The sequence below is a fragment of the Carassius gibelio genome, chromosome B3 (assembly GCF_023724105.1).
Source record: "Carassius gibelio isolate Cgi1373 ecotype wild population from Czech Republic chromosome B3, carGib1.2-hapl.c, whole genome shotgun sequence".
NCBI classification, from domain to species: domain Eukaryota; kingdom Metazoa; phylum Chordata; class Actinopteri; order Cypriniformes; family Cyprinidae; genus Carassius; species Carassius gibelio.
Genome location: NC_068398.1, coordinates 8,577,946 through 8,650,034, shown reverse-complemented (window position 1 = coordinate 8,650,034; position 72,089 = coordinate 8,577,946). Strand labels below are relative to the sequence as shown.

General features: G+C 36.4%; 3 protein-coding genes and 1 pseudogene across 6 annotated transcripts in view; 3 read left to right on the top strand and 1 right to left on the bottom strand.

Moving 5' to 3' along the window:
• The window catches only part of LOC127952830 (N-acetylglucosamine-6-phosphate deacetylase), a 154,202-nt gene extending 136,990 nt beyond the window's left edge, over positions 1-17,212 (bottom strand). The window contains exon 1 of the mRNA XM_052551667.1: positions 17,208-17,212. The gene's annotated coding sequence lies outside the window, so the exon portion shown is untranslated. The remainder of the gene's footprint in view (positions 1-17,207) is intronic.
• Positions 17,213-25,722: 8,510 nt separating this feature from the next.
• LOC127952833 (prostaglandin E2 receptor EP1 subtype) lies at positions 25,723-30,367 on the top strand. The gene is made up of 3 exons (XM_052551674.1): positions 25,723-26,027; positions 26,861-27,738; positions 28,826-30,367. Exons 2-3 carry the CDS (start codon positions 26,863-26,865, stop codon positions 29,096-29,098), a joined length of 1,149 nt encoding a protein of 382 aa, XP_052407634.1. The 5' UTR covers positions 25,723-26,027; positions 26,861-26,862; the 3' UTR covers positions 29,099-30,367.
• A 6,053-nt stretch (positions 30,368-36,420) lies between these two features.
• LOC127952813 (interleukin enhancer-binding factor 3 homolog) lies at positions 36,421-52,095 on the top strand. 4 transcript variants are annotated; one of them, XM_052551635.1, is made up of 19 exons: positions 36,421-36,492; positions 38,235-38,312; positions 38,918-39,150; positions 39,265-39,445; positions 39,519-39,666; positions 42,116-42,207; positions 44,202-44,297; positions 44,975-45,086; positions 45,292-45,389; positions 45,477-45,588; positions 45,700-45,813; positions 45,894-46,099; positions 46,189-46,341; positions 46,573-46,710; positions 46,848-46,991; positions 47,077-47,203; positions 47,613-47,657; positions 49,804-50,178; positions 51,338-52,095. In XM_052551635.1, exons 2-19 carry the CDS (start codon positions 38,310-38,312, stop codon positions 51,469-51,471), a joined length of 2,511 nt encoding a protein of 836 aa, XP_052407595.1. In that variant the 5' UTR covers positions 36,421-36,492; positions 38,235-38,309; the 3' UTR covers positions 51,472-52,095. The 4 variants fall into 4 exon arrangements, with proteins under 4 accessions (XP_052407595.1, XP_052407597.1, XP_052407594.1 ...); XM_052551634.1 differs by having other exon boundaries at positions 36,423-36,492; positions 45,477-45,594; XM_052551637.1 differs by lacking the exons at positions 49,804-50,178; positions 51,338-52,095 and adding an exon at positions 48,216-49,312.
• A 673-nt stretch (positions 52,096-52,768) lies between these two features.
• LOC127952127 (phenylalanine--tRNA ligase alpha subunit-like) lies at positions 52,769-58,804 on the top strand (annotated as a pseudogene).
• The last annotated feature ends 13,285 nt before the right edge of the window (positions 58,805-72,089 follow it).

The window sequence follows — 72,089 nt, the reverse complement described above, 5'->3', positions numbered from 1 at the left end:
TTTTGGATACTGTAAACCATGCAGTGTTTTTTGAGCCTATAGGTCAATCTGTGACATTTAGATCCTCTGTGGAGCTTTAAAGCCTTGAGGGTAATTTGCAAAATCAGACTGGGATCCCTAGGGAATTTCCTTTGGGTTTTTGTAATGACTTTTTCAATTAATGACTAAAATAAGGTCTAGTAGACATTACCTGCAGATTTATGAATGTTTTGTTCTACAACATAAATTCTACAACATTTAGCAAATTTTAATGGATGAACGATGCTGATGTAACAAAACAAAAAAAAGTTGCTAAAACAAACTCTTCAAAACTCATGATTTAGATATGAGGTATGTGTAATTTATGTTTAGAACAAAGTGTCCATGATTATAATCTTAACTCATAAATTGAACATCCCCATTTTAAAAAAAACAAAACATCCAGGAATTTCCAGAGGGCTCATGGCTTGAAAATGCTAGTTGTCTTCCAGTTTTTTGCACAACAAACCTCAACAGCTCCATCTTTTTTTTTTTTTTTTTGATATGCAGATTCACAGGTCAAAGTTCACCAAGCTTTAGTATGCAGTGCTTTACGCGCTAGACTAATCAGAACACCTTTACAACCCAGTAACATCTGATAACCAACCAGGCATCACAGTACTGATCTTTTCTCTAGAAAATATAAAATATAACAAATAAATAAAAAGAAACAAGAAACACCAAGCAAGGAACTAGTCTGACTTTGTTTCTGCACATTACTATATCAACCTGTCATCTATCAAATTACAACCAAATAATAACAGTGATAATGCACTTTCTCTTCTGAACCTCTCAATTAGTTTCCTCCGGACAGACTGGAGTGACGCATCTTCATCCCGGAGCCTAAGCAGAAGATCAAAGACATCAATTCTCCAATGTTACTGAAAAACCGTGTCTCCCTCTAAATCTATGGTTTTTGGGAGACAGGTTAAATTTAAGGACAGTCTCTTGGCTCAATTCATTACACGGGAGCACAGTTCAAACTAGCTTATCAAAGAGAGTCATGCTGGTGTTTCCTCTCAAGGATCTCGAGGATCTACAAACCAAACTGGGAACCACTATATTAGGCTTTACAGGAAGTGTTTGGCAGCTCTTGAAATGAGTGGATATGAGGATATTTGTGTGTGCGTTGGTATGTGTGAATCTTAATTTCTTATGAACCAGGCCTTTTTTCTCGCTTCTGGTAAAACACGATGCAAACTGTTGGGTTGATATGTAGCCAGCTGTGTGTGTGTGTGTGTGTGTGTGTGTGTTATAAGGCTGATTGCAATGACTTGGCAAAAATAGGAAACAAAATGGTCTTTAAATTAATCAAATCTATCTACTTATCTCTGCGCTGGAAACAGATATCAGTTCAGTTCTTTTGATCAAAAGTTTTTGGGTTTTTTAAGGTAATTAAATTTTTTATAAAAGTTCTTAGGCTTTTGTCTCTGTTTTCAGTTAGATATATTTAGAAAGTGCAGTGATTTTTTTTAGGAAAAGAGGGGGGAATGGGGAGTCGTGCGTGCCTCACCTACTGTACATAAATGTGACTAGATCATGTACACAGACTGTAAATATAGTAATATAAAAGTGATCACCTTATATCCTGTGATGTAAAACAAATCGTATTGCTATGGCAGATTTTTCTTTTTTCAAATGCAACAAGTCACCTGATGCAATGCATTCCATTGATTTTCTGGTTAACAGGGGTTTTAGCGACTCTCTGATGCTTTATTTCGATTAGGCCATCAAAAATTGAACTGAACAGTCAAACATGTGAGGAAGAACCAGGATACAATAGCAGGCGTCACAATAAGCTCAGGATGTTGGCTGGCTTCTTGTGTTGCCAGGTTTGTGTTGGCAGACGCTTTGGGAAAAAGGGATTTTGTAGGAACTAAGATGGTTGTAAATGAAAGGTTGTAGCTAAAATTATTTGTTTAGAAGAGAAAATAGAGATGATAGCTTTCGAGATAAGGTTGACAGTCCCACTGTGTTTGTTTAGGAAGATGTCCAGTCCTGGTATGCAGGCACCAAAGACTGAATTTAGCAGGGTGGGTGATAATTCCACAGTATAATAACAAGCGCTCATTTCTGTACAGCTTAACATTGAGCGCATTTGTTGTGTTTGGCAGACCAGCAGACGGGAGGATCAGCTGTACTCGACCCGAAACAGACCGGACAGCGGGGATGCTTTTGAACTGGAGTGCTGCGTATTCAGGATAAGCACTAATGTGAGGGGTGCTCAAAAAAGCACGTTCCCTAGATAAGGACAAAAATAGAAGATGCAACAGCAACTAAAAAAAATCTTTCCCCAGCGGCTCGGTGTTTAGGTGGATCATGTAATGTCTCCATGCTTTGAAAACGTTTGTTTATCTTGAAATTGATGGTTAACAGTTTAACCTGATTCACTCAAGATATATTATAACCAATGTTACAAAATACAGTTTTTGCTGTTTAATAGTGTTATACTATATATTATACTATATTAACATTCAACATTTGTGGTAAATAATCAGTATATAGATCAATTTTAATAGTCCTGAATGCATATTTATCTATTTAGGACATTAACTTGATCAAAAGACAAAAACATTAATGTTACAAAAAATGGCTATTTTCAATAAATGCTGCTCACTGAACAATCCTAAAAAAAAGCATGTTTCTTTTTTTTCTTTTTTTTTTTCTTTTTTGATAATAATAAGAACCATTATTAACATTTTTAGCTCCAATAATAATTGCAGCAAATCAGCATATTAAAATAATTTCTGAAGGATAATGTGACACTGAAGACTGGAGTTATGATGCTGAAAATTTAGCTTTGATCACAGGAATAAATTACATTTTCAAATATATTAAATTAGAAAACAGTTATTTTAAACTGTAATAATATTTCTCAATTTTTACTGTTTTTACTATATTTTTAATATAAAAATATTTTTAGTATCATAAATCCTTTATACAGCCTTGGTGAAAACATTAAAAACGTAAATAAAAAAAACACATCTGCATCTCTGTGCTGCTTTCAAATTTGTTTTTAAAGCTTAACCAATCATGTGAGTTTGAGGGCAGGACTATCTGATTGCAGATAGTCCTAGCAGATGGGGAAGTACTTGGAAAACCTGTTTGAAAACCAGCCATTTTTGGTTGACATAAGAGGCAAAAAGTTGCAAAATGAAGGAATTCAGATCATTACATCTTTCCCAAAGCTCTACTTCATTGTTTTCATGCTTTCAACATCTGTCATCTCAATCACAGCTGAATAGTCACAGTCTTGATGTTGGTTTCCAGGGAGTAGAGAAATTAAAGTGTTGAGTGAGTAATAAGAGATCTGCTGTCTCTCTCTAGAGCTATGTTTAAGAGAAACCCCAGTCTGTCTACTCCTCCACACACCTCCAGCTGAACATCACAGGAAATACTTCTGTGTTCTAGACGTATGCTAAATAAAGCCTTATGAGTTTTTTTGGAAATGAAGTTCAAAAGTTGATCCAAATATTGCCTTGTCCTTCCAAGTTTCCAGCTGTTGCGTAATAGAATTGAGTGGAGATTATTGTTATGATACAGCCTGATTAAAGCATTTATTGGGAAGAAAGTATATTTTATAGTGTTACTTCACTTGTAAATCACAATCATATGGCACTCATATTTTTTTTATGAAAACATGTGCATTGCAGTTGCACATTAAACATGGTTTTGCATGGGCCAGATGACTGCAGGTGTTTTTCAGGAACTGTCAAACACACACTGTGTTGTTTCACCTGTTCTCTGTTCAGCAGGCCTACAAAAAGAGCTGCCAAGAAACACCAGTGTTACCATCCAAATCTGACTTGTAAAGTGTTGAGGATGGTGTTGAAAATTTCACGGTCACTGTGTGCATCAGTGAATGGAGATGTGAATGGGCTGAAGCTGTGAAGGTACATCATCAGCCACTGGTCATCAGCTGCAGCAGTACACAGACTTACACATGCAATGTGTTTCAGGGATTGCCTCTAAAGTTTGGGCAACTAAATATTTAGTTGAGGGACCATCATTTTTGTCCAAGCCAGTTTCATTAGTTTTTGTAATTTTTTCTGTTGGACCACAATTCAAAAGCAAATGTCTCATTTTCACTTTTTAATGTTCAGTAATTTTATATTTATTATTACTTTTGTCCGTTTTAAGTTATTTCAGCGACCATTGTGGCTTTTTCTTTCTTTTATGGAGGGATGCCAACAATTTTGTCCTTCTAACTTTTGTGTAGTTAGAATTCATTCCTCTTAATTTACAGGGGAAACCACATAAGTTCCCGCATTACTCCTCACACTTTTATTGTTTTGGCACATACTTTCATCAAAAATGATTTACAATGCATTCAGGGTATTTCTGTTCTTTGGAGAATGAATCCTTGACCTTGGTTTTGCCAACACAATGCTTTGCATTTTAATTTATTTTTATGACTTCCAGCAACCACAGCAATTATTGTTTATAAAGTCTTTAGCACAGAGGATATCTTTTTTTGGGGAGGCTAAATCTTAAAATAGAGACATAGAGAGATATTATAATTTCTGTTAGTATTGCTCTCTGATCATATGTTTGTTTTAGTTATTTTATTTCCCGGTTTTGTTATCGCAAATCATTAGAATAGCATAAACAACTCACTGGACATCATCCCTTGATACTCCCATGATACATGATGATATCCAGGAAGCCCTGTATTTACTTGGCAAGATAGGAAGGATGGCTCTGCTCAACCTACGTATGAAAATACTAGGGCTGTGTATTATCAGAAAGGTCATGACACTGAGCCTTTGCTATATTGTCAGAGCAGGCAGTTGACCTCTGCATTATTCAGGGCCTGCATAACTGTACCACAGTACAATGTTGGTAATGGAATATGTTGCATGTTTACATTGTGCATGTGTTTATCCACAGTGGAGAGAGAGCGCGTGCACATGGCTGCAAGCACTGTTGTCAACTCTGGTGAGACAAATAAGCAAGCGCAGCTACAAAAATAAGCCCAATATTATTTATTATCAATTATTTATTTCCAATAGATGAGCCTGCAACATATTAAACTGAAACCAATCTTTTATCTGTAATGCAAAAACAGAAGCTATTTTACAAAAATCAGCAAACTGCAACAAAGTGTCATGGTCAGGATAATGATAATGCATAAGCCAGTGTGTTATTAAGGGAAATAAATATAAACATTTGCTAATTTAGTTGTTATAGCACAAAAGGTAAAAATATTCAAAGAAGATATCTTATACTTTTTGTATTAAATTACTTTTGATATATATATATATATATATATATATATATATATATATATATATATATATGACTTATATAGCCCATTTATATGCATATTTGAAGATATGTAATATCAGCAGCACTATAAATGCTAATTTAATTATTTCAGTCAATTAGGTTTTAATGAAAAGTGAAGTCCAAGATTTAACTCAAGAAACCACTGAATAATAACCCCACTAGTTACAAAAAGTTATAAATTAAATTAAAAAAAAAATAATAATAACACTAGTAACAATCTTACCCTATATCATCTTGATCAGTATCACTTTTCATGCACATCTCATTTGCCTCATGCGTAATTGCTTGATTAATGGAAATGAGCAGTAAGTGCTGGAGGCAGTAGCTGTATGTGATGCAGGGTCATAATGAAGATGGACAGTCTTCTCTATATTGTACTCGTGAGATGTGTTTAATAGATGTGGAACTGGGGTAAAGCCATCTGGTTTGAGACTTGGACTTCCTCAGTGGAAATAAACCTGCCATTCAGTGAATTCAACAATTATTAAAGAGCTGGACAGTGTTGGGCATACACACATGCACACACATTAAGATATATGTGGTTTTATCATGCAAAGGATTTATGTTAAACAGATATAGTTCCTTACTCCCGCTCATGTTAGTCCAATCTCATTTGATTTTCTTTCTTTATCAGAACACAGACAGGGAAATTCTCAGTAATTGTCCCATAACTCAGATTCTTCTCTCACTTTTTTTAATCTGAATGATTATATCGGATGGAAAGAGTAACTGTGAATAATGAGTAAAGTCTAATGAGTTAGTTTTATTTGACTATGGCCGTACTGAAAACAGAGTTATAAGAAGATGCTTCAAAAAGTCTTCATTTGCGGTGCACAGAACAGTACTAGCAATATACAAGGTGAGGGTGAGTAAATGATGCCAAAATGTTTTTTTTTTTTTTTTTATGCTTTTTTGGTCTTTATTTATTTTGCTTTTGTCATTTTCTTTCATGTCTTTTTTTTATTTCCTTTTGAAGACCTACCACAGCTTCACTGAAGATACGATCTGATATTCTGAAGCATTGCCGGGGAATACATTTGAACTTTGAACACCATTTTCTGCTGAACTAAATGGCCTAGATTGCCAGAATTAGACGGCCTACATTTAAGATCGAAACAATTTGATCATCAGTCCATGTTTTTTTTTTTTTGTTTTTTTTTTACAGTAATGTTCCTTGTCATCTGTTTAGCCTCTAAACCTGAACTCCTTTCTGTTTCTTCTTCGAACTGTTAGTGCCAAATATGGCGATACAGTCACATTCTGCAGAATTCTGAACTTCCGAGTTCCCAAACTGCTGCAAACCTAAAATGCCATTGAATGTTATAATGTTAATATGGAATAACCAAAGTTAACTGATATCAAGAAAGTAAATAGTTTTTATAAAAATATGTGTTTTATCATTTGTATTATTTCAGATGAATGGCTCACATCAGAAAGGAAATGCAGTCTGAAGAATTCAGAATTTCAGGGTCACTGGTCTTTTGCTTTTGGCCTTGTTCCTTCCCCCTACAGGGCCGTAAAAGACATGAAGGATGACGAGGGTCAGTGCATTTAAAAAACAGCTGCTGATTCTACGAAATGATAAAATTAATGTAAAATGATTTGACTTTCAATTTTGGCCAATAACCAAGTTAAACTTTGGATAATTTAAGAACCCAATTCTCATGCTTGGATTAAAGTACGTAGGACCAGGTCTTTGAAGTTTGTTGGCTAAAAATGGCTGGTCTGAAGATCTGCGCAGTATTTTATTGCCATGCATTTCATGTTGAGTTGTTTTTATTCCCTTTTTTCTGCAGCATAACTGGAATTTTGTATATCGATATCAATGTTTTCCTACGCTACGGTGAAGCCGCAGTTGTGTTTTTAATGCCCTGGTGCCACACCAGCATATGAAGAAAGCTTAAAAAGCTTTAAAAAGTTAAATGATATTTCAATATAGAAAACATAAATCATAAATATTGCCATATACTTGTCATATGCCATTCAAAATGAGAAATTTATAAGCATAATGCGTTCCAGGAAGTCCACACAGTGACTGGAACAACTCCTTAATTATGATTAACATGAAATAAGATATGGTTTAAAGGGATAATTCACCCAAAAATTCTACACATTTCCTCACCCTCAATTTCTTTTGTTGAATACAAAAGAGGATATTTTGAAGAATGTTGGGAACCCAGTAGTTGCTGTATGGTACCCATTGACTTCTGGAGTATTTATTTTCTTCCCCATTATGGAAATCACTGGCTACCATCAACTGTTTGGTTACCAACATTCTTTAAAAAAAAAAAAAAATGTTCTGTTCGACGGAAGAAAGAAACCCATGCTGGTTTGGAACAACATGAGAGTGAATATACTGTATAATGACACATTTTTGTGTAAACTGTCCCTTTAATATTTGCCTAATGAAAAGGCAAAGGCAGTTTTTAGTGACTTTGGATATTATTTATCTAATTTGAAATTTGTACAAATAGCATATCACTTTTATTTACACTGTGTGAAAATCCTCAATCACTTTGAACTTTGCTATTTGCTTTCTACTGTGTCTCCCACAGTATGTACCTAGTGATAACATCCTATATAGCCTATATATATATTTATGAAAAATACCATATCTTTAAATTTTTCACTGCAAATTTAAATGATGTTAAGGTGTAAAAAAGCTGGTACAAAAAGGTAAAAAGCAGTCATTGGTGTATGGCACAAATTCTAAGAGGTACACCTTATTTATCCCTATTAGTACCTTAAATGTATTAGTATCTACAGTCTGCTCAACATTTACAACTCCCTTGCTCAAATGTTTCAGTATCAGTAGCCTTCCCTTTAACACTGCTGTCTTGTTCTCCCTTCAACCTTGATAAGAAATGTGTGTGTGTGTGTGTGTGTGTGTGTGTGTGTGCGTGCGCGTGCGTGTGTGTGTGTGTGTGTGTGTGTGTGTGTGTGTGTGTGTGTGTGTGTGTGTGTGTGTGTGTGTGTGTGTGTGTGTGTGTGTGATCTCAGGGAAGGCTGGGAGAGGCAGTGTATATGTTGGACGTGATCCAAAGCACACATGTTAGCAGTCAGGGGCATCTGTTACCACCTCAATCTCCGGTGACCTTTTACATAAGAGCACAGCCTTCAGTGGGCCAGAGAGCTTTGAACAATATTGATCTTAGTTTAAATTAAAGCAAATCGACTGAATGGAAAAGCTGCTACTAAACTAATTAGATTTTTCATAAATGCATACAAAATTTGGATTTGTTTAGGGTTATTCTGAACAACTAACATTTGGGGAAATTAATATTATAAAAATCCTTTGGAAGTTACACAAATGAACATTAAACACACATTGCACGTCTCTTAGATCAGTGATTAATAAAGGTGAAGCATTGTTTCTTTGACGTAATTTAAAGTGAGTTGAGTCTTGGATGTCGTAATACAGTCCTAAGCTATTATAAATATTCAAATTGTCATTTAAAAACATATGTAATGTAAAATTTTGTGTGATTGTACTATGAGCTGCACCATACAAATAGTGTCTGTATTTAAATAAGTCTTCTTTAATATACAAACCTTCATGAAAATAATAATTTCAAAGAATAATGCTAGTGGAAAGCTTAGGTGCTTATAATTCTGAGTTTGTAATTTTAGCACAGTGGTGTCTTACACAGGTGTATATTTGCAGTGGTTTATATTTGTGATCCAAACAAGGAAAGTCAGACAACACAGTTGCGAATAAAGGGCGGAATGTGTTCTGGAATTCTAATCCAGTAATTGTTTTTTATAAGCCCCAGGATAAACAGCTTTTTTTACAGATAAAATGTTGTTTTGTTCAGGGCCCGTCCTGCACCTGCAGTCCATTTAACATTCCTGACTCTGTACTTCCATGCAGTGCCATAGGAATGGTTTGTGGCTTAAAGTTAAAGTTTACCTTAAAAAATAATTTCTGTCAATTTTCTCACCCTAAGACTATCCAATGCCTAAATTCCCAAAAATTATTGTATTTTTTTTAACCGTTTGTTTTTAGTGATTTGTAAAACCATTTCACTGTAAGAGGCTGAACCATCTGCAACAGTTGGCAGCTTGAGCAAACAGTCTAAATCCCAAATCACTGCACTGGAATGAATGTTAGAATACAGATTTTTTTACGTATAACCACAAGACTTCAAATTGTTTACTAACTTAGTTTGTGTGGAATTGCATGCATTTTCCAGTTCCTGTAAAGCCAGTAAACTGAACATGATCTGCTCAACAATAACAAAAGAGACTGATTACTTACCGTAAAGGAAAATCAAATTGTTGCAAAGGCAATGTTCTTCAGTTTTGTTAAAAAAAAATTTTTTATTTAACATAATATAATATTGTATTTTATTTTCATTTTCAAATAATTTAAAGGCAGGAACTTTTTTTTTCTCCATTTGTAACTTAGAGAAAATACATTTTGTCATACCCTAAGTCCAATAATTCAGTGGATAATGAAAAGGAGTGTTGTTTCTTTGACGTAATTTAATGTCTTGAATGTCGCGCAATACAGTCATAAGCAATTATGAATATTAAACCATCTAAAAAACTGATGTTTTACTGTAATATATATATATATATATATTCTTTGACATTATATATATATATATATATATATGTATATATATATATATATATATATATATATATATATATATATAATGTCAAAGAATAAACTGATAGCTGCTATTATAAAGCTTGAGTTGGTAATCTGGACACAGTGGTTTTATTTGACTATGAGAACAGAACAGTAGTATCAATATACAAGGTGAGGGTGAGTAAACAATGCAAAAAGGTTTTTTTTGTTGTTGTTGTTTGTTTGGTTTTTTTATGCTTTTTTGGTCTTTATTTATTTTGTGTTTGTCATTTTCTTTCATGTCTTTTTTTTTTATTTCCTTTTGAAGACCTACCACAGCTTCACTGAAGATACGATCTGATATTCTGAAGCATTGCCGGAGAATACATTTGAACTTTGAACACCATTTTCTGCTGAGCTCGTTGTGAAAATATATAAACATTGCCAAAATTAGAAGGCCTACAATTAAGATTGAAACAATTTGATCATCAGTCCATGAGTTTTTTTTTTTTTTTACAGTTATAATCCTTTTCATCTGTTAAAGCTGCAGTAGGGAACTTTTGACGCTCTAGCGGTTAATAAACTGAACTGCTTGCGTCTTGCGGAAGAACATTGTAGCCGGAGCTACTTCTCTCTGTTTATGTCTATGAAGAATCACAAAGGTACTGGGTTACTCCGCCGCGGTACTCCCGAAGCAATCTAAAATAGTCCGAATATAAACAATTATTATAGGTGCACCCTAGTGATTCAGGACAGGCTAAAAACACGGTTTGGAAAATGGATTCATGGTGTACTCGCTTATTATATACATTTTTCTACATTTTGAACACAAACAAAGTTACGGACCGGAGCGACGGAGTTTCTGCAAATGGCAATAGGACCACTGGGAGGAGCCAGAACAGCTTGATTTTTTTCACAGATTATCTGTCTCATATTCTACTGTCAGGACATAATGACAGGTTTAACAAATATGTAAAAAATATATTTTTACAAAAGTTACCTACTGCAGCTTTAAGCCTCTAAACCTGAACTCCTTTCTGTTTCTTCTTCGAACTGTTTTCCTTAGTGCCAAATATGCCGATACTACGGTGCCCGTAAAGTGACTTGTTCGGGTTACTTAGTTTTGTCGTGGCCACGAGATATTAATTTGTTGGAACATCATATTAACCCGTGGGAACGTCATATCATGTCGTGGCCTCGAGATGCTATGTTGAGGGAACGACATGTTTTTCTCGTGGCCACAACAAACCTGCGTGACCAGCAACCCGGGATTATCAGAGATGGATTCATTCATATTTTATCTTGAATTAAGAAATTATTATATTATTTATACATATAAAATGTATGCATTTACATTTAATGCATTTATGACATTTTATGTTAATGTCGAGCATTTACAGTACGCTAATATTTACAAAAGTATTCAGAATGTTAAGAGATCGAAATTGAAGCAAAAAAAAAAAAGAATACAAACAAAATAAATAAATATAACCAATAATAATAGGCTAATAATAATAATAGTGTACACATATTACTGGGGAAAGACTGACATTTAATGTACTTACAAGACTGTAGGATGGATAAAAAACGTTTTATATTTTATTATGCACTTTATGTAATATTTATTTATGATAAGCTTAATTTGAATGCTGACAATCGCATGTAATACAGCCTGGTAGCCAAAGCATATGGTTAATATAATAATTACTTAATTCAAGATAAAATATGAATTAATCCATCTCTGATAATCCCCAGCTGCTGGTCACGCAGGTTTGTTTACGCATTAAACTCGTGGCCACGAGAAAAACATGTCATTCCCTCAACATAAGAAGTTGTGGCCACGAGAAATGGATGTTGTTCCCTCAACATAGCATCTCGAGGCCACGACATGAGGATGTCATTACCTCGACAAAATGATCTCGTGGCCACAACATATTATCAAGTTCCCACGAGTTATTATTTCGTGGCCACAACAAAACTAAGTAAACCGAACAAGTCACTTTACAGGAACCGTACGATACAGTCACATTCTACAGAATTCTGAACTTCCGAGTTCCCAAACTGCTGCAAATGTAAAATGCCATTGTATGTTGTAACGTTAATATGGAATAACCAAAATTAACTGATGTCAATAAATAAATAATTCTTATAAAAAAAAATATGTGTCTTTCACAGGTGTATATTCTTGATCCAGACCAGGAAAGAGATCACAGTTGTGAATAAAGTGCGGAATGTGTTCTGGAATCCTGCAATTGTTTTTAATAAGTTCCAGGAAAAAAGAGCATTCACTGCTTTACAGATAAAATGTTGTTTTGGTTCTGCCATGCAGTTTGTACTATGTTTGGGTGCCAATATCACCAAGTTTGTTGGCTTAAAGCAAAGGTTTACCAAAAAATTTAAATTACTGTTAATTTACTCAGCACCAGGCAATCAAATATGTACAATAGCTGACTTCAGTAGAACAGTAAAGAAGATTTTTAGCTGAAAACGTCGTCCTTGGTTGCATAAAATGCAATTCAGCTGCTAGACTTTTTTTTTTTTTTTTTTATAAAAGAAGCATCACAAAATAAATACCTGTGACAATATATTGAGGTCTTATGAAGTGAAATGATTGGTCTGTGCAAGAAACTAAACATCATTCACAACATTATTACCTGTAATCCAGAACCTCAGAAAAACCCATATTTCCTTTCCTTGCTGTTTAATGTTTGACTCTCTTTTGCAGGCCTAACATTTGTATTGCCTTCTGAGGACAAAATATTCAAACACTTTAAGTGTGTTGCAATCCCGGACAAGATAAGACAGCTGGACATCTCTCTGAAAATAATACAAACCTTAAGCACTCATGATGACATGGGTAACATGCTGAGGTAATCAAAAACCAAATTAGCCTTGAATTAACAGAGGATGGTTTCGAAGATTTGCCACATAAATTAACCAATCATATTACAAAATATTTATGAAATATGACATGATATTACCTATTAGCTTTCCAATTTGGCCTAAGCTATTGTATCTTTTTTGCTGTAGGGATTCTCTATGATTGAAACAGTTTGTCACTTTTTAACTGTTGCCAGATATACACTTACATTTATTTAATGCTGAGTACACTACAAATGCATTTATATATTTATGCACTTAATACAAATTCCCTAAAACTGTACTTTTGTCATACAAATCTGGTATACTTAAAGGCTGCTAGATTATAACAACTTATTCTGTATTTAATGCACTATAATTGTGCGGAAGCACTGCTGAAGTCCAGCCAAAGATATACTGAAGTATATGTGATGATTGTGCTAAAGTGTGAACCATTGCAAGTGTGCAGGTACACTTTAAATATCTTGCATTTAAAGACAGATATTATTCAAAGGTCATACAGTCCTCATCAATCGTGACATTAACACATTTTAGTCTTAGGATTATATATGCTTTGTGCACAAGATACAAATACAAATAAAGTTTAATTATAATTTTCATATGAGTAAGCCTTGAGCGATATGTCATGTTATAAATTTGAACTATACTTTTAAATACATGTATTTTAAATATATTACTCTTATCTTAAGTCAGGTGCATGGGGGAATTCTTCCACAGTACTCTGATAAATTTGCATTAAATTTTGTCATGTATGCACAACATAGTTTGCATTTCCATTCCGTAATTCTATTGTATTGATCCACACTTCAACTGTTACTCGTGTCTCCATGTCCCAGAAGGGTTTTGGGGCAGACAGACTTGAGTCACAGAGAATGAAAAGCAGCTGCCAGTACTTTTCCATGGAAATTTGCTGTTTTTTCTTTTCTTGAGTGAAAGATTTGTTTATTAATTATGTATCAGCAGGTCACAGTGATGCCAAATCATCAGTGTAATTAGTGATATAAGTTACAGTATTCTGACTTTGATAGATAGTTCATCATTTGAGAAAGATTTCAGAAATCAAGGAAGAGTGCACTGTGCCAGAAATAAAGTCAGAAAGAGTCAATTGTGTAAGTCTCGCATTGGGAGGTTATTATGAGTAAGAATAGAGGATTTTTTGTGTCTTGATTAAGAGACTCCATCGAGACTGCGGATGAGGTTTATTAGCTGAAATTGAAGTATCATCTGTCAACCGCAATATGAGACTGTTTATTAATCTGTCAGTCTGAGAAAGGTTTTTCTGTATGAGAAGCGACCTGTTTGAATGTGTGCGAGTGAATCAGCATGTGTGTAAGGGAAACTAGAAACAATTCATTTACTTCTTCACGCTTTAATTATTACACACTCAAACATTTCATTAAGGCCTAAGGGTCTGGATGCCTTTTTGGGAAGCTGATTTCTCACTAAATGCCGTCGTGTTTTTCCAACTGATCCTGGACTGTGGATTTTGGAGTCAGAGGCATAGGCATTTTCTTGCTTCTTTATATGTTTTATGTGGTATGGCTTGTGGGATTACTACTAATACTAAATATTTGTCCTCACCAATATGACCTATAAAAAACATTCAGGTTCAGTGCAAGTTAAGCATGGCATGCTGTTGATTACAAAAGAAAATAAAGCAGTAGGCCCAAAGAGGCCATGGTTTACAGAAAATTTAAAACAGCTAAGGGGCGTTGATAGGCACGATGTGAAATGAACATGCGGACATGCTGACTCACTCGCACACATTCAAACAGGTCTCTTCTCATACAGAAAAAAACTCATATTGCGGTTGACACATGATACCTCAGTTTACAAAACGGTTATTCCATGTACGTAGTAAGGTTTCACACAATAAAACGGAGCAAATAAAGTGTAATGATATCAATAAAAACAGTATTCTTCCACCAAACAATGTAGTTCCTCAGAAACAGTTGTGGTTTCAATGAAGGGGTTGCCAAGCAACACACAGACGTAAACAAAGGTGTATGTTTGTAGTGTACTTGACAACAGCTTCGAACGCAGCTCAACCAATCAGAATCAAGAATAATAATCATATGATTGTAATATTTTTTTAAATAATAACAGAACAAAACAAGTTATTTTAGCAGTGTTTATATGATATTATATTATTTATTCATATTTTGAATTAGCCCTTATTTTAATATTTTCATTTTAATTGTAATTTAAGTTTTAGTAATGTTGCAATTTTTTGTTAGTTTTAGTAATTTAATCATTTTTTATATTTTTTATATATATATTTATGTATTTATTATGTTTTCCTATTTTTTGTGCATTTTATTTATTATGAGAGATACAAAAAAGTGTATTTAAAGAAAATATTTTCAATTCAATGTCAATCAGTTTCTCATTTATCTATCCCTGTCTAAATGTTTTGACAGCATCATTTATCACCCATATGTTAATGACTGATTTAACTTTACTTTTAAAAAATTGTTTCATTTTTTTTATTTCACAATTTTATTTGATTTCATTTATTCGTCTTTATTTCAGCATTATTTCCATTAAAACCTACATGGTTTAGTTAACAATAACACATGAGTCTAAGAGGCAAACCACTGCACTGGAATTCATGTTAGAATACAGATTTTGTAAGTAAAAGCACAAAACTTCAAACTGTTTACTAACTTAGTTTGCGCAGAATTACATGCAATTTTCAACTCTTGTAAAGGCAGTAAACTTCACATGATCTGCTCAACAATAACAAAAGAGACTGATTATTTACTGTAAAGGACAATCCAGCCACAAAATTACTGCTAACTCAGAAGCGGAAGATCTAAAACAGTTGTCCCAAAAGAATGATTTAGACTTGCACACTCATATATAAAAAATAAAAAACACTTTCCATGCAATGTTGCTTCAAAGCACATACTATTGCCCCACAGACTTCCATTTTAAATGCAATTGGTTTTTATAGCAGAGACATTCCTTCAAGATTGATACCACACTCAAATCCCCACATTAACAATTCAGCCGGCCTGTGACTGATCTAAGAGGCCAGTGAAACATTTAACAGGACATTAGAGTGAGAGTTATAGTGTCTAAACCACAGGCCCTCGCTGGAAGCTTCACGAGGCCGTAGCTCCTCTCAGACATCGCTTTATTAATCCTCACAGTCGTACATCTGCAGTTGTTTCTGGTAGCTGTCATCAGAGCATGACTTTATTTCAAGGATGGGCTGTTTATCAGGAGCTCTCGGTGTAGCAGAGCTGATTAACCTGCGAGTTTATCGTTCAGGGTGCTAAATGGGATTTGTGAGCTGTGTGTTCACACATACTGATGCCGTCTCAGTTTGTGATGGTCTGTTTGCTGATACTCAAGGGCATCTAGCACATAATGCATGCCAGTCACACATTATAAACTGAAGTGTCTGTATGTGGGGTGGCAAATGAGTTTGCACTGCCTCTGGTTGAATGATTTCTACATTTCACAAACCGAACAGAGACATGAAGAGTGGAATTGTTTCACAAGTGCAGTACTTTCTTTAGTACATGTTGCACTTGTTTCAACTTAATAAAGCATATCTGCATTTGACTGATGTGGCCTGTAAAATAAGCCACGCTGTGTTTTTGGATCTTAAATGAAGTGTCTTAATCCTATGTCATCTAAAAGAGACTGCAAATAGCATAGAGAACTATCTTGATAGTTTGTAAATTAACCTAAGCGCATTTACTTTCATTACACGGTCAACTCTCTCATGTTTTCCTTTTTACGTCAGAGTTTTTCCACCATGACTCTTGCTTTATTCTGTTTTTGTTCCAAACATGCGATTTCCGTTTGAGTTTATTAATTGCACACATCAAAATGTAGTTCTTTATAAGGAAATGACTCTTAATCGCATCCCCATTGCACCCCTCAGCCAGGCTTAGAAAGCTCAATTGCTTCCACTCAACAGTCATGCAACATTAGCAAAGATATTTCATTTATCCTACTAATCGCCGACCCATACTGAATCGTACTGTGGCATATTCCGACTCTGTATTCTGAGTATAACAGCACCAAAGAAGCACGGACTAGCCTGCATAAAACATTCAGTGTGTGTTTTTAATTCCAGTCGGTTGTGCTGTTTATTTCCCGGACAGGTCCGGCCAGTGTCACTGCACACACAACCTTTGTTTGACACTAAACGGTCCCAATTCTCAAATGTTTACCTTGGTTCCACAGAGCGAAAACTTTCTCTTGTGAAATACCAGTGTGTGGAATATGCTGTGACGGAGTGAGGTCATTGTCTGCATTTGTAATAGTTTTATGAAGCCATTTCCCGCTCATTTGTTGTAGTTGTTTTTGTGTGTGAATCTCTCTAATCATGCATCAGTTTTACATGCGTCAGATCACATTTGTATTCTAAACTCTGTTCCAGTTACATTTACATGCTCATTGTCCCACAGAGGCTATATTTTCAGTCGAATATCCCACAAGAGGAAATACGGATTGCCAAGCTCAAATGTTCAAACTCTTTTTATTCCCTGAGCAGATTGCTCTAGGCCAGGTTTCCATCTCCTTTCATGATGCTTATAAATCTAACAGTCTGTTTAACTTAAGTCAGACAAATTCCCGTGGAGAAAATGGGTGGAGGTTTTCTTTCACCTTCAAGTGTATCAGTTCAGATTATCATCTGTTTTGGGGTAAACTTTTAAGGTTTGTTTGTTTGTTTGTTTTTGTTTTTGTCTAATCAAGAGGGAGAATGTGTCAGGAAAACACGCTGGTAAAACTCATGCTGGTATAACCTAGCAATCCTGACCAAATATTTAACATGTCAAATCAACCTGCATGTCATTTTTCAGTGCAGTTTGTGTGTATGTATATATATATATATATATATATATATATATATATATATATATATATATATATATATATATATATATATATATACTTTTACATTTACAAATATACATTTAATTTTTTTTTTTTTTTCAGTATTTATTCATTTATTTATTTTTGCCTAAACAGAGCACCAGTGTGTAACAGGTGGGTGTTAACAGGGTGGACATTTAAGTTAATAAAGGCCATTACTAGCTAAGAAAAAGACAACAACATTCTAGCTGAAGATTAACATTAATGCAACAAAAATTATTCCTTTAAAATGTAATACACAGATACTTATATATACAGTATTGAGCAAAAGTCATATTCTCAGCAGCTAAAAAAAAAGTTTTTTGGTCATTTATTTGTATATTTTGCTGTAGTGAGTCAGTAGGAAATATCTGTTTACTTTCCCAAACGTTTATTTTGCCATTAATTGTAATACTCCAGTGAGATTGTTGCCAGCGCTCCACACAGAGATCTGATCTCAGCATCATCATCCAGTCTGGAATAACATGAAGAAACAAAACAAACTGAGTCAGACTCAATCCAGAAGAACTGTGCCAACATCTCCAAGATGCTTCAAGAGATCTACCTGCAAATCGTCAGCACTGTTAAAAGGTTTAGCCACTTGTGTAAAAATGCTGTGAAATGGGAATGCTGTCAGAAATCATGTAATAAATCGTTTTTCTTTATCAAATCAACTTCTATTAACTCAATGAAATCAACATTTTGTGTGAGCATCCTTTGCATTTAAAGCGGCTTTGCCCTCGGTGCACTTCTGCACAATTGTTCAGGTAGCTCTCTTGAAGCATCTTGGAGACGTTGCAACATTTCTTCTGGATTAAGTCTGTCTCAGCAAAAGGCAACTGACTTAAAATATTTTTTAGCTGGTGAAGATACTAGTGACCTAAGACATTACTGTACTGTATATAACAGGAAGGATGCATTGTGTTCTACTTTTTTTAACTAATACTTTGTTTTAAAGGGAATACTGGCAAGTGAAAGCATTTGCACCTTTTTTCTGAGAGTATAGGATGACTGTTTTCCCCTTTTGAATCCAAATCTAAAATGTTTTGTCAGCATCACTCTCGTTAGTATGTAAGCAATTGATTTAACTTTACATTTAAAACTTTGCTTCTGAATACTTTTGCAAATTTGTATCTAGTAGATGATAAAACATGTAAAAAGTTGCATACAGTTATCAGATTATCATAGAATCTTGGGCACTCAGATTGTCTTTAGAAAAAAATTCTAGTTTGTTTTTAAAATTCAATGTGTGTGTGCTTCCTTTTTAATATCTGAATATTTCCTGTCAGAAGACAAATGGATGAGTGAAGTTTCCCCCGTGGCGTATTTTGCAGGCCTAAAAGCCGATGACATCGTGATAGCTGGTCATTTATCTTCGCCAGACTCTCCTCACTAGAGACCAGTGAAATCATTAGTCACTGCACTACTTAGTCCATTTACAGCTTTTAGCGAAAAACGATACAAACCTGAAGATATGGCATATTGGTCAATGCCTTGGGCTGGAAGTCAGAGGAATGCCAGTTCGATCTCCACATGGAACGAGCTGTCAGCCGTCACCATTGTAAAAAACAACTCAACACATTTTGCTCCACTGGGATTCCCTCCAGGAATAAATGCTGTGGCACTTTGGGCTAAAGTGTCAGCTAAAAGTACCTTTCATGTGTGAAACATGTAATTGACCGTGCATGATTCTAGATTTGGGTTGCAAAGCACTTAATTCCAGCACATTCATCCTATTCATCCATTTTCATTTCCTATGCACTTTGGATAAAGTTGAATCTCAGATAGATCTCATAGATTTTATGACCTGAGGAAAGTGCTTGGGTGACGGCCTGCAATTTTGTGGTACATTATGAAGATGTGGTGTAGTCAATCAACACAACCAAATCCTCAGCAAATGCCTGATGTCAGCAAACTGTAGGAAGATGTTTAGAAATGTGAGTCAAAGTAAAAAGATGTATTGCTCAAAAGTTTAAGTTGTTTAAAGTATAACTTTGTATCTGATTTTTTTTTTTTTCTGAAATTCTGTTCGGGAATAAAACTGAACGAGTCAGTTGCTATAATGTGAAATATTTTTGGAAATTGTGGAAGAGATGTTTTCTCAAAATAAATAAATAAATAAATAAATAAAAATACATCTGAGAACATCTGAGAATATTCCTGTGTACTCACAATGTAAAAATATCCAGAAAATAAAATACAATGTTTTGTTTTAATATGAAGGAATTTCCTGTATTGATTATTGTCATAATTTTATGTATTTTGAATTTTGCACTTATTATGCTGTGTTTTATGAAGCGTTGGGCAAAGTTAAGTTAAATTGCACTACAATATTGCATTATTCCACAAAAGTTATGGAAAATGGACAGTAATACATTACTTTTTAAATCTGGGCTGGGCTTGTTTGTTTGTTTGTTTGTTTGTTTGTTTGTTTGTTTGTTTGTTTTTAAGTTTTATTTTTAGCTGTCAGTCAAAAAATGGGAAAACAAAGAACCTGGTTTTACTTATTTGAAAAAGTAACTATTATAGGGTAACTATTTAAAATATTTTCTTGTAAAAGTAATGCATTACTTTACTAGTTGAAGTAAAAAGTAATCTGATTATGTAGCTTGCATTACCCTCAACATTGGTTAATGGAAGTTTTCTGAAAATGTATTGATTAATTGAATTTATTTATTTGTTTAAATTCTATTCTGAGAATACATGAAGTGATGAAATACATAGGTACTTTGATCAAATTGAATTGCTAAATACAAATATGTTTTTTTCTTTGCTGTTTAAGGACTCTTTTGTGGCCTTCTCTTTCTCCTGGAGGCTACAAGAGAACATTAGACCTATATTCTTATCTAAACCTTGTCTTTATGCATTACTCAGTCCTGAAAGCCTCCGGCAATGGTGGGAAATCAAATTCTGGTGCATGTTCCATTATCACAGTCCAAGGTGTTCCTGCAATCCTTTCCATGAGACCACAATTGCCTATGGTGAAAAAAACACAAGATTGCCTGATGTGCGCCAGATGACTGTTGAAAAAATAAGTGTTGAGCTGACAGTAAAAAATATGACCAGATGAACATTTTTTGCAAGCATTTTAAATTTTGAAACAATCTTTCTGGGTCACGTTCTTCATAGTTGTATGTCCAGCAGACACAAGTCTCATGGAAGCAACACTGTAAAGTAATGGCAAAGCTAATGAATGTGGAAAAACACACACAATTTAAGGATGCTGTATGTTCATTTCTTTCATTTGATGTAAGACGTTTCATGTTTTGTCGATTTACTTTATGCCTATATGCTATATCGGAGTGTCTGTTTACACTAAGTGCAAATAGCCGTATTGTTGGCATAGGCTATTTACACTAAGTGGAAATTTATACAAAGTGCAAATAGCCCATCTTGTTGGATGTCAAATGGAAAAAGTTTTTTAACATCAGTTTGATTTGCATTTTTGACCTGTTTTTGACTCCAATGTTTGATGTTTTTTAAAGGGGGGGTGAAATGCTATTTCATGCATACTGAGTTTTTTACACTGTTAAAGAGTTGGATTCCCATGCTAAACATGAACAAAGTTTCAAAAATTAAGTTGTACGTTTGAAGGAGTATTTTTGTTCCAAAAAAACCTCTTCCGGTTTGTCACAAGTTTCGGAAAGTTTTTTTCGAGTATGGCTCTGTGTGACGTTAGATGGAGTGGAATTTCCTTATATGAGAGCGTCGCGAAAAGTCACAAAAGAAGTGTGTTTTTGGTTGCCAGGGCAAGACAACCCTGCACAGATTACCAAAAAAAAAAAAACAGCATTAAGGGACCAGTGGATGGAGTTTATTTTTACAGAGCATCAATGGAGTTGTGCAAGTGTTTTTGTTTGTTCCCTGCATTTCGGTTTGCACATCGTTTATTTCTTAAGGATAATGCAGTCCCAACTAAAAAGGGTCACGATCGTGTGTTGGAACCACATGCGGTGAGTAAAACTGCTTCAAATATCTCTGTGTTGTTAACTTAGCTATCGGCGTGTAAGCACATCAAGTAAACAACATGCGATGTTGTCATCAAACTGCACTTTCCACATGTACAGCTTAAAAAAAAAACGAAAAAAAAAGACGACATAAAGTGGAACTTAGTCATTTTCCAAAACCGCTGAGCAAATATATACAGTTTCAGTACATACCACATAGCATACCGCCTTTGCTGATGCTGCTCTTGTTAAATTTCAGCCTCTGGATCTGTGTCACAGCTTCCAAACGCGCTCAACGCAAAAGCCTACTGGCGCTCGTGATTCTTTAGCTCCGCCCACACGTCACGCCTCTAGGCGCTCGTGTTTTTCCGGGAAAAATCGGTACAGACTATCTTTCTCTTATAAATACTTTTTGGAGTTATGAAGGATGCAGTACTACTCTATAGGTACTCAAGATTAACAGGATATTGAGTGAAAACGAGCATTTCACCCCCCCTTTAAGTCTCGTTCAGACTGTCACCCCAAATCTGATTTTGTGCATATCCGGTTGGAATCTGAATAACTGACTGTCCACACAGTGTATTGTAACTGTTCATATCCGATATGTGTGTTCATAATCGCTCTTTCATTTTAGGGATGGTGCATTGGTTTCTATGGCAATGCAGTTGTGTTGTTATGCCAACACTAAAAACAACAATAACCACAATACAGATGTTGTCTTACGACATGACGTAATATAACATGTTGCCATTGTGGTGTCTTATGAGGTAATGGCAGTCAAAACTTTTTTTTTTAATTCTATGCGGATTATATTTAGCCAAGAAAGTGTGCAAATGGGATCTTCTTTTATAATCACTAAAAAGTTATCACTTACTTTAGTTCATCTTGATCTTACAAAGTTCCTTTATGATCAATGAACCTCTTATTCTCACATCATGTTACAGAGAGAGGATTCTCAAGCATTCAGGGGAAAAACTCCTTTAGAAGAAAAGATCATTTAGAAGAGAGTGAATGCAGTGCTCAGTGCTACGAAAACATGTTTGTGATGAATCCTGACGCAAATGCACTCATTGGCCTTTACTAAATCTGTCTTTATCATTATCTTATTATTACAGTTTTAACTGAGGGTGCCTTTGACTGTGTGAAAAAAAAAATGATGTGTTGCATGAGAGTTTAAAAAAAAACACTGTGTGTTGCGTGAGATGGCAGCCTTTAAATAGCAGAAAATACAGATTATTTTTACATAGAGTAAATAGAGTCCATCACTATTTGCATATAGTGTAAATGCCATCTTATTCCTATTTGCACTGATAGTGTAAATAGCCTCTATCGCTATAGCCTACTTAGTGCAAAAAGCCACTGCCTACAGGGATGTAGTCATCATTTCAGAAGTGAGAGGGACAGAAATATAAAATGTCTAAATACCCTTTCTTTATTTTTTTGTCTAATTAACAAGTTTTATTTAATCACTTACTTTTAATCAAATACACTACTGGACAATTAGACCTACCAGTAATTTGTCTGTAATATTTTTCCAATATTCCCTAATGATTTGTTCATATACTTTCAACTGTAATCACAGCAAAAGGCAGAAAAAATATATTAGCTTCTATAGGCTGGTGTAATGAATGCTATAGTTAGCACTGTATTTGCCATGTAACGATAACACAAAATCCAGGTGCAAGTGAGGTCAGTTTATTTTTCCCCAACAGCAAACAAGCGAGATGTGTAGAGGCTGAACATGAGCAGGTGAGAAGGTCTCTGCCACACAGAGAGTGAGAGGCACTGACCCGATCTAACTCAGACGGTGAACCACACCGGGCCATTCTTTACTGATCCAGGGCAGAGAGCAATTCAGGCCTCTGCGGTCGGACTGGAGAGAAGACAGGCAAGAACAAACTCAAACAACGACCTGAGAACATGCAGTGCCAAACAGGAGACAGATAAAGACAGGACAGAACAAGCGGCAGGTGCAGCTGAGCTGATTAGCTTGTCATCTCCACAGCTGCCGGAGTAACACTGAATGAGCAATCAGACAGGTAACAAGAGACAGACATGCAGAAGCGAACACACAGTTATTATTCAGATGCTTTGTTTATTACCTAATGACTTGGAAAAATGCACATAAACCACATACTGTCACAATCATGCATGTATTGTATTCATGTTTTTTATTCAGTTTATATTATATATGATATTTATTCAGGTTATAGAGAGAGAGAGAGAGAGAGAGAGGTATTCAACATTGATATTATCTGATTATTTCTTCCTCAGAGTGTTTAAAGGAGATGGCGCAAGACCAACCAACTCTTTCAATTGTGATGGGCCTCTATTTGTTGTGCCTTTTGAAGTGCCAAATTAGGCTGGTTAGTAAAAAAGGTCAGTACCAGGAGGGAGTAACGTGAAAAGGTATTTTGTTAGGTTCACTTGATTGCTCTCTTCCAGTTATGGCCAGCTGCTGTACTCTTCAAAAATGTTAGATTTTTTTTTAACTTTATCTGAGCAAGAGGTTTTGTATAGCCTACATCCCTTGGTACTTTTTAAATCTGTTGAGAATTGTCCTTTTATGGTCATGAAATACATTTTATAAAAAGGTCCTCAGACATACTCTTTCTTCCATGTCGTTGGAACCAGTGGGCTGGATGCCTGACAATATTCTTAAGACAGTCACACAAGTTATAAGATATGTCAAAAGATAAATGATAAGACGTTGTAAGAATGTTCTAAGTTGACTCACTTGGTGTTTGGATGGCAGTTTTTGCTGAAGATTAACTGAAGGACAATTAATCTGAAACAACGCAATAAATTCATAAATGTCTTTCCTTCAGGGTTTTAAGACAAGTTGGTGTAAGTTATTACACTGTAAAAAAAAAAATATATATATATATATATATATATATATATATATATACATCTTTTTAAATTTAGCAAATAAAACATTATAAATTAAACTTTAAATGTATGTTTTTCAAGAAAATGCTATTTTAGTCTTGAAACTTAAAAAAAAAAAGTATTATTATTACGTTATTAAAGCATTTTAACTGATCAGTGCCAAACTTGTAAGATTAGTTCATAATTTCACGGTTTATAATGGATGGATTCCCTTAATTTTGCTTCAAAATTTGGGAGAGCCAGGACATTTTTTATTATAACTTCAATTGTATTCGTCTGGAAGAAAAATATGCAAGCTGCTTAGGGACCCCGAAACACCAGGAGGCCCCTTTGCACTCAAAGATGATTTAATTTTAGTTTCGTTTTTGAATTTGGCCAGTGGAAACACGAATGATAATTTCCTTTAATGCGATTAGCTGTCGCCCTTTCTACACTGTAAAAAAAATAATAATAATAAATAAATAAATAAATAAAATTTTTTGGCTTGGCAGCCATTGCTGCTAGTCATTTACCCTTTTTTTATACGGGACTTTTTTTTTTTACAGTGTCAAATCTTTATTTTACTGATTTTTTTTCTTGTTTAAATTATGATAATTTACTTTAATTTTATGGTTTGTTTCATTAAAAAAAACATTACGGGACTATTTTTTACAGTGTAAATATCAGGGAAATCATGTAATGTGAATGTGTGTGGGGTGGGGTGGGGGGGGTATGCTGTTAAAATCTGCTTTGGATATTTGACTTCTGTCACCTTGAATGAGGCCAGAAATCCTATGACGTTAAACTTAAGATGTAAATTATAATGAGCAATTGAAATGCTGCTTATTGATTGCACATTTGACACTACATATTTTCTGCTGACAGGTCTATGGCGCCCTGTCCATTCACTTACCAAGCTTAATGCGTCTCAAAACCTTGTGTGCTAACTGTAGATAGGCTACCATCATTTCCGGGCGTCCTAGGCGTGTGCAGATTTCTCCAAAATATCATGTATGTTGTGATACCCATAATGTCCATAACTACTACAACGCGTGAATGATAAAAAAATAAGTGATGCGCTATACCTAAAAAGAATAACTGGGAATCATATATTAGTAAGCACATAGGCTACTGTACGCACTCATGATGCTTAAACTGTTACACGCGTTCTTGACGCCCCAAAACAGTAGGCGCATTCAGACGCGCTCACTTTGCTGAGACGCAGTGACGCGTCAGTATTTACAGCTCAGAAGCAGAGGCTGCGAGTCTCGCGCACTGAGAACTATAAATACAGCAGCGCGCGCGGGTCAGCTCCACAGTCCACCGCGCGCTCTGAGTGCTGTATCTACTTTATACTCCTTTACAAGATTTTCTTAGACAGTGAAGACCACAATACCACTAACACTACTGAACATCAATATTTAGACTGCAAAGACACTTTTAGTCGTACTGGAATAAGTTTTTTCTTATCGGGGAAAACTAAGAAGGACTAAACGGATGATGGGAGTCTGATATCGCCTTTCGATTCTCAAGGACTGTGTTGAGAAAATATATAAAATGCAGATCTTCAGGTGAGGTGATCAGCATGATAATACAAAACGCGTAAATGGTCAATGTTTTATCATTATGCATTGAAATAGACGAAGATTTTTCATGCACTCCAAAATAAATTAATAATATATTTATTAATATATTGTTTTTGTTGTTTATTTTTGTTTTCTATATTTATTATTTAATATAGTGACGGAGCAAATAAAATATTAAAGAAGCAGAAAAAGTAAAAGATACAGTGCAGTTATTCAAATTGCTGGGATATATTTTACAGACAAACATGTACACAGATAGATAGATAGATAGATAGATAGATAGATAGATAGATAGATAGTCTACTTAATCTGGCTAATTGATGCAATCAGGTTGGTAACTTAAATTTAGACATTTGTGTGTTTCCGGGAAAAGCATTTAAACATTATTTGTGCATTTGTGTATTTCTTTTTACATTTAAACAAACAGTTTAGTTCTTCTTCTTACAGTGGTGAATGGTCAGAAGTGTTTAAATTTGTACTGCACTTTCTCATGTACCCTGGAGAGGAAATTGAGCAAAAACAGTGTTCCTATTCACTAAAGTGCTCTGAAAGGTGTGTCAGTCTATCCTTTCAGACCTCTGGACATAATTGTCACCATTAAATGTTTGTACATAAACAAGGGGGAAAACAGGAAGGGATGTAATGGCTCGCTTGTAAACTGATTATATTGTCCAAAATGGATGAAGTGAACATAAGCAGTGCAATTCTATTTTTACATATTTGATTAAGGTTGTTTGCTAAACAAGCATTAGATTTCTTAATCTCAGCTTTAAATAGCCAGTTCTCATAAACACACTTCTATGCTCTTTCCTCTATAGATATGTGTCAGTGGTGCTCATCCCTTAGCCTGGAGATGTTAGCCAACCAAAACTGCACCAGTTCAGCCCTGGGTGTGAATGAAGGGTCCAGGAATCAGACCCAGCAGGGGCCTGGAGTGGCACCAGTGTGCTGCAGGGAAAACCTGAACATCACAACCGACCCCACCACAGCGGGCCTGTCCATGACCCTGGGCATCGTGTCCAACATTGTGGCACTGTTCATCTTGGCTAAAGCGTACGCTCGTCTGCGGAAGCGATCCAAAGCCACGTTCCTGCTGTTCGCCAGCTCTCTGGTGGCTACGGACCTGGCCGGTCATGTTATTCCAGGTGCTCTGGTTCTGCATCTCTACATGTATGGTACCGCTGGAGGACTTTGTCACCAACCCGATGCCACCTGCCGTTTCCTGGGAGGCAGCATGGTGTTCTTTGGCTTGTGCCCGCTGTTTCTGGGGTGCATCATGGCAGCGGAGCGGTGCATGGGTGTGACGCGGCCTCTCCTGCATGCCCGCATAATTTGCATGGGCCACACCAAGATGGTGCTGTTGATGATATGGCTGTTGGCTTTATCTGTAGCACTGCTGCCCGTCTTTGGCCTGGGAACGTACACCTACCAGTACCCCTGTACCTGGTGCTTCATAAACGTGTTAGACAATACCAACTTCGAAGACGTGATATTTGTGCTGCTGTTTTCTGGACTGGGACTGGCCGCGCTAGCCGTGGCACTGGTCTGTAACACCATCAGCGGGGTGACGCTGGTGAAAGCCCGTCTGCGCAGGAAGAAGTGCCACCGCAGATCTGCTAAATCACATGACATTGAGATGGTGGCACAGCTGGTGGGCATCATGGTCACTTCTTGCATCTGCTGGAGCCCTCTACTGGTGAGTACGGCCATTACAACTTAACCATTTAAACAACTTAGACATTCTATCTATCTATCTATCTATCTATCTATCTATCTATCTATGTATCTGTATGTCTGTATGTATGTCAATCTGTCTCTGTATGTCTGTCTGACCGACTGACCATACAATAAAAAAGTATTGCAATATGCTCCAAGTACCTCACATGCAAACAAATAATAAGATTAAAGATAAAATTAAGACTAAAGAAGGATCCAGGAATATAATTGTAACAGAATAATATAAAATTAGTATACAAATTTGGATGTAAATTAGTATGCATAACAAAAAAAAAATGCTGAAAATACAGTTTTTATTAGATATATTCATAGTAATATTAGTGACAAAGTATACTTTGAAAATATTGTATTCTATGCTTAAAATGTCTATAAATAGACATAAGTTCTGATTGTAATGAAAAATAATAATAACATGTTTCATAGGAATACCACTGGAAAGACCCATCACAAAAGAGATCTCTGTACTGATATGTCAACTGTTTCTCCTATACAGCAATACGATTAAATAGAAAACAAAATTTCCTTCTCAGATTTTTCTACTGAAAAAAAAAAGTAATTTCATGTATTTCCTCCACAATAGCCTATGTCAACTGTCTCATACTAGATATGACAGATCTGCCGTAAAAAAAAGTTCTAGGAATTTTAACATGAGCATTTCTTCAAAAAATAAATTCTTTATTTCCTTTAAAAAAAAAAAAATCTTTAAAAATGACATGTTTATTTTGATAATCCTGACACATTTGAAAACTTTGGTACTCATATATAAATGCCATGCATTTTACTTCGATATATTTAAGTATCTCTTCAGGGGTCGAAACAGACTTGAATGCATTTTGAGGCTGAATCACAAGTGATGATTTATTATGTCTTATATTTATGCATTTAGCAGAAATGCATCTTACCAGCTATGAATGAGCAACATCTGATCAATAAAATGTTCGTGCTTGATCTTGATTCTGACTAGTCCTTATTCTTTTGCTGTTATACCATGACTTTATGCTGCAGCATCCATTGACTACAACTAACTTTCTCTGTTTTGCTGACAGATCTTCGCTCTGATGTCAGTCCTCCGCTCGTGCAGCGGTGGGATGATGTGCGATGATCAGAAACACTACAGGACTTTAATGGTACTGGGAGTGCGTATGGCCTCCTTGAACCAGATTCTGGACCCCTGGGTCTATATCCTTCTACGCCGGGCCGTCCTCAGAAAGATCTACCGCATAACCACCGGCCGTCGCAACCTGAGAGGAAGCACATTCCGGCGGTGGGAGATCAGCTCCTTCCAGAACTCATTGAAAAGTGCAAGTAATCGGAACTGATGGAGGGATTCCAGAGTATGAGCTCTACCACATGGAAGAGACTGAGAAAAGGGGAAAAATAGGATGTTATTAACCTGAATCGTTGCAGTGCAGCATTGCTGAAGGCAGATTTAAGGTCCTATTCCTTAAATGGTGGATGAAGAAGCAGCACACTGGAAGTTGTAATGCAAGCGATGCTTTTAGAACCGCAGAGACTTCAAAAAGCATTATGACTGAGCACAGCAGAATTCTGGATGTAAAAATTCCATTCATTTTCTCCATAAAGAAATTGACTTTAACAATAATCAATAATTTTTCAAGACATACCTTCTTCTTTTTTTTACATATAAATTACCAGATTTGGGGGGTTTAATTTGCATTTCCTTGCCATGCAACAAAAATATGTATACCAAATGGCTATGTATTTGAATGAACTTTATGCATAGCAATGAAATATATTTTAGACTATCATAATTGATTTATAGCCCATGATTTCATACATTAACATTGTTTATGAATTATTGACATCATTCACAATGCTTCATGTTATGAGTAACTCATTCTGTCATAAAATAATGAAGTAAACAGACTTGTACTTTTGTTTCATATCCATTTCAAATATTGTTTTGCCTTCTTGATGGAAATCTTAAAACGCTATTGAAGAATTTTCTAGAATTTTTGCCTCTGGAGAAAATTAATGGGAAGATAGTTCTCGAACCAAGACTGCTGAAATGTTGGCAGTCGCAGTTGCACTTTGTAGAGTGAGTCTTATAAATGACAATGTGAAACGGACTGCAATGCCTGTCACTTCAAGTATTATTATTATATTAAAAAAGAAACCTTTAAGGAAACAAACTAAGGAAGAGGATATATAAAAAGGGCAGGAGGAGCCACAGGAGCAAATAAAATTGGGGCCTTGGATTTAATAAGCTATATTGCAATTGTTCAGGATTAACATGAAGCATCTCTTTTGGTGATTCATTATGATTAATTGTAAAATTAATCAAAATGTCTTTGAACATGAAGTTTTGTTTTGCTTCAGAGCTATTGCACAGGATTCATATTTATAGTCCACATACAGTATTAGATACAGTAAAAGTCAAATAATGTATAAATAGTGTAAATATCACTGCAACCTAGGGGCAGAGCTTTTCAATGCATGATTACCGTCTCAGTGTTCTTGTCTCTGTACATTTGTGTCTTGCCCTACTATGTGTGATCTTGAAAAGCTATGGAATGTAGAAGTTATTGAATATTATGTTGACCAATAAAGGTTCACTTCAGGAAGAATCTCAGTTTTCTGTCTCTATCTATGTCAGGATGTTGCATTTACATTTCTATTAAGCCTGGCTTTCTTTTCAAAACTGGCACTCTCTGAAAAAGGTACAAAGCTGTCCTGACAACATGCATTTTATTGGCCTGCCCCTAAAGTAGATAAGTACAGTTCCTAAAGTGTAAATATCATTACCTAAATTGTTCGTATTAGTAGTTTTTGAAAATGTACTGGCTTAAAGACAACTATACACTTTTTTTCTGAGACTGGAGAGCAGTTTGCTAATATCAATCAGATCTCAAAACAAGATATATCTTTAGCATTGTTTTTACATTTTTAGTGATAAACTGCACCAATTTTAAAATCTTAAATCATCTTAAATAATACAAGTAAGTATCAAAACAATTATCTTTGTGTCATCGGGTTTGGGAGTTGGTGGATGCAGAAGAAAAGCCACATTGTTACACAGTTATTTCTATAATTTGCCCATTTTCCGTTCGCCCCCGCAGACCGCATTTTTCCTTGTGTTGCATCGCCCCCAAACGACCGAGCCCGTGTCCTACCACGACCCGTTTTGTCAGAAAAAAACATATTTAAATTGTAATTAATTTGTCTTATTTAAATAGCGTCTGAATTTAACATTGCATTTTGCATTGTTTTGAAGCAAACAAAAATTGACTAATTTTCTCATCTGACGCCTTGCTTGCCAAAGAAAGAAAGAAAGAAAGAAAGAAAGAAAGAAAGAAAGAAAGAAAGAAAGAAAGAAAGAAAGAAAGAAAGAAAAAACGATCGATTTTGCAGTCGCCAGTCTGAATGACAAAGCTACGCCCAATTCATTCACTCCTGTCTCTCGCTGACGCAAGCGTGTATCGAATGATCCTATTGGTCGACTGAAATCACATGTCACTGCTGCAGCTCAGCGCACGCCGCTGATTCTCTACAGGATCAGCAGCATTGGATTCCCTGAAGGTGAGGACGGTTGGCAAAACGGCTGGATTGTGACTGGTGTACGGATGGTAGGAACTGACGTAGATTCCGGAAGCGATCCGGAAATGGAGGAAGAAAGGATTGAGGTAGATAGTGGGGGAAATTCAAGTTTAGGGTGGAACGTAGTTAAAACAAAGAAAAGGAAGAAAAGTCGTGATTTAATTTCAGACACGGAAAGTGACAAGGGAAGTAAACAGGCACAAAGAAAAAAGAAGGAGTATAAAGTAATGATAAAGTTTGTTGCAGACTCTGTGAGTAACATCAACCCGTTGAAACTTACAAAAGCAATCAAAGAAAATGTAGGGGTTGTAGAGAAAATAAAAACCCTGAAGGATGGAAGACTGTTGTTGTTTTGTAAAGATAGTAGGCAACAAAAAGAAACTTTGAGAATTAAATCAATGATCGGACAGAAAATAGACTGCTCAATTCCAGAAGAGAGAAACTGGATTAGAGGTGTAATATCTGGAATTCCTCTGGATGTTTCAGATGAGATGGTTAAAAGTAATGTAAAGGGAGCTGCAGTTAAGGAAGTAAGACGTTTGAAATGTTTCAGAAACAATGAGAAAACGGACAGTCTTTCAGTTATGTTGGTCTTTGATGAGGTCAAAATACCGGAAAGAGTATTTTTGGGATTTATCAGCTATGGAGTTAGGTTGTACATTCCTCCTCCAATAAGGTGTTTCAAATGCCAAAAATACGGACATGTGGCTGCGGTATGTAGAGGCAAACGAAGATGTGCAAAATGTGGAAGCGATCATGAGTATGGCAAATGTGGACAAGATAAAACCCCAAAATGTTGTAATTGTGGGGGTGAGCACAGTGCAGCGTACGGAGGTTGTGAAGTGAGGAAAGATGCAATTAAGGTTCAAAATGTGAGAATGGAAGAAGGAATATCATATGCTGAAGCACTTAAAAAAGTAAAACAAACCCCCAAAGTAAGCACAGTAGAGGAGGCCCCTGTTAGGATACAGCCACAACCTAGTAAGATGCCAACACCAAGGAAAATAATTGAAGTGATTGAAGACAAAGTTTCATTCATTGCTTTTATGGCTGAAGTGGTGAATTGTTCAGCGCAGACTGAAAGAAGATCTGAAAGGATTAAGATTATCATTAGAGCTGCAGAAAAATATTTGGAAATGAAGAACATATCAGTGGACATGATAAATGAAAGACTCGTGACACAAGCAACAAACAGTCAGACAGCATGTGGGGGCTCATAATGGTTTTTGTAATCTTGCAGTGGAATGCAAGAAGTTTAATTTCAAATGGGCAAGAATTTAAGCATTTTATAGCAAATTGTGATGTATACCCAGATGTTATTTGTATTCAGGAAACGTGGCTTAAACCACAGTTAAATTTTATGATTAGTGGGTACGAGATTATTAGGAAAGACAGGAATAAAGGAAATGGTGGGGGAGTAGCAACTTTTATTAAACAAGGTATAGGGTTTAGGAAAGTTGAAGATAATAATGAGTATGAGGCTGTGGTAGTGGAGGTATGGGAAGGAAATCAGAGTATTAGGGTAATAAATTTTTATAATCCATGTGAAAAGCTAACTAAGGATATGATGGAAAGTATTGGAGGAACAGGGGATTTTAAAATGGTGTGGTGTGGTGATTTCAATGCACACAGTACTTTATGGGGGAGTTCAAACACTGATTATAATGGATTGATCATAGAAGATATGCTGGACTGGGGTGGATTAGTATGTATTAATGACGGAAGCTACACAAGAGTTAATCTCTCTAAATGCAAATATTCTGTGTTAGATTTGACAATAGTGTCAGAAAATTTAGCTCGAAGATGTGATTGGAAAGTATTGAACGAAAATACTATTGGTAGTGATCATTTTCCTGTTTGCAGTACAATTGGAGTAGACTTAATAAAAACAGGTATGGAAAGAATTCCTAAATGGAATTTTGAATCAGGGGATTGGGAGATGTACAAAGAGATATGTCATAACAAAATGGCCGAAATTAATGATGATGTTGTGGAAGATATCGATGTTTTAAATTCAAAAATCAGTGAGGTTCTTAGGAGCACAGCAGAAGAAGTATTTGGTAGAAAGAAGGCATGTAGCAGGAGGAAAATTGTTCCATGGTGGAATGATGAATGCAATATGGCAATTAAAGAAAGAAATAAAACACTTAAAAAAGTAAGAAGATCTTTTAGCTATGATGACTTTATTGGTTATAAAAAAGCTCAGGCAATAGTGAGGAGGGTTATCAGGACAGCAAAAAGAAATTTTTGGAGAGAGTATTGCAATAATATTGGGGGAAACATTCAAATCAACGAGATTTGGAATATGATTAAAAAGATGGGAGGAAAACAAAGAAATAATAGTATTCCAGCTATAATTAATAATGAGGAAGTAATTGTGTCTGATAGCAGGAAGGCAGAGATACTAGCACAAACATTTGTGGAAGTGCATAGTAATAAAAATATATCAAATGACATGATGAAGATAAGGGAACAGAGTGTGAGGAAGAATCCTCATATATTGGAAGTTAAGGAGTCAACTGGAGATTCATTGGACTATGATTTAACTTTGTATGAGTTAAAGAGAGCAATTGCTGGGACAAAACAAACGTCTCCAGGTAGGGATGAGATATGCTATGAAATGATTAAGCATTTATCAGATCCTTCATTAAATGTCATTTTAAATCTTTATAATAAGGTATGGATTTCAGGAAAGCTTCCAATGGAATGGAAACATGGAGTTATTATCCCAGTAGCAAAACCAGGAAAAGATCTTACGCAACCTATTAATTATAGGCCTATAGCTCTAACCTCAAATATTTGTAAGATTATGGAGCGTATGGTAATGAGCAGGCTGGTTTATGTTCTAGAGAGGAGGGATATATTATCCCCTTTCCAAAGTGGCTTCAGAAAAGGGAGAAACACTATGGATTCTGTGCTGTGTTTGGAAGCTGACATAAGAAAGGCTCAGATTAATAAAGAAGTTTTGGTAGGTGTCTTTCTGGATGTTGAAAAGGCATATGATATGTTGTGGAGGGAGGGACTTTTAATTAAGCTGGATATGATTGGAATAAAAGGAAAAATGTATAATTGGGTTATGAACTTTCTGTTAAATAGAACTATTCAAGTAAGAGTGGGATGTGAGTATTCTCAGATTTATTCAATCGACAATGGAACTCCTCAAGGGAGTGTCAGCAGTCCTATTTTGTTTAATTTAATGATCAATGACATCTTTTCTCAGATAGAACCTGGGATAGGGAAATCCTTATATGCTGATGATGCTGCAATATGGAAAAGAGGTAGGAATGTTAAGTTTGTACAGGAAAAGGTTCAAAATAATGTCAACTTGATAGAAAACTGGGCTAATAAATGGGGCTTTAGGATATCTATGGCAAAAACACAAGTAATTTGTTTTTCAAAAAAGAAGAATCCTATTATAAATATTAAAATGTATAGAGAAACATTGGAGCAGACACTAGTTGTAAGGTTTTTAGGAGTATGGATGGACTCAAAATTAAATTTCAGAGTACATATACAGAAAATAATAGATAAATGTAAAAAAGTGATAAATATAATGAGATGTCTAGCTGGAGCTGAATGGGGAGCATATCGGAAATCGCTCAAAAATATTTATGTGGCACTAATTGGAGCAACTATAGATTATGGTAGCATGGTGTATAGTTCTGCCTCAAAAACCCAACTTGATAAGATTGAGACAATTCAAAATCAAGCGTTAAGGATATGTTGTGGAGCAATGAGATCATCACCAGTTTCATCACTTAATGTTGAGACGGGAGTAATGCCACTAGGAATGAGAAGGATTAAGTTAAGAATGAGATACTGGGCAAACATAAAAGGTCAATCGGAAAATCATCCAGTTAAGAATGTTTTAAGTGACTGTTGGGAATATAACTATAAAAAATTAACAAGTTTTGGGTGGTTTATTAATGAGGAGGCAAGAGAAATGATTAAGGATGTTAATATTGCCAGCTGTGTGGTTCTGCCAGCAATTCCTCCTTGGTTTTTTCCAATGCCTTTTATTGATATCCAGTTACATAAAGACAAACATAATAAGGAGAATGTCCTGGATAGCGTAAAAATACAAGATTATATAGATCATATGTATTTTGGTGCCATCCAGATATATACGGATGGCTCAAAAGATCCGGATTCTGGTATAACTTCTGCAGCAGTATTTATACCTCAATTTAAAGTTAACATTTTGAAAAGAACATCAGATCACATTTCAGTATTTACATCAGAATTAATAGCAATTATATTAGCATTACAGTGGGTCGAAGAAGTTCAACCAATCAGTTCAGTTATATGCACAGATTCTCTATCTGCAATTGAAAGTCTAGCAAGTGGTATATCTACAGCTAGACAGGACTTAATTTATGAAATATTGCAAAGTCTTTTTAGAACCAGACAATTGGGAATCATTATTAATTTTCTTTGGATACCGGCTCATATGGGGGTGGCAGGTAATGAGGAGGTGGATAGATTAGTCAAACAGGCCATAAAATTTCAAGAAGTTGATATCAAGATTGCGCTGAGTAAGACTGAGATTAAAAGTATAATAGCTAAGGAAGTTAGAAAGAAATGGCAGAATGAGTGGGACAGTGGAAATAAGGGTCGACATTTATACAACATACAAGGAACAGTTGGTTTTGAAAGAAGAAACATTGGAAATAGGAGGATGGATGTTATAATTTCAAGAATGCGCATAGGCCATTGTCTACTAAATCAAAGTTTGGTCAGGATTGGGAAACACCAGACTGGGTATTGTGAAAAATGTAGTTCGGAAAATATGGAGACAGTAGAACATGTATTATTAAAATGTGAGGCTTATGCAAGAGAAAGATTTAAATTATTTCAAGCATTAAGAGAAATGGAAATGGAAGATTTTTCTATCAAAGCATTATTAGGTAATGGCCCAAAGCAACTTAAAATATATGAAGAAGTATTTAATTTCTTAAAAGACACTCATTTAAGTAACAGGATTTAGGTCACTACTACCATAACGTTATCCACACTCCAATCCAGTAGGTGGCGGGAATGCACCATTTAAGTTTGGTTTGCCAACCGCCATTAAACTTGAAAAAAGAAGAAAAGAAGAAGAAGAAAGATTCTCTACAGATCAGTGGAAAGAAAGGCACATCTTGTCGCTGCGCTGGTACGTAGATGAAACAAAACCCGTAAAATTATTCAACATTATGTGGTCTAAAATGTTTTGAGGTGCAAATATATCGAGTGAATGCATTTGAATGTACTTTAAATGTGTTGTTTCAACACTTAAACGCAACAGAAATGCATTTATTTCGATAGCAAACAAATATGGTTAGCGATTAGCATGCTAACTCATGCGTTTCACAAAAAATAGCGAGAATTTAGCATTACATGATGATTTTTTTTCTTACATTTGTAGTCTTCTTTTCGGTCTCATTTTTTAGTTAAGTCAACCCTCTTGCAAAGGTTTTTTTGCAAAAGTTGTTTTGGGGGAGGGTCACGACCATTTTATCTCATTCGGTGTCCGGTCGTGTCTCAAAATCAAACGCACATCTTCGTTGGAAAGAAGTTGTCGGCACAATTAGCCAGATTTACGTGTACAAACTTAATTAGATCGCGGTGAATGTGATCTTAAGGGCCAAATATTTGCAGAAAAGAAGGTAGATGTTTGTCCTCATTGTTTGTCTGCATTAAAATGGCCGCACAGCTGTGAAGTGCACTGCGTGTCCCTTGTTTACTTCAGCACTTTGTTACTAGAGGTACAATATCACGCTTACTCGCGTGCATGTCGATTATCTAAGAGATACGTTGTTATTTCTTTAATTTGACTGATCTCTGTTTGGTTTTAGAGATAAGTGGTGGTGTCGGCCTCAACAAGTGCGTGTCCTGCTTGATAAATGTGCATAGATTATACAACACATTGATATGTGTGTTTCACATTGAAAAAGATCAGTAAAGGTGAATAATCACACACGTTCGTTTCTCCAAAGTGTATTTGCATAAATGCTCAATAGTATATGTGAAGGACAGTCCCACCAGAGCCAAAACCAAGATTTCATTTTATATGCATGATGTATTTTTGTTTCTTAAATGTATAAGTGTTCACACTGCGGTCTGGAGTCTTTATTCTTGCCTCGGGTCAGTATAGTTGTGATGTTTGTAGCTTTTTATAGGACTAGTAATGGTAGACAGACATGCCTCACAGCTGTAGAGCAGATGTGAGATGGTTCACTTGTGGATTGTGAGGTCAAATAACATTTCCTGAAGGTTTAGGACATTTGCTATGAATTAAAAACACGTTTTGTCCTTATAAAGAGGTGAGAATGGCTCTAGTGAACAACTGATTTAGCACTTAGGCGACAAGCGTGGTGATAGGAGCAGGAAATGACTTTCAGGGTTCAGGAAATTCATAAATCATGTCGGTCATGTGTTTTAAATTTATATGCGTTTAAGATCCCAGTCTGTAAATGGGTTTCCTGTCTAGTTTTCATGTGTTCTGAGCTGCTTGTGCTGCATCTCATAGGCCTGGATGATATTATGGGTTGGAATGAGTCACTGTTTCCATGGAGATCCTAATATGTGATGCTCCTATGATCTGTGTACGTTTTCATGGGTGTTTGTGGAACGATTATATGGATTAGGCCTTGATTTGTGTGGAAGCTGATGCAGAATCAGAATTGCTCTAACTGGGATAATCCTTTTTTAAGGCTTAATGTTAAACACTGTGACAATGGTGTTATTCCATCACAAAACTAATATTAACACTGATTTAATAAATAAAGCCATACCTGTAAATTGAACTACATTTTTATTGACACCATCTTTAAAACCGCTATAAAAGATTTGTTTTTGCTGCATTATAGGTTTGAACTAATTATTATAAAGGAAACTGATTGCTTTTGATTTCAGACCAACTGGAGCAGCCACATATTCTGCCACACATAGACCAACGCTGCCAAACTGAAGAACCACTTTGTAGCCATTATGGTAAAGTATACATGCTTTAATGCTTGTGCAGTCAGATTTATTCCTAGTAATAAATGGTAATTCCCAAGTGCACTAAATCTACGGACTAGTGCTAATTATGTACAATATAGTACTAAGTAATTATACTAATATGCCAGTCATTACACAGAGCAGCCACACGGATTTGGAAAATTATTTCCAGCTTTTTTGCAAACATATGGAAAAATTTGATGTTGGCCTACCTATTATAAATTTACATGGAGTAATTTACATTACTCTAGTTTTTAGTGTCACACGATGCTTCAGAAATCATTCTAATATGCGGATTTGCTGCTCAAGAAACTATTATTATCAATGTTAAAGGTAGTTACTTTTTTCCACTTTTGTATGTTTTTTCAGAAGTCTTTGATGAATAGTATGTTCAAGAGAACAGTGCATAATTGGAATGGAAACATTTTGTAACATTATGAATGTATTTACCACTTTTGATCAGTTTAATGCATTCTTGTTAAATAGAGGTATTAATTTCTTTAAATAAAAATCATACTGAACCCGGGCTTTTGGTTTAACCTTTCAGAACCTTTCGTCATGTATATTAATGGTTTTCTCTCTTTGTTTCCGTGAAGCCGCCGCCTCCTATTCGCCATCGCTCCATGCGCATCTTTGTGAACGACGATCGCCATGTGATGGCCAAACACTCCGCCGTCTATCCCACCCAGGAGGAGCTGGAGGGGGTGCAGAACATGGTGTCACACACCGAACGTGCCCTCAAGGCTGTCTCTGATTGGTTGGATGAGCAGGAGAAAGGAAATCCCAAAGTGAATGCCTTGGAGTCTGATGGAGATGGCGAGAAAGAGACGTGAGATTTTTTGGCTTCTCTGCTCACTCTACAATTTTAATACTGACTGCATGATTAGTTACTGAAGTGAGTTAGTAGCTCTCATGTAACTGTCCATCATATTTTGTTCTCCAGTGAACCAAAGTCAACGGAGCAGCCCTCACGTTCTTTGCGTGGAGTCATGCGTGTGGGGCTGGTAGCTAAAGGCCTCCTGCTGAAGGGAGATCTTGATCTGGAGCTTGTGCTGTTGTGCAAAGACAAACCCACCATCACCCTCTTAAAGAAAGTTTCAGAGAACATCGCTGTGCAGCTTAAGGTTTGTCTGCATCTCTAGTTTGAAGCATCATTTACAAAGACAGAATCAAAAAACATTCATATCTTTCCAACAGCTCATCACAGAAGAAAAATATGACGTTAAACCGTGCATCCGTGATGCCACCATTGTCATCAAGAACTCCAAGGAGCCACCGCTGACCCTCACCATTAACCTGACGTCACCTCTCGTGAGGGAGGAGGCTGAGAAGCAGGCTGCTGGAGGTAGGTTTGAAATCAAGTGCCTTATGGTTCCTCTAACCACCCCACAGCCCCAGAGACAGCAGATGGGATGGACTCAGGCAGGGATATTGTTTATTGGGCCTTCAATGGTGCTTGGGGATATTGTGTACAGACTAGTCATGTAACACAGATTATGTTTACTGCCACTTGAAGTCTTACATTTCCTTGCAGCGTGATGTTAGAGTTGATGGCCCAATATACAGTAACTTAAGTGATGGGTAAAGCTTTAAATAAGACCCAGTTCCCTTTGAAGTATTTTAAAGGAGAGTTTACTGAAGGCTTACTGAGAATTAAGAAACAAAATCACAAACCTTGTTGTTTGCATGTGTTCGTATAATGGAGAAGAAAGGGAACGGTTTGCATTGCAGCAAAAATGAGAAGCAGAAGTGTTGTCGAGTTCTGGTTTGTTCACCAGGACTTGTTGACAGAGCCTTTCTCAAAGAGGCTGGACGGAGGGCAGGAGGGTTATAGATAATGCTAGACATAAGGATACAGCGTAAATAATAGATTAGACTCATGTATGTGATCATGTATGGTCACAGGAACTCAATGGATCTGTAGTTTAGAGAATTTTGGGCAACCTTTTATAATTTGGTAAAGGGCTTTTCAGAGCTACAGGGAATTGTATTGGGAATACACTGAAATAAAAACTTGTTTCAGTAAGAAAACAATTGACCTTTGGCTAAACCCCATTTTTACAATCTTGGCAGCTTTTGCCGTTCTCCATTTTACGAGACAAACTACTGGTCTTTGGTCTATGAAAGTTTTTAAACCAAAATATGATAAAATGTGTCTACTATATCTTTTCCATTTTAAAGATTACAGTGGATTGTACGTTAATTATTGTATGGCATGTTCTATGACATTGCCATTTTACAGTTGCTGTTTTTTTTTTTAAATAAAGCTGCTCCCTTTGCAGTTTTTAGTCATTTTACTCTAAACTCTAAAATGTCAGATTATGATACTTTGCAAAGTCACAATTTAATCCAATTAATATAAAACTATTAAATAGTTTTACCACTATTTAAGCACATCTTATTAAAAGAAAGGGGGCTAACACTTCAAATCAACAAATCAAATATCTGGATGGTTCCTGCAAAACCTGCATAAGCAATGGTAAGAGTAATCAAAGAATGGCGGGGCTTAGCAAAGGGTCAATGGAGAGCAAACTTGAGGCCGAAGTCAAAGCCTAGCCCTATCTGTGACCCCTCGGTTAGTGACGCCTGCCTTAGACCATCACGAGCCATCAGTTTTGCTGCAGTGTGGACTCGTTTTGATCATACCTCTTGTGTATCTGAATACTGCTGCCTGTGGTTCAAAATCTGATTCTCTCTGTCAAGCCTTCTAGTTTGTCAATTTTAGGGACGCTGGACCTTTGACCAACTGGACGCTCTCTGTCTCGGAAGGGGCAAGGCAGTGCACCCTGAAAAAAAAAAAGGGGGCGAGGGGGAGGGGATCCCCCATGTCACATGAATGCACAAATGCACTCAGATCTCACAGATACACAAGCCATACAAGAACCTCCCTTTGACATTCACTCACTAAACACCTTCATGCCACAAGTGCTCTGTTCCAAATCATAGTGAGCTGCCTACCTAGACTCCATCTTGAGGCATCATAGGTGAAGACAGTGGCAGAAAATTGGTGACGAAATCATGATGTGTTTTCCATAGTTCGTACAGATGCATTACTCGTAAATGACTAATGCATTTTGGCTCATGCTTTTATTCATAGTTAATGTAACACATTCACAGATTTTTTTTTACAGTCAACCTTTAATCCATTCTAAAGTTTATGTAAAGCAAACTATATAGGCTTTTAAATGACTCTTTTATAATATTTCGACTTGTGACTTGTGCCGAAATTTTATCTAAAAGGGTGTACTTATAATGCAAAGTGGTATTTTACATAAATATTTTTAGCAGTTAATTCAAAATTATCTTTAAAGTGGTTTGGTCTATTTAAAAATAGGCTGTTTTACTCAATATTTCAATATTAGAGCTTTATAGTTTTTTACGTGCACATTTTGGAATGAACCATGAACATGAATGTTTAAGTCTCAATTCAACTTTTTCTAATAATGAGTTAAAACAATTTTAATTAATCTTTTCTAAAAAAAAGTCTCATTCAGTGTCAAGTCAAATGTATGTGTGCTAATAATATAAAGGAGGAAACGACTAGATGTCTGGTTTTTATTGGAGTGTAGCCTCACTTGGGTTTGGAACAGAGCCGGATGCTCCGCCCACTTGTAGATCTCTGTCCTGCTGTTGTGTACTAGCACAGGAAGGGTTGCTCTGGTTTCGGGGGGTTCCCCCTCCCCTCCCCTCCACTGCCTTTGGTAGGGGTTATCTGCCGCCTCCCCCCCTGGCCGTGAGACAGAAAAACCCCTTGGTCAAACTGTACCTTGTCTTCTTATTCCACCTGCCAATAGAAACGCTATCAGTCAACGATCCCCCGGATGTACTGGACAGGCAGAAATGCCTGACTGCCTTGGCGTCCCTCCGCCACGCCAAGTGGTTCCAGGTTTGCATCTTGTCTTTATTTGTCTTCTAGTAGTTGAGTCTGTTTTTATTTTGTTTCAGTGTTAACCTTATTTCATGCTGTATTATTTTTTTGTTCAGTTGTTTGTGTGAATGTGTTTTTCTGTGTAGATTTTATTTGTGGGAGTGTATTTGCCTCCGGTGGAATATCGTATTCTTGCTGGATGGTTTTGAATTGCGTTGCCAAGGTCATCTTTGTCAGTGCTGTCTGACCTCTGCCTGGCTAGTTTAACTAAGTGTATTATCGCATCGATAAACTGTTTATTAACTTTTTGAGACGTCATTGCCAGTATCAACTGCCGCTTTCAAAGTCCACTTTAACATTTGAACGCCTTGATTCAAAATTCAAGTATTTCAGTGCAAATGGGATGCGCAATATTTCTGCAGCCCGCCATAATATCTGACGCCTCGCTGGAGAATATATTTTTCTCAGTATCATACGAATTGTCCTTTATAGGAATGTTCTGGGTTCAGTGCAGTCATCAGCTTTTTTGGCATGATACTGATTGCTACAATTAATTGAGACTTTTTGTATTGCTAGAATGGAATGCAGACATTAAAATACACAACTTAATCAAAAGTGTAGTTAAATCTAGTGTCTCAGCTCTTGGCTTGTTTTGGTGGAAGCAGACCAGCAAACCTTGTAGCTTTTGTATGAGATGTGGAAAGAAACTAGAAGGGAATTATTTGGCTGGCTAGTAGGAAAAAAAAAACATGGCGTTTAAAACATTCATGTGAACTTTTTTACATTTATTACAGAAAAATGAAATTTAGAAAAACATTTAGAAGAGATTTTGAAATTTAATAATCATGCACTTATTCTGTATGGTCACAAAGTGATCAGAAGTGACTAAATTTAAAATTAAATAAATTAAATTTGTGCATTTAGCAGACGCTTTTTTCCAAAGCGACTTACAGTGCATTCAGGCTAACAATTTTTACATATCATGTGTTCCCAGGTAATCGAACCCCCAACCTTGCGCTAGTGCTCTACTAATTGAGCTACAAGAACACACACACTGTAAATACATTTATAATGTTAACAAAAAAAAAGTTTTTCTAATAAATGCTGTTCAGTTTGTAGTCTTTACTCTGTAGAGAACCCCGAAATTTTTTTTTTCAGAAATATTTTATATTGTAAGATAACAAAGAAATATATAGAAATAAAGACTATATGCATATAAACTTAAAATAAAAACTACTTATTAAAAAAATAATTATTTAAAAAATGCAATCTTGCTGGGCTATGAGACTTTTTGTTTTTATTGCATTGACATTATGCCACAAATGCTGCCTCTAAAACTTGAAATGAACCCAGAACATCGCTGTTAGTGTTAGATATTTAATGCAGTTCCCTGCAAAGATCTGTCAGCTTTCATTTATTCCAAAATGAATATTGCACCTTTTCCACCATCTTCATGTATCATGGTTTCACCGATTCAAATTAAAATGTCTGCATTTAGCAGACGAATTCAGGCTAACAATTTTCTCCTAACATGTGTTCCCTGGGATTCGAACCCCCACCTTGCGCTTCCTATCGCAATGCTCTACCACTTGAGCTGCAGGAACGCTGATGTGATGCAGTGCTTTAAAAAGCAGCTGCATTTCCCAGATTTAATCCATACCTGCTATCCTCTGGTACATTCTCGCTTGTATCCACTAAATTCTGATATTTAATGTCTAATCACAAGGCCAGCCCCACAAACACAAGCCCCATTGTGTTCCTCATCTCTTGAGCTTGACGTTTTTAATCTACTCTCTTAATATCTGTCTCATATCTAGCTTCTCAACTGAGTAATTGCTTTTTTGTAACTCTTAACCATTTGCCACCCTTTCTACATTGCTAATGCTTATCGACACATTATTCAGTATTGTCAGATCTCACCCCTTTTCTTAGTTTCTTACTTTGGTGTTGTACCACGTTATGAATCCATGAGATAAACCGCTGGATTGTATCCCTCCTGCTTTTGTCTCTAGGCCAGGGCTAATGGACTACGCTCATGTGTGATTGTCATCCGTATCCTGAGGGACCTCTGTGCGCGTGTTCCCACCTGGGCCCCTCTGCGAGGATGGGTGAGTACAAAACAGACCCGGAAAATAGGGCTGGCTGATATTTAAATGGCAACAAAAGCTGTTGGTTGTGTTGTAGCATGTCTTTATCTTTTAGTTGTAATATTTTTTGTTTATTTTTGCATTGAAATATAGATTTAAAAACTGAATTGCATTAAATTTACCAATAAATTTGAGTTAATGATTTAATTGAATGTGATTTTATATAAAATAACACTTTAGAATTAATGTATTTAACACCCACACAGTTTCTTCAATATCTGTGCGATTGCAAATCTAATACTGGTTTTATTCATGTTTAGTAAACAAGAAGTTCATATTGTGTTGTAAACAAAATATTGTGAGTTGTATGTGTTTGCACAACGAAAGTCATTCTAAAAAAAAATCCACAATGGAGCTGTTGTGCGATTGAGCCCTGCTATACAGAATAAAAAATAAAGGATGGTTTTAATTTTAATTTGTTTTATTACAGTTTACTTAATTATTCAAGGAAAAAAGTAGGCTGTTTTAGTAGATTCACTTTTTTTATATCAAATGTTAATTGCGCAAGACAATTTAAGAATTGATAGAAATTTTTCATACAAACATTGGTCTTCTTTTTCCCCTGTTAATTATGTTTAGATAAAAATAATACAGGCAAACGTTTAGATGTTAGCTGATATAGCGGTTGTTTCTTGAAGCCCTTAGAGCTGCTGTGCGAGAAGGCGATTGGCACTGGGAATCGGCCAATGGGAGCAGGAGAAGCTCTCCGTAGAGTTCTCGAGTGTCTTGCGTCTGGAATCCTCATGGCTGGTACGTCAGCTCCACACTTCATATCTAAAACAGATTAGAAAATTACGGTCTCTCAGTATATCGAGATACAGTATGAAAGACCAATTTTGAGTGCACTGTGTTCACATTATAGCATAGTATATTCTGTTCTATTGACCAATTGGCATTGTGTAGGCTGGAGAAAATAAAAAAAAATACAAAGATGCTTTTAAAATTTCTGCTGTAGATGGTTCAGGCATCTGTGACCCTTGTGAAAAGGAGCCAACAGATGCCATCAGTCACATTGATCGCCAGCAGCGGGAGGACATCACCCAGAGTGCTCAGGTTTGTACACTGTTTTAATTACAGTTTTGATCACTTGGAGATTTCATTTGAGCATTATGGGTGACGTTTCCATTTTTTGGTTGACAGCACGCCTTAAGGCTTTCAGCGTTTGGACAGCTGCACAAAGTACTTGGCATGGACCCGCTTCCCTCAAAAATGCCCCGAAAACCCAGGAGTGAGACACCTATTGACTACACAGGTAAAAGTGAGTGAAAGTAGACATTTTTCACTACTTCACTGATGTTTTGTGTATCATATTTATCTATTTGGAAGCAAGAAACTTGACTTTTCACATCTTTCGTCTGCATAGTTCAAATCCCACCCAGCACAACCTACGTGCCGCCAATGAAGCGCCCCATGGAGGAGGAGGAGGCCACTGATGAGAAGAGTCCAAACAAGAAGAAGAAGAAATTGCAAAAGAAATGTAAATGCTGTTCAGATGTTCTTGATCCGGAGTTATGCAGAGCTTTGCACATAAAACATACCTTGTTTTCTGTCCTTCAGCTCCAGAGGAGAAAGCAGAGCTGCCACAGGCCATGAATGCCCTGATGCGTCTGAACCAGCTGAAGCCGGGTCTGCAGTACAAACTCCTCTCTCAGACTGGGCCCGTACATGTGCCGGTGTTTACTATGGCCGTAGAGGTGGACGGGAAGAACTATGAAGCTTCTGGTCCCTCCAAACGCACTGCCAAACTACACGTGGCTGTCAAAGTAAGAGAGCGTGATGTAGAAGAGCAGTTATTTGGCTAACTGGATCAGTCTAAAACAGTAGAAACTGAATTATTTGATTCCTTCTCCAGGTCTTGCAAGACATGGGTCTGCCAACAGGAATGGAGCAGAAGGTAGCTGAGGTGGTGAAACAGGAGGAGCCGGTGGCCCCACAGAAGCCTTTGCCCACTGTGACCCCAATGGAGCCAGAACCAGCACCAACCGCAGACAGCCCCACTGACGAGGTACCAGACATTGATCTAAATAGCTGCTCATGAAGACCAAAATGTCATATCACAGATTGCAATACTTTTGATAGTTAATATGCAACTTGTGGGCAGTTTTTGGATGCAAATAAAGGGTGATCCAATTAAATTCTAAAAAACATTCATGGATTACAATTAAATATTAAATAGTTAATAAAAAAATGTTATTCAGTCTTCTAAGAGCTTGTTTCTCCTTTTTGGCTTCCTCAGGGCGCTCGGCAGCAGGGGCCCATCCTAACCAAACATGGAAAAAACCCGGTCATGGAGCTGAACGAAAAACGCAGAGGACTGAAGTACGAGCTCATCTCAGAGACCGGCGGAAGCCACGACAAACGCTTCGTCATGGAGGTGAGGAGGACACAAACTCTACATTCTAGTTTTTTATACTACGCGTTTGTAAGGTGTGTTTCCCAATTCAGTTCATCTTATGTATTGTAGACCGATCAAATTAAAAAGCTGCCTCTTTTCTCTATTTTTCGCTCCAGGTGGAGATCGACGGACAGAAGTTTCAGGGAAGCGGGTCCAATAAAAAGGTGGCGAAGGCCTACGCAGCACTTGAAGCCCTGGAGAAGCTCTTCCCTGAAGGCTCCAACTCAGAGGCAAACAAGAAGAAGAAAATGCCTCCAATGGTACGCCCGGCTCTTCCTGTTTCCAGTGTCATTATGATCTTCACTTCTACATTCTCTGCATAATTCTCTGATTCGCTGATTTCAGCACCCTGCTGCATTTGGGATGGTGAGTGGTCCACCTATTGACATGGGGATCAATCCCAGGGGCAGAGGAAGAGGACGTGGAAGGGGCCGAGGCCGGGGATTTAACAATGGAGGAGGATTCAATCAAGGTACAATTATAGTCCTGTCTCAACAAGGCTTTTAGACAAACCTTAGACCCAGCAATGTTTTAACCAAACAATTAAATAATTATCTTTCATTAATTATGGATTTAAAAACAACAGGCACTCTGAAATTCTAGTGTCTTGAATTTATCTCATAGTATTTTCATTAATTCAGTATTTATAAAATATAACATGCTACTTTTCAGATATATTTGTGCATTATGAATTTAAAGTCTTATCAAAGTAGTGGTGAAATTGTGCAACCCTACATATAATTGTTTTTATAATTAATGGCTTTCTTGAGCTATGATTTATACATTAAGTATACCTATAATTGTGTCTAATAAAACAAAAGTCCTGTTGACTTTCTTTTGAACAGATAAATATTCTTATCTATATCCTTGTCCCTCTTTAGGTGGATATGGGACGTTTGGATATGGCGGCAATAACTCTGGCTACAGTGAGTATTTTCTGATTTCTCACTGGTGCCATTGAATCTTCTCTTTTCATTTTTATCTTTAAGCAGTGTTGTCCTCGAGTAGTTGTTTTTAACTCCAAGACTTGTCTTTATGGCACATGTTGTTGCTGTTTTAATTTCCTCTTGTTATTTTTAACTGCATCTCAAGTTAAGCTTTGCTCTGGATCTATTTAAACCGCTCCTCTGCCAGTTTGGGGACATGTTAATGTTTTTACTGCGAGTGTCCACTATTGTATTTTCTTTCTGATTTTACATTTCTCTGCTTTGTTGTACCATGGGATGCAAACTTTCCTTGGCAAAAAATGAGAAATGTTCCCAACATGCCAACGCCACTTTCTGAGGAAAGACCTTCTTGAGGGTGACCGGAGCAGAGAAATCTAAAAAGAAAGAGAAAAAGAAAAGAAAAAAACACAGAAAACTACCTTTGACCTTGCTGATATCTGATTGACATCTTGACTCATGCCCGGTGACGTTAGTCATGGCATGCCAAACACAGAAGACGTCTAATTCTGTGCTTCTCTGCTCTGTCTCACCCTTTAGGTGACTTTGTCTCAGACTGCTATGGCTACCACGAGTTTGCTACATAAACCGCCCATTGTTTTCAATAAGCATGCAAACGTGAAGCGAAAAATAGATGCGGAGGGGGAAAAACACTGGTTACCCGCATTATGAACTCGTGTCCTTGTGATGTTTCGCCCACAATCTCACCTCAAAAACCTGCACCAATGATCAGCTAACACTGTGGATGTGAACAGGAGTTTCTGTCTGCGGAAATCAAGAAAAGCAAGACGTTTTGATGTATTAGTTGTGATTGACTGATGGATGGTCACACTGACGTTTCCTAATAACTGCATCTTCACTCTGAAGTCACTGTATAAGCCATTTTTTCCAACCGTTTAGTTGTTTTTTCCTGGAATAATGTTCGCAAAGGATTTTTTTTTTTATGTCACTTCCATACATTGCCATGTCTAATGTTTTTAAGTTTATTTATTTTTCTTTTTTAATTGTGGTCAGTGCCATTGTTTGAGAGATACTGGATTTGTGAGGAGTAGTTTTTAATATCAGAATGTTATCATTTCTGTGAACTATTGAACAAATGGGGTACAATTGCGGCATTTTTGTTTTTAAATTTGATGTTTGTGAATCATATTTTGCAATAAATTTGATTTCATTTACAAACTGGTGATATCTATGTAAATTTTTATTAGTAGTATTTTTTTTGGGGGGGGGTGGAAATTAAACAGATTTGCATAGGTTTACGATCTTTTTTTAAATATTTATTTTTTGGAAATGTTTAGCTAGTATTACGATTGAAAACTTCACTCTTAGTATTTTGCAAAGAGCTTTTGGCCTCTTCTATTCAATCCAAAAAAATCTGTGTGTACAGATATGCAAAGCCAGTATTTATTACTGCTTTCGTAAGCACTCGTAACATGTTTTAGAAAACTAAATTGGTATCAGGCTGAGGTCACACTAAAGTTTCATTATGAAGAGTTGTTGCAGACAGTGCAATGGTCATGATATGACAAACTATGCAGCATAAAACTCAACATAAATTCAATGTATAACTTCTCCAACATGAAAAAATACAGTTTACTCCACTGTGTGTTCTTTTAGATTAAACTATGATGTACTGATCTTTGTTCTATTGGTCATGTCTTGTTTGATTAATTCGCAGGTTCAAACTTGCACTTTGTAGAGTAGCGAAATGCAAAACATTTTAACAAAAGCCTGCATTTCTGTTCTCTTGCATTAGCATGTGTTTAAATAGAAGTGAATTGACAAAACTAGTGTGACACTACACTAGTGTTACTATTTCAAAGCCAGAAAATGCAGATAGTGGTTTTATTGAAGCTTGGGTCAGTAACTTGCATCTAAATGGCTGAATTGAGATTTCAAGACATCATATCCCACAAAATAACTTTTTTTTTGTAGTGTTCAGTTCAGTTAAATATTTCCCTGAATTGATGTATATTTGGTATCAGGTTTAAATTTACAGCAAAAAGTTTGTAGGTTACTTAAAAGCCAGTAGTATGTTGATTCAGTATAAGCATTCAGTTTTATAGTGTGCATTGAGTTAGAATTGAATGCCCATTTGTTAACCTTTTACTGCATTATTCCACTTCAGATTTCTATAACAATGGAGGGTCTAATGGAGGACCGGTGGCCTCAGGTCCTGGATCATCAGGTCCAGGCACAAACACATCTTCTGGTGGTCCTCCAGGGGTGGGTAATTTCGGATCATATTACCAGGGGGATGGCAGCTACTCGTCCCCTACTGGAACCCCCAAACTGGCCGGTAAGAAGCCACCCATGCACCAAAACACCAAGCCTCCTGGAACCGGACTGGGCCAAGGGGGTTCCTTCGGTCAGTACGGCCAGGGCTTCGGCCAGAAGAAGAACTTCGGCCAGGCTCAAGGTGGTGGAGGAGGAGGCGGAAACTTCAACTACAGCACCGCTTATCCCTCCCAAGTGACCGGAGGACAGGACTACAGCTATGAAGGTGACCAAAACAGTCCGAGTTACAAGTTGGGAGTCTTAAAGGAATCGTTCATCCAAAAATTGCTGAAAATGTCCTCACCCTCAAGCCATCCAAGATGTAGATGAGTTTTTTCATCAGAACAGATTTGGAGAAATTTAGCATTACATCACTTGTTCACCAGTGGATCCTCTGCAGTGAATGGGTGCCGTCAGAATGAGAGTCCAAACAGCTGATAAAAGCATCACAATAATCCACACCACTCCAGTCCTTGTGAGATGAAAAGTTGTGTTTGTAAGAAACAAATGCATAAAGACATTTTACCTTTTAAACAATTGCTTCCAACTTGAATATGAGTGTTTATAATATTGCTTTCTCAAGTGAAAAAGTTGTCTTCTGAAACAGGAAAGACATAAGCAAAAAATATGTCCAAAAGCAGCTCTAAATAACATGTTGGTGGATTTTGACGCAAGAGAACAACAAAGGATGAACTTTTCCACTGAAGGAAGCATTATGATGGACTCTTATATTGGGCAAAAGTGATTTTGTAAAAAGAAAACACCTTACTGATGAATTTATTAACAAACATGAAGCTTTCTGCTTTACGAGACATTAACTGGTGGTTTTGACTTTCATTCTGATGGCACCCATTCACTGCAGAGCATCCAAGTGATATAATGCTAAATTTCTACAAATCTGTTAGGGTAAAGAAATACATCTGCATTGCCTGAGGATTGCGTGAATTTCAGCAAAGTTCATTTTTTTGGTGAGCTATTTCCTTAAGGCCCATTCAAACCAAGAACTAAAATGACAAAATATATTAGCGTTCACAGCAGTGTTGTTAGTTATAAGTGGTTGCTGCATGTAAATAGTTTATTGCTTTTAAAAAAAAAATATATATATATATATATATATATATATATATATATATATATATATATATATATATATATATATATATAATATAATTTTTTTTTTTTTTTTTTTACTTTGGTAGATTCTTATATCCTGTCATTGACTTTATTATTAATCAGCTGGGGAAAAATGTCCTGAAAGTGATTCCAATTATCTTGTCATTTTTGCTATAGCTGTGGTCTTAGAACGATTATCATCCTTGGTGTGAATGGGGTTTTAACTCCGTTTTAAAATGTTGTTGTTAATTCTGATCTGGTCTCTCTCATAGGTTACAGCAACCAGTCAAACTACAGCTCACAGGGCGGAGCCAACCAGAATTTTGGCGGTAGCTCCGCCTCCTACAACAGTGGACCAGCAGGGTACGGCCGGGGCGATCCCAGTATGAACTACCAGTATCGATAAACCTGCCTCCTGTGTGCAATCCTGCCTCATCATTTCCAAACAATGAGCATCATCCGTTCTGATTCTGTCATTCTCGCCAACACCTGAGCTAAAGAAAATAATAACAGTCTCTAAACTTTGTGCAAAATAGTGTATTTTCTAGTTTCTTTTGAAGTGTTTTTTTTTTTTTTTTTTTTTAGTTTGTTTAAATCTGTGAACTCCTACTACTTTCAAACGGGAGAAGTGATATAAACCCAAAGCGATGCATGTGAGGACCTGATCATTTGTTAATATGCAGTGACAGGACGCTCAGTCCTCGAGTGATTTTAACCGTTCACACATGCATAAATATAAGATGAATCACTCTCAACCTCTAAATCTTTAGGTTTTTCTTTTCTTTCTTCCTTTTTTTTCTTTTTTCTCTGTTTGACCGGCAACATTTCATGATTTTACCTGTAATGGTAGGCTTTTCTTTTAAATTATGGATGCACATGTGACATTGTTTTAAATGGTTATGTGATAGTGAAAGTTGTGATGTGTCAGGTCGTTGTAGCATTTGGCTGTTTTGGGTGGGGGACCTTTATTTTTCCGAACAATGTTTAAAGAATGTGTGGTGTTTGTAATAAAGGATTTTATTTTGGAGGATGTCTGATCTCTGATCATTGTTTTTTGAATGCACTTCTCCAGGTATTTTTCTTATAGTTTTCTAAACCTAATATATACAGTTTGATACAAAAGTCACACTGAAATCTGGTTGTCAAAATGTAATGAAATCTAAACCTGAAAATAAATTAAGATGTATTAAGTTAACATATATATATAATTTCAACGTGATTCAAAACGCTGGTGCTAATGATAATACAAATGTTTAGTTTGAAGGTGTATATAGATCCGTTCTAAATATACAGATTTTTTTTTTTAATTAAAAAGTATTGTGAAAATGGCTATTGAAATCTTATTTATTAACATTTTTATTAAATAGAGAGCCGCTATAAATACACAGATTTTTTTCCTAATGAATATTTATGAACGCCACAATTGTAAACGCCGGTAATAATAATAATAATCACTGTAAAAATAATGTATGTACCGTTACAAGTTGTTTTATGTTTAATGGTGTAACGTTAATACAGAGCTATTCTTAAGTGTCCTGAATACTTGTAATAAATGTTTGCGGACTTCTTATTGAAAACTCCGGTAACGACGGCAGCATAATATGTCAACGATTAATAATAACTACTGCGTTTTTGTCACGGTTCTTTTCTTTTACTGTCTATGGTTCTTACGGCTGACGTGACGTCACTTCCTTTTACCCATCCGAGCGACTCCAGCATGTCTGACACCGGGCTTTTGGAAGCACTCTTGCGGCTGCTTGAGCAGGCAGACGGTGGCATCGAGAGTCAGGATGTGGCGGCGGATCTCGGGGTGGATCATCAGCTGATCGTCGCCGCGGTGAAGAGCCTGCAGGCGCTGGGAGAGGTGAGCCCAAACAAGCCAGACCATCCCATCCACATGATCTGTGTTCATCACTGAAACCATGTTACAATACAGACCTGTCAAAACAACTGCTGATAAAAGCACAGTTATGATATCTGTGTCTGTCTGTCTATATATTCGTCTGCGTGCCTCTCGGTAATTTTATCTATCTATCTATCTATCTATCTATCTATATTTTGTATCTATCTATATTTTTTTTCTATCTGTATTTTGTCATATCTTACTGTTAAATGCTATTAGGCACGTTGCAACTATTTTAGAGGGTCTGTATTTTGTAGCATATTATTGTACACTGGCAAGAACATTCCTATTTTTCTTGACCCTTGTTTGTAAATTGTTGTGGGTGTCCGTATACATGCTGTTTTGTAATAGAAGCATGTCACTGTTGTTTCTCTGTCTTAACCTGTGTGAATCCTGTTGTCAGGTGATCTCTGCGGAGCAGAAGTCCTCCAGACGCTGGGAGCTGACCAGAGAGGGCTGTGAGATCGCGGAGCAGGGCAGTCTTGAATCCCGAGTGTTCAAGACCATCCCAGACGAGGGTCTGAAGCAGAGTGAGTGAACTCATGGTGAGAGATGGAGGAGTCGTCTGTAGTCTATACTACAGGAGAACACATGTGTTTCGACTATAATGAGTGCCACTAGGATGGATCTCATGAAAACAGAAAGTATTTTCTACTAAGTTTATTTTAGCTTTCTCATATTTAAACAATCTGAGTAGCGTACAATGCAAAAAGCTCTTTTTAGCATGGAAAAACATTATTTAAATTTAGTGAATAAAGTATATTTGTAAAATACAATTGGACACACATATAATGGAAGTATGCATCAATTATGCCAAATATACACTTGTTTTATATTTATGTTTATATGTGTGTTTGTGTGTGTGTTTTATCATCTGATATCTCATGTACCTTCTGATTCTTTTAGAAAATGCCGAGCGGGAAGGTTGGTTTCAGCAAAGCCATGTCCAACAAATGCATCCGTCTGGATAAAGCTCACGAGGGAGGATCAAGAGTCTTTAAAACCGTGAGTTACATGCTGCACACATAATGAATCAAGCCTGAAACTCCCAGTTAATGTGTTATTAATGTGTGTGTATGTGTGTGTTTTTGGTGGAAACTATTGAGGATGCTGTAAGGGACAAACTACAGCTGGTGCAAAAGGGACTATCGGCAAAACTAGAAGACGAAGAGAAGAATGAACTCAAGAAACGCAAACTGCTGTCGGAAGTGTAAGAGAGAGTTGAGTCTTTGGCTTTAACTTGTTGTGGAAGTTTTTCATTTTAATGCTGCTTGAGCAGCAGGAGGCGCTACAGCTCGATAATAACAATCTCATCCCAGTTGAAAACCCAGGGAAAACTAATGTATTCCAAATTTGTTAATATATGGATGTTTAATTTCAGGACGGTTAAGTCATACTGGATCACTAAAGGTAGCAGCTTCAGTACCACCATCACCAAACAAGAGACCGAACTCACTCCAGAGATGATCGCCAGGTGAGACCAAGCAGTTTCTCACAGGAAAAAACCTCAATGTATTCCACAACATCATGTTTCAAAGATGCAGTTCTGAAATGCAAGACTTTCAGACTACTTCTGACTTGTGCTGAGTTATTAACAACTTAAAAACGCCACAGTTTCAGTTCTGGGTGTAGTTGTAAGCTGCATGGCTTGTGTTTTCAGCTGGGTTGAATGAAAGGCTTCACAAGTCTTTGGTTTTTAATGTTTGTCACTTGTTTCTCTCAGTGGGAGCTGGAAGGAGAAGAAGTTCAAGCCGTATAATTTCGAGGCGATGGGTGTCGCTGCAGACTGCGGTCACCTGCACCCGCTCATGAAGGTCCGGACTCAGTTCAGGCAGATCTTCCTGGAGATGGGGTCAGTCCTTTACCTTTGCAGAACACTCTTCTGCCTCGGCTGACAAACCACCAGTTAGCAGTTTTATTGTGTGGACATAATATTTTGGACGAAATGATTTCACACATGCTTGGTCAGTGTTTTTGTGGAGCAGTCTGAATGAAAGATTTTAAAGCGTGTCCTTAACCTAAACATTCTCTCGATAATTAGAATAAGAGAAAATTGTACCAAGTGTGTTTTTGTGCTGGTATCTTATTTTCTGGTTAAGGCCTTTCATAGACAGCTGACTCCCCAAACTTTAGTATTCATATTCTATTCATATTCTATTTTTTTCTGGTTTAGGCCTTTCATGGATAGCTGACTCCCCAAGCTTTTAATATTCATATTCTATGTGATGGTTAGTTCACTGTAGAGACAGAAAATAACTTCCACTATCCATTATGAGGCATTATTTGCCTCCTAGATCTGATTTTTTTCTACAGGCGTGACATTTTTAAACTTTTTATTTTTAAGCAAATTTTTTTGTCAAATTCTTAGATTCAAGCAGTAAATGTTTCAGTAAAATCCATCTTGGCATCTGAAATGGCATTTAGATGTATTTTCACAGACTGCTCAGAGGTACAGTTTACAAATGCTTTAATGCCTGTGAGATTTTTTTTTTTTTTTTTTTTTTTTGAATAAGTACATTTATGAATGAATACAGTATTTTTCTATTTATTATGTTTTTTTTAATGGAAAGGTACTTTAAATAAATCTAAAACATCCAGTAGGTGGTGACAAATCACTGTCAATGATTTGAGTCACTCATTTTAACGATTTTTTCAGACAGATTTATTCAGTTATTGAATCATTCAAGTGATTAGTTCAAAACTCTGATTCATTTAGCAAACAAAGAACCGCATTGTGTTGCTGTTGCAATTGTTTGTATAATTAATATGAATATTAATGTGAACATTTCATACTGTTCATTACCTTTCATACCAAACATTTTACTCCATAATAATGTTTTAATCAAGCATATTCGTAAGTATTAGGTCTCTGATTCACAGCTTCACAGAAATGCCCACCAATAACTTCATCGAGAGCTCCTCTGTTCCAGCCGCAGCAGCACCCAGCCAGAGACCAGCACGACACCTTCTTCATCTCGGGTGAGAAATATCCACCTCTGTGTGTGCTTTCACTCCTTCTGCAGGAGTTCATGCCTTATACAATCAAGGCATATTTTTCTAATAATATTTGGTGTGTTTCACAGACCCAGCCCTTGCTCACGAGTTTCCTCAGGACTATTTGGAGAGAGTGAAGCAGGTTCATTCTGAAGGAGGTTACGGATCACAGGGGTAAGATGATCATTATGAGCATTATAATTCATAATTCTAAATGTTTTCTTGAGCAGCAAATCATCATATTATCATGATTTCTGAAGGATCGCGTGACTCTGAAGACTGGAGTAATGATGCTGAAAATTCAGCACTGCATCGCAGGAATAAATGACATTTTAAAAAGCATTAAAATAGAAAACTGTAATGATTTTTCATAATACTAGTGTCAGCACTGTATTTTTGATTACAGAAATGCAGCCTTGGTTTAAAACAAAAAACTTCTGAACAGTACAGTACTTTATATTTGTAGATCAATGTAATTTTAACATCTCAAATGTTCGAATTTTAAGAAACAAATATGACTGGCAGATTGAAGAAGCCCAGAAGAACCTCCTGCGAACACACACCACAGCGGTCAGCGCTCGCATGCTGTATAAACTTGCACAGCAGGTGAACACACACACACACACACACACAGAGAGAGAGACTGACTCACTGCTAGTCTCACCGCTCTTTAGCTCAGATCTCACTCGTCTCTGTGGTGTAATCTTTCAGGAGAAGTTCACACCCGTCAAGTACTTCTCCATCGATAGAGTTTTCCGTAATGAAACTCTGGACGCTACTCACCTGGCGGAGTTTCACCAGATCGAGGGAGTGGTGGCCGACTACGGCCTCACGCTGGGAGACCTCATGGGCATCCTGCACCAGTTCTTCACCAAACTAGGTACTACACTCCTTGCTTTTTAATAATAAGATACACGAGTGTGTGTGAGATTCATCATTATTTGTATAACTATCAATTTACAGTGAAGGAAGACTCCTGAATGTTCATTAATTTATTAAGAAACCTGGTAAATTACTCGCTGTCTGACTTTTAGACATCCCAGGGTTCATTCACCATGAATTGAAATGTTTTCTTTCAGGAATCACAAAATTGCGCTTCAAGCCTGCGTACAACCCCTACACCGAGCCAAGCATGGAGGTGTTCAGCTATCATGAAGGTAAAACTCTCCATACGAAGTGTTTGTTTTTATTGCTAAGTGTTAAAACTTGTGCTTTATAAATTAGATAAGTCGCATCCAAAATAAAAGTTTTTGTTTTACATATTATATGTGCATTCAGAGTATATCATGTTCATATATTAATATAAACACACATACAGTATGTGTATATATATATATATATATATTATATTTTTATGTTTTTATGCGTATGTATATACATATACAAATTATTTTCTGAAGCGATATAAAACTAACATGTTCAACAATGAATTTTTCCATAGCCCTGCAGTTCTAGACGATCAGACAACATTTCAATAATCAAAATATTTTCTGATTCAAATCAAAGTTTGTAATGTTTTGTGTTACCTTGTAGCTGGTTGGTTGTTTTGAATCTTCAAAAAAAAATTAGAAAGATTTATGAAAGCACTGTAAATTGAGTTGCAATGTATTCGTAATTGTTTGATATAATCATATTTTGTATACGCAACTTGGAAACTCAGGACTTATAGAAAGTAATGTTTCCTACTCGTAATTCAGACATTAATGTGCGTTGAACTCATAAATTTTTTATTTTTATCAGCAGTTGAGGGCACTAATATATTCCAGTACTTACAAAGGCTGCTGAAAAAGCCTTTCTGTGCTCTCAGCTAACGGTCTGAACCAGTTTAGCCTCATAAACCGTCCGTCTCGCTCGATCTCTCTCAGGTCTGAAGAAGTGGGTGGAGGTGGGTAACTCTGGGGTCTTCAGGCCTGAAATGCTGCTGCCCATGGGATTGCCCGAGGGGGTGGCAGTCATCGCCTGGGGTCTGTCCTTGGAAAGGTACATTGACACGCTCATATAAATAGCTTTATTGCATACAAAATCTGAGTTGTTTGATTGTTTCTCTATTTTCACCCATCTTCAGACCCACCATTATCAAATATGGAATCAACAACATCCGAGAGCTCGTGGGCCACAAAGTGAACCTCCAGATGGTGTACGACAGCCCAATATGTCGACTGGACTCTTAATCACCATCATACAGCTCAGCATATGGATTCATTAGTACTCTCACAACTCAGCTGAATTTGTATTGTTTATTTAAGCCAGAAGACACACAGAACTGCACTTAGCTGATGGGCATTACTTACAAGGGCCGCGTTGAACAGCCTGACGTCAAACCAGAGGAAAAGGGTCACGTCTTTACACGAGGAGCATGACACTGACCTTATTACATCACCGCCTGATAAAGAAATCTCTACTGGCCTCCATTCAAAGCTCCACTCCTGTTTTTATGTAGGTTAATTCTTTGGTCTCTACCCACCCCCGACATACACACAAACACACACACACACACACACACACACACACAAACACACACACACACACACACACAGAATGCAATGGAAACTATTAAAGTACTCTTACTGTAGAAATATTAAATTAAAAAGTTTCAAATCTCCAGTATGACTTACTTAATGGTTGTTTATTATGAAATTATTATCAGGGTTTATATATTTTTTTAATTTTATTTTTGTATTTAGTTGTCATTTTTACAGTGTACACTCATTTTCATTTTGCATTTGTACTGTAGTAAATGCAGCACTTGAGAGGTCTGGATAAGGGTCTTGAGTCATTTGTGTAAATCCAGTGAAGAGGGCTAAGCTTTCTTCAGGCAGAGTAAATCTCTCTCTTGGTTAAATGCTAGAATCTGTTTGATCTCATTGTTTCTGTGTTTGACCACAGGGTGCAATGTGCAGCTTTTTAACCTGCTTTTTTTACTGCCAAGTAATTTTTTAGCCCATGCTGAAAGCAAAAATGCATGATATGTTTAATGTGTCACTACGGGGAGCAGGGACCAATGAGATTTCACCATGTCTCACTGTGGGCGGGGCATTTTGATTTGACTCCCCCCACTGTCACATAATGTAAAGACTCCAAAGATATTTCTTCCAAACGAAACAACTCGTCAAAACTTTTTTTATCAGCTTTGTTGATATATTAAATAATACAATTCTAGAACCTTCAAGAATGGTATGTTCATTGATAAGCTTTTTAAAGGAAAAAATGTTTTGTCTCGGTTTTATATGTTTTGGCATTCAAGTTTAATTAGATTATTTTAATAATATATATTTATTATAATTAATTTAAATAAGCCCCCATGGTTGAGAACCACTGTACTCAAGTCAAACTGGATTGATGTGTCTGCCATTAATCGACATGTAGATGTTCTTTGTCTTTTCTAAGTAATAATATTTCCTGTCTGCATTGATTCTGTTTTCGCTGAAAGTGACGTAAATGTTACGCAGTGTGTTTGTATCTCTAGGGGACACTTGTACGGTGTGATCAAGTTCTATGAACAACCTAAATAAGATTAGTGCCACTGATTCCATTTCTTTCAGCAAAGCTCACGGTTGGAAATGAGTTAAAGCTGTCGTCATCTTTTCGTCTCTCGGCATCTACAACTTAAAAATGATGTAAATGTACATAACAGCTCAAATTTTGGGGTCAAATATTTGAACGTCTCTCATGCTTGACGAGGCCATGCTTTGTAATCTCTTCATTTCCTGCATCTTGTGTTGTTGGCGCACATAAGATTACATATAAGCACATTTAGAGAGGATGTGAGTTGGATTGTCAGGCTCTGAATCTGGGACAGAAGCATGTTGGTGAAGTTTAGATGATTTGAACACAATCAGCAGTGAATGGTAACTCTGTCCTTTGGGGGAGGAGAGGTGGAGGGAATCCTCTGTGACAGTGAAGGATTACATCTTGTTTACTCGCTAAAATGTCGTAACATCTTAAGTGGCCCAGTCAAAGTAATCCCCTATCGTTTAGAAATAACCTGTCTGAGAACAGCCCTGTGTTAGCCACTGCTTCACGTATTACACGTATGGATGTCTCATTTTGACATTAGAAACTCACTGTTATACGATAGATAGTATTAGTAATAGTATTTGTTTTTACTCTTATTCATGGAGATATACATTTGTTTTATACATAAGTTATTGAACTTACTTTTCCAAGTCCAACTTAAGGGTTAGCAGGGTTCTTTATATACAGCATTTGTAACAGCATTAGCTTGTCAACCAATATGGACTATAAAAAAAACAAGCCTGCTTTAGCTAAATATTGCATTGTAAGTACATGGGGACATTCACGAAGCCACATATACACACCTGAACCAGATAATCAAGCTTTATAGACTAGAAACTTCAGGGTATCTGTGTAGAAACTGATTGAACGTTGGCCCAGTTGTTTTATAGGGTAAGTTCGTCTGTATTGAGCCAGCTTTGCGTTATTATAATGTCAGTACTATAAAACCACAAATCATCTTTTGCTTTTTTGTATCCCTGCTCTTGGATTGTCTGATTGAATCCGGTGCATTATGGGTGTTTACATTTTCATACACAGCCCCTTTAACATCTTAAAGCCGCATTAACATCTTAAAACATTTCAAATTAAGAACAGGTTTATGTGCTGTTTAATAACATGTATAATAAAAAAAAGTGTCAATTTTGACTCAACATTTTATTATGTACTATTTTTAAAAAAAAGGATGCTCATAACGTAAGGTGCAGAAAAAAAACAATGGCAAAAAAAATGCATGGTTGAAATAATGCCAGAATGTATCCTGTGTGAACAACCCCATGTGGTCTCCAAAAATGCAAATGAACAAAAATATTCAAAGATGATTTCAGTGCATTTTTACTATATGGTGAATCCATATATTCAATGTGAACTTGACATTGAGATCCAGCATTCAAATTCAGATGAATCTAACATTATCAATCATCATACAAGTATCTCCACCTTTTCAAGGGCATTTGCTGAGTTTATGTTGCTTTGGGCTTTGTCCAAATGTCCCTTTTTATCCTCTGGCCCGCTCATCTCTGATTTCCAAGAGACTGGCTCCCGTAAAGAGACGCTCCCTTGAGACCATCCGACACAGAGGAGGAATTCTGGGTTTATTTGCGCAGGCATGGAAAGTCTTGACGTGAGTTATGTTATGTCATTAATACCAACTGAATATATAATGCAGAGTCATTCTGAGCTCAAGTTCTTCCAAATTAATCCTCCTTTTGGGGATGAACTGAAGTGATGTTCAACAGTGCTCATAACAGAGCTTCCATAAATCTTCTTACACAACAGGAAAAAGTAATGACTCAACCTACAGTATGTTTTTCCAAGTGACCTCTCAGAGTCCGAAAATTCAGAGAAAACTAAACAAAACAGAAGAGGTTTCCAATGAGGTTCTATTGATGCAATAATTATAGGTTTGATTCCCAGGGAATGTGAATGGTTAACCAAGTATGTGTGTGTATATATATATATATATGTATGCAGTGGAAGTCACTTTGGATAAAACCGTCTTTTCATGTTATCAGGTTCATAATATCAGCTAGCACAGTATAATATGTTTTCAAAAGTCACATCTGCATGAAGAGAACATGCACAAAGTCTTTTTCTGGTGCATGATTCTTTTCCAAATGTTTTTTTTCGGCTTGGCCTATTATACACTGTCAGTAAAGTGTCATAAGGTGGCCAAGCTTCACCTTCCTACCTTCCGTTTTTACTCAGACGTCCCGTGGGACAGTAGATGTCGGCCCAGGACTGTTGGGCACTGAGGGGCTGTCATTGAAGCTGGATGTGGGGAAGAAGGAGGGGATGTAGGGGATGGCAGCCAGCAGCAGAGGGCTCATCTGGGGGCTGTCGTCTGATGGTAAGGGGATCACCACATCGTCCTGGTCCCAGACGTGGAAGGCGTTGGCATGGGACAGAGACAGAGCTGCGGGCAGACGTGTGGGTCTGATGCTCGATATGTCGTCTTTTTCTGCATCGTCTTCGTTAGGGCCTAGTACACAGTCTATAATGAGAGATAAGTGCTATTTTATGATAAATAAAGACTTTTATCAGGGGTGTAAAATACTGAGGACCTACACTTGAGTTGAAATATAGTTCTGTGTTAATCTAACTCTATTAAAAGTTCTTGAGTTAAAATTGTCCAAGTACTTAAACATTACAGCAATTTTTTTTTTTTACTGTAGCTTTAGAGGTTTTCTTTGTACAGTTGATGCACAATTGTTCATTCATATAATTTTTCTATGACCTAACCAAGAAGATCTCAAACTAAACTGATTTATGCTGAAACCAGTTTCCTGAAACCTAGCGGTTATCCTCATTTTTACGTGTTTCTTCACAAACGAATGACCAGTTGTATCCACTGGCTTCACACTTTAGTGGAAGTTACATAACCTTTTTTCCACTACCAAGAAATGAATACCTTTATTTAGCAAGGATGCATTAATTGATCGAAAGTGTGACAGCATATACATTTATTAATATTACTATATATATATATATATATATATATATATATATATATATATATATATATAATTTTTAGGAATGTATTTGAATACTGTTTTTTCCCAAATGTGATCAAAACTTATTTTTCAGCATCAATACTCCAGTCCTCATTGTCACACCATCCTTCAAAAATCACTCTTATATCATGATTTGCTCTTCAATAAACATTTCTTATCATGAATGTTGAAATCAGTTAATTTTTTTTGAGGAAACAGTTTTTTTTTCCAGAAGTATAAGTATAAAATAAAATACCTTAAAAAGTCTTACCGTTACCAAATTTTAAATACTATGCAACCATACATGGTAAAGATTTCTCCCTTAAATGTACTATGGCAGTCCCATAGTACAGAAGAGTACTAATGCCATGGCACTGTAGACTGCCATGGTATTTTCCAAAGCTTTACCGTTCTACAAAATAAAGCAGAACAGCTAACAGGTTAACCAGGAGTTACTGTGAGTTTTTGAGATATCGTACCTGCTACATCGTTCGCGAGGTCTTTGATCAGATGTCCCACTATGGCATAGGCGACCGCGACAATCACCAGCGCGGCCATCAGCAGGTACAGGACCCCCTTCGGCAGGGGGATGAGGTCGCGGGTCACCGGCTTGTAGTCTCTGAACATTGGGTCCTCGCTCGGAAAGGAGTATTGAAACGCATGTCCGGTCTTATCCGTAAAGTTCAAACTTGTTACGTTGAGAGAATTCATAACCAGCCTTTAATTCGTCCAGACAAATCGTCCAAAAAGAGCGATTATGTTGGACGTCTCTGACGAACTTGTCGCCGTTGAAAGTTGCTTCGATTTCTGAATTAAAAACTCCTCGCTTTATAATAATCTGGAAAAGTTAGATACTTTGAACAGAATTTAGAAAAGATATGATATGTATATATAGCCTATTGTTCTGTTTATTCCTGAAGAGTTTTTTTATATCAAAACTTGTTGTCGTTTTAGTTAATCGGGTTATTCTTCAATGCCTGTAGATTCTCGTTTTTGAGTGTGTACAGAGAGAGAGCCTGTACTTCGTCTTCATTCAAGTCCAAGATTCCTCACAGGAGCGTGCTGCGCATGCGTGTCTGTGCGCTGTCCGTGGTGCTAAAGCCTCTCTCTGTCGACGTGACTCTCGCTTAACGTTATTAATCAGCCCGGAGTACATTTCGAAGTGCGCCCATTTTCCGCCCGGTTTGAATCACTACACAGAGGTAGATGGGTTCCTTTGAGCCCGCCTCCAAGAAGTTGATAATGCCGCCGTTGGCCGCGTCCCAAGTCCTTTAATTCGCTTAATTAAATCGGGGATTCCGCGAACCTGGTGATCCTCCGAAAAGACCCGCTTTCTCATTGACACATGTTAAATCCAGTTTATCAGACTAATCTTGGCTTTGTTTTGGGCGAAAATAAATCATTGTGCGTGACATGATCAGCCCAGTTCGACAATGCCATTTATAACTAAGTTACGTTTCAAATTATTTGTATAGCGCTTTTCGGAAAATATTTTTCTCAAGATTTTTCGTACTCAATTTTTTTTTTTTTTTTTGGCGACGCTAAAATATTAAAATATATATATATTTTTAGTTCAGGATATCTATAATAAGTGATACATAGTAGTAACGTTACGTTGTTTTGGTCAAGTTCTGTTGCTATGGTTACCACTTCAGGCGAACGCGACTTCTGTTTACTAGCGATTTGTTTAGCAGATGAAAATACTCAATCTGACTACTAACCAGATTTATTTGGGGGAAAATAACAATTTTACTGTTCGTAAAGACCCAGTATAGTAAGTAAGACACATTGAACATTTTTTAAAACATGAATACTAGCATGACTTTCACACTGAAGCTTAAATAGCATTTTATTGAGAGAGCAACGCTTGATCACATTAGTGGTAAAGTACTATTATTGTTCTGCAGATTTACAGGATGATAGTCAATTGATAAAGGACGTAGTTAACCTGAAAACTTGGCATGAATATTTACAATACACATCTTAAGCAAACAAAATATTTCTAATGTAATATATTACAGTATTTGCAGTTAACAAAACCGAATTTCCCCATGAAACGGTCTGAAAGGTTTAGGATCTCCTGTCTGAGTTTTGTTCTTCATGAAAACTTTTACTTGGGCTTTTATTTGGATGATTATTAGGTTTTTTGGTGGTCAAAAGTTTGGATTCAAAAGTAAATTAACATTAGAGACTGTTCTTTTTGTTTGTCACGCTTAATTAAGAGCTTTTAAAGCACTTTTTATGTTGAGTATTTTTCGAAATGTATTGCCACTGAGTAACCTAACATGAAAGTAAAGTGTGCTCTCTTTTAGACTAAATTCAGGATGAGGGGGCATTGGAAAACTCTTTCAAAAGATGACCGTTCTGTCAGGATGTTGTCAAATTAATTTTAAGCTACAGCTAAGCAGTATTCCTCTTACATAACCATTTGAGCTTGTGCAGGATTTGTCGATTTCATAATGGCCCTCTTCAAAATCAGCATAGCTTGACAGAAGACCATGAGCCAACGGTGTTAGACATAGTGTTGGACTACACGAAAGGCTTTTTTATTTGTTCTGTGTATATCCTCTTTATCCCTGCAATAAGAATCATAAGAATAATTGTGCAAGAGTGCTTATGGGAGATGAGATGGAGATTTTTTTTTTTTTGGACTACTGTATCATATTTGATAGATTATGTTTTAATGGATCATGGGAATATGGAGTTCATACTTTAGAGAGGAAAACCCTTAATTTTATTCAAACTGAGCAAAAATATGGAATTTACTGCAGTTGATGATATTTTTATGAGCATATATTAATGTCAGTCTCAGGAAATAAAAAAATCAAGGCCAGTAATTTTATACAGCTCTCATAGATCAAGCAGCAAAATATGTTATTGCATGGACTGTAACCCTTTTTTTTTATTATTATTTTTTTATGTGGACTTATTTTATGTGACAAATGTGTGTGCTGGTTCTTGTCAAGTTGTCATGCGTTTCACTTGGGGAGGTCTGAGCAAATTTATTTTTACTTATAATTTCTCATTTTTATTTTTGAATGCATTTAAACATATCTTGAAGTTTTGACTACAGTCCTGGGACAGCTAGCCCCAGACTCTCCAATGTTTTCTTCTCAGTAAATGTGCCTTTTTTGAGGTGAACAAAACCTGAGCAGTCATGATATTTAGTTCTGATGAATATGATCTTTCTGTGATAATGTGTCAGCACATGGGTTTATATCAGATACTGCCTCTCTAATCATCAGAAGATTGGCATGCTTTCACAACCTCCTGTTCCCCTCTCTGTGTCCCTCATCCTTTTCTATTTTTGGATGAGCTTTAAAATGAAATCTGGCACCTGGTTTGACTTTGAACATTTGTTCAACTATTGTTTTTGTGTCCCTGTTGAAAGTCAGTGTCCTGAAAATTATGTTATAATAAAATACTCATAAAAAAAAAAAAAAAAACATGAGATGAAATAATAAAAGTGAAAACATGAAATGATGTGAAAGCTAACATGACATAAACAATACTTCTAAAGCATTTATTATTTTCTACAATATTTAAAACAAAGGCTGTATCTGTTAACATTAGTTAAAGCACAGAACTAACATGAACAGACAATTAACAATTGTATTTCTATTAACCAACATTAAAGATATAGTTCACCCAAAGTTGAAAATCGACACCCTCAAGCCATCCAAGTTGTACTACAGTGAATGGATGCCGTCAGAATGAGAGTCTGAACAGCTGATAAAAACATCACAATAATCCACAAGCAATCCACACTCCACCAGTCCATTGTTGTGTGATTTATTTCTTACAAACACAGTTTTTAACATAATTGATGGACTGGAATGAGCGTGGATCACTCGTGGATTATTGTTTTATCATCTGTTTGGACTCTCATTCCACTGGTGAGCAAGTGATGTAATGCTAAAGATCTCCAAATCTATTCTAGAAACAAACTCATCCACAGAAAAGTTGAACAACGTTAATTTTTTTTCCCCTTTTTCATTGTGCAAATGTTTGTACTTTGCTCCTGGTTTTCCCAGTCGGCTCAGCAACATCAGAGATTATCTGTGTCCTCTGACACTCATTCATCTCGTTATTACAGTCCATTATGATCTGAGCCAGTGAGGCCAGGCCTGAATGTATTTCCATTTACGGATTAATGGTTGCTCCTAAGATGCTGACCTGAGACACTAGAGCAAATTATGAGGGCAGGAGGGTCTCCTTATAAACCTCATGTTGGTGGATTGCCAATTTATAGAGGATTTTAAGAAATTCTGTTGGCCTTGTAACACAGCACTCAAAAATGCCATGGTTTACTGGACATATATAGTGCATACATAGCTTAGGTTTTTATCTCTTTTTTTAATTGCTCTAAATAAATAAATAACTATTTAAAAAAAGTTATTCTGGAAAGTCTATATATAAAAAAAAAAAATTGTATAATTATTATTTTTTTATAATTAGCTGTCGTTTTTCTATACAACCACGCGCGTGCCCGTCACGTGCATCATTGCGCGCTGTAGGTTTGTGTAAACTGTAAACAACGCCGATAAAAGTGAACAAAATTGCCACTCGCTTACTTTGTTATTATTAAGGTTTAGAAGAACCCCAGAGACACATTACTCGACGGGGACTCATCAGAGAGTGAGTTTAAGTAATTCAGATTTGCTAAGCAACGAGCTAAGAATTGAAAATGCTAATATGAACGCGAAGCGTAAAACTGTATCTTTGACTTATATAATTTGTCGTTAAATTATAACGTACACTGTTTAGGTACCATATGAATTACACGTACGATAATAGTATCATTGTTTTCTTTGACGTACTTTGGAGCTCAGAGTATAATCCTGAAATCACCGCGCTATGTTGTAATGACTGTAACGTTAGTTTTTGAATGATGACGCCGGTTAATTATCATGTTAATGTATGTATGTACTTGTATCTGTTATGTTATTGTTTACTTAAGTGTCATATATTCTGTTTTTCAGGCTATGGCACATCACTTCTTTGGGAATTCAGGCTCTATGGCCTTGCAGTCAACACCCAAAGCTGGTCATCACCAATCATCAGCAAAGGTACATATGATTTTACACTAAAATGATCAAATGTCTGATAATTGTCTAGTATTGCTGCTAAAGTTTATTTCCTTTCGATTCAGGTGTCGGAAGATGGTTTTAACTCAACAGGTGAAACTCTGTCATTTGTTAGTCTGGACGACAGCAATGAGCAACAAAGGTGAATCAGTAACAGAAAACTTGTTCTTGCTTGCTTGCTATTTTTAGTTGTGTTTACAGACATTTTACCCATTTTTTCACCCTGTAACAGTGAGGACTCTGGTATCGGAGTTTCAAAAGCCTCGACTAGAAGTTCGCCGGGCAACAGTACTATGGAAGATGCTGCCGTGTTGACTCCCACAAGTTCAGGAATAGATGAGATTGGAAAGAAAGCACAGGATCTTATTGAGAGAATAAATGATAGGAGAGCCATGGACCAACATGTGATGAACAGCTTTGAGGAAAAGCTCATTAAAAAGGTACTCAACACTACAACAGATGCAAAGAAAACAGTTAAAGATATAAGAAACAGTATTTGACTGATATTGTGTTTTTAAGAAGTCAATGCAGTTGGCTGAAATAATACCAACATAGAGTTCAGTTTAAAAAACAAGGTAACGTTTTTAACAATTTTCAAAAATCATGTTTTGCCATTCCATGTGTATTCCAATTAATCTCAATTAAACTGCAGTTGGGTTATTTGGATTAGAGATGATAACAATTTAATTAATTTTGCAACATTTTTAATTGCATGCTCCTATATATTTGTTTATATATGCATTACATGAACAGTATATATTTATATGCATGATACATTTTACACTATAAAATATTTTTAAACAGGATTTGGCATAAGCCAAACAGCTACATGTGGATTTCCTCAAAATATCAGCCAATTTTGACATATAATCATTATTATTTACAGTAATCTTCCTATGATTTTCACTGTTTTATGATCATTTTTACTATAAAAAATAAAAAAAAGTATTTCGTTATTTTTTTATTTTTCTATGGAATCTGATGTGCCTGAAGAGTCATTATGGTATGAATATGTTTTGAACAAGCCATATACATATTTATAAGGTCTTAAACCTTTGTGTTGTTTTGGGGTTAACAAACAGAAAGAAACTTCTGAAGAAAGGAACTTAACATCCAAGTGGTTTCCATGTGAGCTAAGAGCATATTCTTTATGTTTTTGATGCATCTATGCAGAGAAAGTCAGTGATTGTTAATAATTTTGTACCTTGGCTCAGCAACAACTGGCCTAAAGCATAATGATGTAGAAAACTTTCATGTATTTTTCATGCAAACACTGTACATTTAGACATGAATGGGAATAGTTCACCCAAATTGAACATTTGCTGAAAATGTGCTCAATCTCAGGCCATCCAAGATGTAGATGAGTTTGTTTCTTCGTCAGAACAGATTTGAAGAAATGTAGCATTACATCACTTGCTCACCATTGAATCCTCTGCATGAATGGGTGCGGTCAGAATGAGAGTCCAAACAGCTGATAAAAACATCACAATAATCCACACCACTCCAGTGATCAGTGAGCTATTGCTGTGTGTGTCTGTGCAGGTGAGGGAGATGTGTCAGCAGGTGAAGGAGCAGATGTTTGAGTATTATGAGCAGCACAGTCAGGGCATGGAGGCCAGCATCACTGAGCTGTCGGAGGTGCTGGAGAGGAGCAGTCAGCTGAGTATGGAGCTACAGGGAGCCAGTCAAACCCTAGCCGCCATCAATAAAGGCCTGCAGCACAGCACAGAGCAGTAGATACACAATCAAACATAAACTTAATTTAATTTAAACTTTAACTTAAGAAGGATTGTTTAAACATTTCAAAATGAAAACTGTTTTATTTATTTTTTTATAATAGTATGTAAAAGAAAGTTCAAATGCACATTAATATGCTAATTTGATTTGTATTTACATGTATTTAAAGTAAAATCAATTTTTGATGGATTACATGGTTTATGTAAAGGTCTTTTGCTATTCCTTATAAAATCTGGCAAATATGGTTTGGGTAACTGCATTATTTGTGTTTCAATAGCTAATGTTTGAGCTTTGTAGGATTAAGGCTTTTTCCCACAGCATTAGTTTTTGAAAACTCATTTAATCTGTTGCCAATTCTCTTTATGGATTTCTTAGTGCTCTAAATAGATACAGATAGCAAGATACAGCAACATTATAAAATTAGGATTAGATAACAGACCCTAGAGACCCTCAGTACAATCCGTGTAATGAAAACCAATTTGCAAACACCATAATATTAAATCTTTTAATCAACTGCAGTAAACTATTTTATTCTACACTTCTTTGAAATCTTTGCGTAATAAATCAGTGTACACACAATAACATGCACTTTTTATCTCTGCAATCCTTGGTGAATTTCTTTACAAATCTAAAAAAAAAAAATACCTTGAAAGTGTTGTGATCTAGTTAGAGCATAGAAAAATAAATCTCTTGACAAAGACTACATAAAGTACAGACATTCAAAATGACACACATTAATTCAAATACTGCTACCACGTGTTTTTTCACCTTTAAATGTCACATTCAGAGAATACTGTATTGATGATTTCAAGTCAGTTGTAATGGTAAATGATGCAAACTCTAAAAGCATTCAGGAACTATATGGACTATGATTCAAAGGCAGCAGCAGTAAGTGGACATGATGTGACAGCAGCTCAGTTGTCCAGCTTGAAGGACTGAAGTCCAGAGATGGTTCTGCCCAGGATCAGGGCAAGAATATCATGAGTAGTTGGGGGTTCGGTGCCTTGCTCAAGGGCACCTCAGTCAAGGTATTGAAGGTGGAGAGAGTGCTGTACAAGACGAATGATATGATACTTTTCTGCAGTGCCATTTCCTCCCAGCATATTTTGGGCTTGTCTAGTGATATCCAGGGCTTCATCATTTTTCCTCACATATTAAATCACTTTTATAAAAATACAGATATTTCCTGGTTTTCCATGATCTTGTAGCAGGTTTTAATTGCACTAAATATTTATCCTTTTTCGGATCCACACTTGACTCCTGCATCCTCAGAAAAATAATATCCAAAAAAATTAATATTCATTCAGTATGGTGCCAGTGCTTTACCATTATTGTGAAAGACTTTATATATCTAATATTGATTTCAGTTCTTTGCCTACTAATAAAGTAAAGCAGATAAAACCTGATCCAGTATTTCTCTAACTAACCGCCAGTCCTGAGACATTGGGCAGCAGGTTTTCCTCTGGCACTTCCACCTCGTCCATGACAATCATCCAGGCAGCTGAAGCCCGCAGTGAGAACCTGCCTTCAGTCTTAGGGGTGAACAGACCCTTCATGCCACGCTCCAAGATGAAGCCACATATGTTCCTGTCCTCGCATTTGGCCCAAACCACGCAGATATCAGCCACTGGTGAGTTTGTGATCCTGTGCGAGAGATATGGGCAAATGTAAGATGATAGAAGAGAGTGTTTGCTACTTATGTCATCACCAATATAAATCATTTTACAAAATGTGTAGAGTGCTTCGGAAATCAGTACCAATACCCAGAAATGAATTAACATTATGGTTCCACTGTCTTGAAATCAAAGTTTGTTGGTTTTTTAAATGGGTTTTTGGTTCAATAGCTGAAATAAGGTCTTTTGGTTAACACAAGCTCAATATATTTTACTTTACAACTTAACATATATCAATTATATTCCCTTTTAATTTTTTAAGCTTTTACTTATCTTGAAAGGTTTCTACTAGGCTGCAGCCTTGCTGTGTTTATAACTCAATTCAAATTAAAACTTTCAGGGAAAATGTTCATTAATGATCATTAATGATCAGTAAATCCTTGCTAAAAACTTTTTTATTTTCCTTAGTGTACTGACTACTGTGTTATGCTACATTTTGAAATGGGTGGTTTTAAATTTTTGTCTGGTCTATTTTATTTTTTATTTATTTTATTATTATTTTTTTTTATGTATGTGTAATATTCTTGTTCTTATGTAAAGCACTTTGGTCAGCCAGGAGGCTGTTGTAAATGCGCTATACAAATAAATTGAACTTGAACTTGAACTTGACTTAAATTTATTTATTTTTTTGTCTCTATCCGTTAAAAAAAACTTTTGCCAACAAAATGACAGACCCTTATTTCTTTGTAAGGGGACAAACTTACAAAATCAGCAGGGGATCAAATAAATATTTCCCCCACTGTATTTGGGCTTCAAAATTCATAATAGTTTTATTCATTGGACAAGATTATCATGATGAACAAATTAGAAATAACTTTCATTGATTACAGGGCCAATGGAAAATCCTATTGGCTTTTTGTCAAGTCAAACAGGGTTATGTAAACTTCAGGGTTGGCTTAGTGATAGCATCGGTCCATTAAATGAAAAGGCTCATGGCACCATCATATGGACACAGTTTGTAAATGCCAGAGAATGTTACTTAACTTTCTCATTTTGTGCAAATGGTGATTTCTTGAGTTAATTTATGCAGTTCCATGCATTTGTGAACTTAGCTATTCTCTACTGTTGTTCTAAAGCTTGTGTGTTATATAAGAGTGCCCCAGAACCCACTAAGTCTTGGAGCC

Bases quoted from the DNA above. Each gene is read 5' to 3' on its own strand.
- LOC127952813 (XM_052551634.1), top strand. The intron at 45,087-45,291 runs GTACGTCAGCTC...TTTCTGCTGTAG, and splicing joins GTCTGGAATCCTCATGGCTG to ATGGTTCAGGCATCTGTGAC. The intron at 45,595-45,699 runs GTGAGTGAAAGT...TCGTCTGCATAG, and splicing joins TATTGACTACACAGGTAAAA to TTCAAATCCCACCCAGCACA.
- LOC127952833 (XM_052551674.1), top strand. From the start codon at position 26,863: ATGTGTCAGTGGTGCTCATCCCTTAGCCTGGAGATGTTAGCCAACCAA. The intron at 27,739-28,825 runs GTGAGTACGGCC...TTTTGCTGACAG, and splicing joins TCTGCTGGAGCCCTCTACTG to ATCTTCGCTCTGATGTCAGT.